General features: G+C 39.8%; 2 protein-coding genes across 2 annotated transcripts in view; both read left to right on the forward strand.

Annotated features, from left to right (window-relative positions):
* cwf19l2 (CWF19 like cell cycle control factor 2) overlaps positions 1-1495 on the forward strand; it is a 27216-nt gene extending 25721 nt beyond the window's left edge. Inside the window, exons 15-19 of the mRNA XM_008286709.1 lie at positions 1-21; positions 173-328; positions 477-557; positions 708-809; positions 1142-1495. The exon at positions 1-21 is cut by the window's left edge and continues 96 nt beyond it. Coding sequence (XP_008284931.1) covers positions 1-21; positions 173-328; positions 477-557; positions 708-809; positions 1142-1282 — 501 coding nt within the window. The 3' untranslated portion in view covers positions 1283-1495. The remainder of the gene's footprint in view (positions 22-172; positions 329-476; positions 558-707; positions 810-1141) is intronic.
* Positions 1496-9899: 8404 nt separating this feature from the next.
* gucy1a2 (guanylate cyclase 1, soluble, alpha 2) lies at positions 9900-53801 on the forward strand. Its single transcript, XM_008286710.1, has 9 exons — positions 9900-10220; positions 19910-19971; positions 21614-21738; positions 25862-26772; positions 40453-40665; positions 42750-43022; positions 45724-45867; positions 52743-52897; positions 53435-53801. Exons 1-9 carry the CDS (start codon positions 9900-9902, stop codon positions 53652-53654), a joined length of 2424 nt encoding a protein of 807 aa, XP_008284932.1. The 3' UTR covers positions 53655-53801.
* Positions 53802-72089: the final 18288 nt, after the last annotated feature.

The following is a 72089-nucleotide window of genomic DNA, read 5'->3' on the forward strand; positions in this document are numbered from 1 at the left end:
GACGTCTGGTCAGAAATGCAGGTCAGCCAATCAGTGTCCCAAACCCCATCAGCCCAGTTCAAAGTGACGGCCTCTGTGACTGTTGTTTTACAGCAGCGGTAGATATAATCACAACCAAATGCTACTTTAAATCATAATTGAACTCGCTTCTGTGCTGCTTTTCTGTCCTCAGCTGTTCCGGCGTACTTTAGTGCGAATGTTTGAGTCCCAGGATCTGGATTGTGTGTTCATGGAAACGCACATGAACCCACGTAGGAGACAACACATGGTCCTCGAGTGTATCCCTCTACCCAGAGAACTGGGCGACATGGCACCCATATACTTTAAGGTGTGTGTCTCTCATCATCGTTGTTAGGTTCATTCTGTTAAGCCTTGTCCTGGGAATGAGTATTTCACGATAGGTTAAGGTTTAATGCATAAAATCAGTTAAATAGCCCCTCAAGTGTAGTAATGCAGCTGTGTTTGTGTGTCCCCAGAAAGCTATTATGGAGTGTGATGAGGAATGGGCCATGAACAAAAAGGTCGTCGACCTTTCCTCGAAAGACGTCCGCCAAGCTGTATGTCTTTTTCTCTTTATTTTCCGTTCTCTGTCTTGTCTTATATCATCCATTCTTTCATCTCTCCCCTCTTGCTCCTTTCCGCTCTTGTAATTGCTCATTTTTGTTAATTGTTGTTCATTTCTCATTTTAATTTTATTGCCCTCCTAGGTTCCTCGAGGTCTGCCGTATTTTGCCGTAGACTTTGGACTCCAGGGAGGGTTTGCTCATGTCATTGAAAATGAACAGAAGTTCCCCCATTACTTCGGCAAGGTCAGCAGGTGTATGAGGCTATTATAAAACATGCATCTTTATGCTTTTTTTTCCTCCAACAATGTAATAAAAATGTAGTTCTGCATTGATAAAGCAGTTGTTCTACAACAACCTAATCACAATTTAGTAAGTACCGCTGGATTGAAAAATGTATTAATGGCTCATGTGACCAATTCAGTTCTGATTTCACTAACCTGCAGTAGCTGTTCTTTGTTATGCCAGTGTTGCTTCACATTTAAGAGTCGTGTTTTTCAACCACCAAACCAGCATTCTATGTATTTTTTTTTTTTTTTACAGCATGTTGATGTGATCAATCCCTCTTTTCTTCGCAGGAAGTGGTAGGAGGCATGATGGACTTGGAGCCTCGGCGCTGGAGAAAGTTGATTAGAGAAAATTTTGACGATCAGAGGAAAAAAGTCCTGCAGTTTGCACAGTGGTGGAAACCATACGACTGTACAAAGACCGAGGGTTAGCTGAAGACACACTCAGAGAAAGGCTTTGCTGAACCGTGAAGAGTAAATACACAAACTTGGTTCCGAGTGCAGAAAAAACATTCTGTGAAAAAGGTGTAGACACCGTTTCACCTACAAATTTGCAATTTGATTTAAAATTCCTATTAGTAGTTAGAAATGAGAGCATTTTTACTTAAAGAAAAATGAATAAAATGACTTTTAGTAGGTGCAAGAGATGTTTGTGTTTTTTCTTTTTAATGCAGTATTGCATTTCAGACAAACATATTCTGACTTAACTGATATTTTCTCGCTTTAAACCACGTACACAGTTCAGTGGTGGATAGCGGAGAGGAGATATGAGGTGGAGCTCTTGTCTGTATGTCATACCCCCTATCTTTCAAGCCTCCTTTTCCAATACTGCCCTTCCCTGCTCTCCAGCCCTGGGATTTAATTTCTTACTTGGTGGCCTCATGATCCTTTGCAGCTGTCACTTAATTCTGAGAGGTTTCAGTGTCATCGCAGTGGCACAGGCAAGTGTGTATACATGCACACATGTCACAGCATCGCAACCCTCACACCTTGTCTGACGCACATACACCCCTCTCATGAGCAATCGACAACGCTGCCCCGGCTTGCGACCTCATCATTTTTTTTTTTCCAACTCGGCTATTGGCTCTTTGATTAAGCTCACCACTTCAGAGACTCACCTCGCTGCCCGGTTTCATCTCAGACGCCGTTTGATGCATGGGCGCCGCTGGTTAGTGCTGAATTTATGCGAATCACAAAAGAGGAGGCCTCACTTTTTATTGCAGCATTTGTATATGTAGTCACAGGGAAGAGGGTAAAGGTGTCAGAATCAGGATTTTACATGCTCTCTGGCGTGACAGTAAATAGAGACAACCAGTCCCTCTTCTCAGAAACCCAGGGGAGACACTTGACATGAATAGATCCAGCAGGTAGATTCTATGAGTTGTTCATGTATGTGAGGACAATCATTGCACATTCTAAACCCGTGATAAAAATCTCTGTCGATACAGTTTAATCACCTTCTGTCCCTAAATAAAAATCACCTTGAATTATTTTTAAATCCACAGGAGTGAAATGTTGGCTCTCGTAGTGTCTTTGACTTTTAATATATTCTCAATATTTTCCTAAACCTGCTCTTATTTTAAGTCATTGCCCCGAAAAAGAGGCACTGTGCATCATTGTGAACTATTATGATGACTTCAAGATTCAAAGAGCTTTATTGTCATTTCAACCACATACAGCTGTACAGTACACAGTGAAATGAGACACCGTTTCCCAGATCCAGAGCTAAAGCAACAGATATGATAAAATAAAAATAAAATAAGACCAAAAATGATATAATAAAAAAAAAAAAAAAATAGGGTAGGGTAAAAAAATATAAATACAATCACCTCAGTTCGACCTGTTTCGCTGTGAAGATGAGCGAGTCACGGTGACCACAGTGTCCCCGCAGCCGGCCAGTCAATGCTCTGTGGATTGTTTATCATTTATACTTGCATCAGAAGGACACCTCTGTCGTAAATCAGCGCTAATTCAGTTTGTCAGCTGGCCCCATTTCCCACTCCTTCAATATAATGTATATAATGTATCCCGCAGTCAATGCACGCATTCAGAGGTCGCATCCTAATGTGGTCATTTTCAGGAAATTGAGCTGAATCTGTGATGCAGGTTTTAGTGTAACATCACATCACGCAATTTCATACTCTTTAACCCTGTTTGTACTTTACAAAAACCATCCCTTGGGACAGTACAGTTGGTTATTTATATTGCGCAAGTGACAGAGAGGCAAGGGTTCATGGTTAATAGCAGCGGAGTGGCGTGGAGTGATGTATGGTTATGGCCAATTAGAATGGCTGGGGGCAGATTTATGACCAAGTCGGCAGTTTGTCTTTTCCTGTCTCACACACACACACACATACACACACACACGTCATTTATAGTGTTATTTTGCAACCCCCTCACACCCTGCTGTTGTATCTGCTATATTCAGTCACTCCCCTTTAAGCTCTCTAGTTTCTTCTTTTTATAATTCCCTTTGCATCAATATAGGGAAAGAATAATAATAACAAAAAACAAAAAGATAAAAAACAAACAAAACTGTCCCAGGAAAATTAGAGCACTTTGCTGATGAGCAGTGGGTCAAAATCAAAATACCTGTCGACAGGTGCAGAAGTCTGATTGAGAGTTACAGAAAACACTTAATTGCAGTGATTGACTCAAAGGGTTGTTCAACAAAATATTAGTTTACGAGTCCCATCATGCTTCTTTGTTTTTTTTGTTGATTTCTTTTAATAATTCTGTTGAACCACAATTTAAAGCAATGTCATGATTTTTATTACAATTTTATTTATTATTGCTTTTGTTAATTTCAACTTATTTCAGTGACACCTGTTTTTTTTCCTTCTTTAATGGGAGGCTATGAATACATTTGAGGACGACTGTAGTTGACAGAAAGATTAGACAATATGTGTTCTCAGTCACAAATTTGAAACTGACACGCCTCCTATAGCAACACTCGCCACAGAAACACACACATAAGAGAACTGAAAGATCTAAAAAGGCAGCTGGAGTTGACTCACTGGTGTGTGTCATGGGGCTGAACCTTCCTTATCTTCTTGCATTCCACAGCTGCACACTCTTCATCTTTTACTGGCTGAAACCGCTCAGTTTCTGTAACGGTGTGGTTTTGTCTATATATGGATTTGTCGCTTTTTCTTTTGGGATGCGTTTGTTTTGAATGTTTGTGTTCTCCTGTAGAATCCAGTCTTTTAGGCTCCATGTGAATATGCAGGGTCATACCTGAGATGATGCTGTAAATCAACTAGTTCTTTCCCTTGTGCTCTTTATTGGGCCTGTTTATCGCAATACTGCAAAACGTATTGCCTAATATTTAAAAAATGTCTAAATTAATAATAAATATGGCTTAAAGTAAACTTGCGTTGCTGTGGATCAGGACTGGGCCTTGTTTGTTTACATCCTAGATCATTTCATAATAATTAAAATCATCCCTCACTGACTAATAGAACATAGACGTTTTAGCTTTCGTACTTAAAATCAGGACATTTTACTCTCTGTTTGTGTTATAGCTTACATAAAATCATAATTACATGAGCCACATTATACCCCGTGGTTGCATCAGTCCTTTTTAATTCTCATAAAAGCAGTGTCAATGAGAATCAGAGTTGAGCTGCCTCAATTACTTTATTTCCACGTTGATGTTATTAAAATTGGATGTCATCCATGTGAGATGCACCTATTGAGTGGGATTACCACAAGCTGCCCTTTCTATCTGTTCTGCTTCCACGATAGCACAGTTACTGATCTATTGCCCTGTCTGCACTCAGCTGTAGATGGCAGGCAGCCAGCTACAAAGCAGTCCCTCAGCTAGTGGGCTTATCTTCTCTGGAACATTATTTATTCCATTGTAGTGTTGGCTTTATTAAATGCCCACATTATTACTGATGGACGGCAGACTGATTACTAAGAGCAAGCAACCAGATAAGGGAAGAGAAAGAGAGTTAGGGTGTGTGTTAGCGCATGTTCTGTGTGAGAGAAATGGTGTGTGTGGGTGTTTGTTAGAGACAGAAAGAGAGAAGGAGCAAAATTCTATGCAATGGATTGGGGTCATGCTGCTGCAGAAAGTCAAATGTATGACAGGAATTGACACTGTGCTTTACATGCATGCACTGGCGCCATGCATCACGTTCATTTCAGCGTCTCTCTCTGCGTCTCCCTTTGAGGCCCTTAATGAACAGACATGCTCTGCCAATTGAGGTCAAGGTCGTGGCCGTTGTTAGTGCCAGACATGAGCATCATTCTGTCCTCTGATGGGAGCCAACAAGCGTGTACCACCGCTGCAAGCTCCATTATGTGCCCGCGGAGTCGTATTTGTTCGTGTATGCCCATGTTGAACACATTTGGCACACTGCCACGGAGCTGGCTTATTGACCATGACTGTCGTTTGATTACAGTCAGATGCTGCTTGATTGCCTTTTGCAGTTATTTAATTGAGGAACAATAACTTGGGTGTTGTCTGCCCAAAATGTCACTGTACATGACAGTAAGTAGCAATAAAGAGGAATATTGACCAGGCAGTTTACTAAACAACTATAAGTCCTTTTTTTTTTTTCTTTAAATGCACTGTTGAAACGTACCCGATGCATTCACACAGATATGGTTGCATCGCGGTGTTTGTCTCTATGAGGGCAAGTGGCCCACATAGAACCCTTTCAGATTCAGATGTTCTCATTAGGTACATCGCATAAAGCAGACTGTGCATGGCAGCTACATACTGAGTTTCAAACAGACTCCTGCATACTTTCTAACTTGCAAAAACACGTTTATTTGAGATGTTTGGTGCTAAACCTCATTAGGAATAATGCTACATGTCTACATTAGCTTAGATTCTGACTGCATTTATATACTGTGCTGGGGAGAGGAAATTTGTAATTGTGATGATTTACAATTGATGTTAGCCTTTTCCTCTTTGTTGTGTTTATTATTGATTTTATTTGTGCTTTTTAAGGGGGGATTTCTCTTCATTGTAATTGAGGGTTTTTCTACATAATGCAACCTGCAAGTTTAGGTTTTTTCAGAATAATTTTTTTTTCCTTTGGTGGGATTTAGGTATTTATATCTTAAGATTTTACCAATGTTATGTAAGTATGTTTGTTGGATATATTTAGATATTTTCTAAATTTTATTTCTTTTTTTTTTGTATGTTATTGAAAATTGTAATTCGGTGAAATGTTTTCTAATTCATGCCACTCTCTAGTCAAAATGGCTTATTTTGTTTTTTATAATTTACCTAATGAAGGTCTACCACTGAAATGTCGCCAATAAATGTATTTTTGTAAGTTAGACAGTGTGCAGGAGTCTGAGAAGCAGTTATCCTCCTCACTAGTTGGTAATTAAAGGGAGACACTACCCATTGGTCACCATTAAACTCTCCCAATTGATTACTTACAACATGGCAACAATTGTTTGTGTTACACGTTTTCTGAAAATATATGTTTTAACATGCAAATGAATTACTATTTTTATAATTTGCATTTATTTCCAGATCAGAAATCTGAACATGGATGAAAACAGCTTTAGAATGTTCACTTCATTTTGTAAGGCCCAAAGGTTTATGCATGGGGGGTTTCTCTCTCCCTCTATCTCTCTCTTTTATCACTCCTTAAATAAGAAAATACTGTAAAGCAGGAATGAATCATTTTCTTATTCATATTTTTTTAGGAATAAAGCAAACAATTCTGTAAAAACCATGAGAATATATAGACAGGATATTCTAGGATAAAAAATCTGGTGTGTGTGTGTATGTATGTGTTGCTGAAGTTGAAATTTCTGGTTCAGAATATGAAAGAAAATTCAAATTGAGAATATAGCATTTATATATGTATTATAATTGACACGTACAGATGCAAATAGACAAAATGTAGCAAAACAAACACCTAATTGCTGTGACATCTCGCATTTGACCAGTGCATGAAAAATTATCGTTAGCCTCATAGCATAATTGCCCAAGTCATTTTTTGGTCAAGTTGAGATATTTGCCTAACTTTATTCTCCTATCACTTCTGCATCATCCTGCCTTTCTACCTATGTCATTGGCCAATCACATCTGGTTGAATGTACCGTTAAAAAAAATCCATAATAAATACCAATGTAATTTCTAAAAATTGTGATTTTCTCATTTCCCAAAAACATGAAAATAGGACTTAGGCAAGTATGCTATCAGGCTAACGTTATGTTTTTGTAGTGTCTCGATTTAAAGGTTCATTGGGATATTATATTATATTATAAATTAAAGTTAAACATTAAATATATGAAAGGCACTCTGTGTTTCTCCACTTGACTTGAAACATTAATCCTTCAAAGACAGAATTAACAGAAAATTCAATGGAACGGTTATATAAATGAACAGTGAGGAAAAGTGGAAGGCTTTGTAGGTAGACCTGGGTGGAAATTTCAACTTATGAAAAAAATCAGTAGAATAACTCAAGAGCACCGGATGAGACCAGAGCCTCCTCAGACTATAGTCTGGCTGCCTCTCACAACCACTGGTGATCCCTTCTAGAGGACTGTGCTCATGGAAGTGGAGCTGCATCCAGTAGTTGTTCTTCTTCTGACAGAACTCCTTATAGCAGAACCATTTCTCTATGGCCTTTGCTCCCATACAGATGCAATTCACAGATTGAAAAGTGTGTAGATGGCAAAAAAATATATACAGTTTCTTTATTTGCTTATTTCTGCTGTACATGTTTAGTTGTGAAAGTGTGTATGATTTAGGTTTAGCTGTGGATTTAGCTGGAGCTCTTGTACAGACTCTTAAAGACTGCAGGGATGAAACCTACTCTGAGGATCTCTGGAAACAAATGGTACAAACTGCTGAACAATGAAGTACTGACCCACAACCTGCAGCCAAACAAAAGAAACAAACGATTGGATGGACATGGTGTGAAAAGACAATCCCTAAACCTGGTTGTGCTGGAGGTTTCTTTCTGTTAAAAGGGAGTTCTTCTCCACTGTAGTCAATATGCTTGCTCTTATAGAGAATCTTTGGATTTATTAGGTTTTCTTTGTATTATTTGGTAGAGTATTTGATTTTCTAGTCAGGTAATTTCTAGAGTAAATAATACACTTAACCTTAATATTGAAGTTATTCAGGTGGGCTATGTTTACAATATCTGAAATAATGTTGATTTTTTTTTAACCCTAACATTAAATTCAGTCTTTTTTTTTTATTTATTTAAATGTAATACATATATTTACTAATAAAAGAAAAATATTATATAAACTTGTCAGGTAAATTTACTGAAAACCTATGAGTTCAAATAACAAGAGTGAGTGAGCCCCAAAAAAGGAAAGGCAAAAAACAAAAACAAGACATTGTGCACAGTATAAACAAACAAACAAACAAACAAATAAATAAATAAATAAAATGGTGAAAATCTGGTAGAAAAAAAATCTAGAAAAAACAATGAAATACTGTAACAGCATTGTAACAATAATGACAGATAAATGCATGATAACAATCGTATTTGCTGATTAAAATAGTATCATTTTACAGTCAAGAATTATACAAGAAAAAATTGCCATTTCTGAAAATGCAAACTCTTGATTTGGACGTTGTTTACAGTTTTTTTTCAAGTTAATACTTAAAATAAATCACTACCAGTTACAATGTGCAATTCAACAAAACAAGGAGAATCTGTAAAATAATAGGTGTAATTTAAAAAAAAAATTATTTTAAAAAAGAAGACGCTAAAAACTGTTTAAAAATTGTTCTTTTATTATTATTCTTATTGTTATTCCAGCGTCACTGCAGCAGTTAAAGAACAGGTAAATAAGAGAAAAGGTGTCGGAGGGTTTTTAGGTAGTTTTAGATTGAAATTTCAATCTGTGACAAAAGCTATCAGCCTGTGTTAAACGCGCGAGCCATCTATCCATCTGTCCTCTGATTGGTTCGGGCTTCTTGTCCAACTACAACGTCGAGCAGCACCTTGACGCGTACTTCACAGCGCGCGCTCGGCGGATCGCTCATATCTGCACATCACCGGCGCGTGCTGCTGCTGCTGCTCTCTCTCCTCCTCTTTCTCTCTCTCTCTCTCTCTCTCTCTGTCGTCTCGCGCACCTCCACATCAGCCGCCTCTGTGTAACGGCGCAGACCGAGAAACCGGAGGACCGAGCAGCCACCGGGAGCAACGGGGAGAGGGGATACGGAGCGCCAGAGAGAGGGGGGGAAAACGATGGACGAACGATGAGAGGACGGTTATCTGGCAGACAGGAGAACCGCTGTCGCAGAGGACGAAGAAGAAGAGGAGGAGGAGGAGGAGGAGGAGAGAGGCAGGCAGGCAGGGAGGGAGGGAGGCAGACACATCTGCGGTGACTTTGGGGATTTCTCTCCGGCAGCGTGAAGGGGGGGAGAAGATGCCAAAAAATTCCCCGCGTGTGAGAGGAATAATTAAGATGGACTACCACGGAGGACCAACATGCTGTCCGTTATGGCGACCTTTCTCTTCTGGGCTGCTTTTAAAATAGTTTAAAAATAGTCCATATTTAATCTTTTTAAAAAAAACGCCTCGTTAAAGGTAAACACAGTCGCTAGGGGGTTGTCTGTTTTTTTTTATTTCTGTGTTTATTGACAGGAGGCGTCCATTAGAGAGTGTTTGGCCACCCGGGGACGCGGTTTTTTTGGGGGGGTAAAGCAGGACGGTTGCCCCCCCACCTCCTGCCCCTTACATAAATGTTTGCGTGCCGTTAGTGCTCTCGCGCTCGGTCGACCCCCCCTCTGCCTCTGAATAGGTTGCTGAGTCTCACACGCAGGCAGACGCATCTCATATGCACACACACACATACACACACACACACATACACACACAGGCGCTTGGACACTATTTTTACGCGCACATACATGCATACATAATCACACAGACGGACCTTACCCCTCTCACCCATCCAGCCCTCCGCCAACCCTCCCACCCCTCTATCTGATGACTCCCCGGCGCACAGGTGGACGTGGTACGGAGCCGACTGTAGCATCATCACCATCCTCAACACCTCCACTGCCATCACCATCCTCCTCCTCCTCCTCCTCTTCCTCCTCAACATGTCCTCGTCGTCGCGCAAGATCTCCTCCGAGTCGTTCAGCAGCTCGGTGGGTTCGGACTGCGGGCTCGAAAGCCCCGGGGGAGACGCGGGGGACGGCGGTTTGGAGCCGGCGGAGGAGAGCCGAGGCTGCCCCTTTTCCTCCTTCCCGTCCGCCCACAGAGCGGTGCTCTGGAACGGCCGCAGCCCCGCCGAGAGGTCGGCGTGCCCGGCGGGCGACGAGCAGCAGGCGCCCGGTGGATCCCACAAGAGGGTCACCAGGAGGAGACGGGTGAACCTCGACTCGCTGGGGGAGAGCCTGAGGAGGCTGACCTCACCCACGGTAGGCTTCCAGATCAGTGCCCTCATTAAATATTCCCATAAAAAGTTGTATGCTAGTGCCATAAAGTCTTATCTCCTTGTGCACCATGATGACTTAACCAGTGTTGAGCTGCTAAATAGTGAAATTGATAACACCCTGTGGTATACTGACTGACAAAACTGACAGTTTCATCCTACGTTTGTGGAGCATTCCTTGGAAATCTGTTAAAAATGTATTTTTCATACTGTGTAGTACAGTCAGAGCTGACATTTCAGCTGAGAACCAGCCCCTATGATAATCAAACAGCCAGAGGCATTTATTCCATTGCACAGAGATGTCACCAAAGTTCAGGAACACAGCCTGAAAAAAAAACAACAATATCGAAGCCATTCCACCTCATTCTCCAAAATCCCAGACAATGTCTCTTTCTCACACCATGATCTGATGTGTGCTGTCGATGAAAACAGCCTCTTTTCATCCTTCACCTCTGATAGCCTGAATCATCTGGCAGATTATATAATAAATATGTTGTTGTGAGGGAGAGAGAGAGAGAGAGAGAGAGATGCCCATGCTCTGAGTATATGTAACGATGTGAGGAGTGTGACGAATGAGCCGTTTCTATGTTTGTTTGTCTCGGTTCTATCCGAGTCTCACTTGTATTACAGGCTGTAATGCAATAAAGCCGCTATTAGAACTGAGTGCAATTGTGATGGATGGTGTGTGATTAGGGAATTTGCTATTGCAAAGTCCTTTGTGATGCTGCATTGGTTTGGGATTTGATTGCATCTGCTGTTATGTAGTTGCTCAACAAAAAAATGTAAGTAGAGAGACAGATGTCCTAGATGGGGATGGAACAGAAATACAATTAGAGAGCGGGCATTAACTTTCACATGCGTTGTAATATGACGATTTATCAATTGTGTTAATGTTTCGTCTTCTCTGGCACTTCTACAAGACTTTTTGAAAAGACGCAGTGCTTCTGTGATAATTAGATGAATATTTAACAAATTATCCCATCAACTCAGTGGTAGCTACGTACTTGTGATATTAAAGTGTACGCCAATTAGCTCTAGGTGTAAATCTGTCTTTTCATTTTTTCACAATTCGTGTCATATTCACTTTTCCTTTTCAATCACAGCTGATTCTGTGGGAAGGAGGCCTGTGCTCAAATTCCAGATAGAACTGCAGAAGGTTAAGGCTGCACCAGAAAAAATGATTCATTTTGGTGGCTTTGAATTGCAAGTTAAAAGGTTAAATTGACTGACAGAGCAAACTAATGTCATCCAGATCTGACGTTATATGACAGCTTCAAACTGAAGGATGCTGAAGATGTGACAGAAGCTCAAGATCTGACCCACTTTAGTCCAAGCTTCATTCTGAGATTTCCAGCCAATCTCCAGCGACACCTAAATGTGGTCAAACATGGGAAATTGTGTCTTTTGTGCCAGTAATTAAAAAAACAAAACCCAAAACAGTAGCCTATGAACAGTGACATCCTCAGATAGTCGCGGCACACCGCTAAAAGCTATTTTAGAGGGCTCACTGCAGACAGCATTTTTCTTCCCAACATTTTATAATTTTAGTTAGCAACTATTTAACAACAACAGAGCAACGCGAGCATCATGGTGTCGTCTTCTTGCTGACTGCCTGTGATTGCAGTATTCACAGATGTTTTACTCCATGTTTGGGGTCTCATTTGCTCACTTGATGTTGGGCTTTCTTCAACCATTTGCTCTGTCATTTAACACTTGGTTCTTAAGATCATAAACAGGCTGTGTGTGTGACAGGCTGGCTGTGGTTTAATATAAGCTGACAGTGCTTAATTTTGCCACTCCAGATAACCAAAACAAGAGCTGAAGGCGTAGAGCTACGAAGTACAGTGTTGATTTTCATGGGTAGCAGCAGTGCTAGCAAACAGTTTCCATTACTGTGAGCCACATGGTTCAATGCAGATGTAAAAAAAAATGTTGCCTTCAGTGTCATTATCATTGTTCTAATAAGGAGATGTAGGTGATTAAAGAGAGGAATGTTTTTGGTGATTGGTTTGTTAGCATTATTATTTAAAATGGCAGGAATTGGTAAACGCAAAACTAGGGCAACAACATGATATCCATGCGTTTCAGTAGTCTTGTTAAAACATGCAGAGCTATATTTGTAGTGTAGAATGCTACTTTGATGCCCATTTTTTAAAAAATTTTTGAGCCCACATAGGTTCCAGGTTTGTTTATGTTTGTTCTCCACACAATAAAAGCACTGCTGTGTTTTCACCAGACTATGGGAAGTTGTGCGAATATGTTTCTCCGAAGCTCCTGAGCTCCCATTCCTGAGAGGAATAAATGCTGCATTGCAATCGATGTACAAGAGCAGTCAGCCCTTTTTTTTGTGTGTTGCCCAGGCGCTACCTCGCAAAAATAATGAAATTCAAAAGCACAGTTAACAAACTGAAGTTGGTGTGCGGTATATTGGAGAGGACCACTGAGAGCCAACTTCAGCTCTCATGTGCAGCTCTTACTCGCCCTGATCTTTAATAGATCTGTGGAAAAAAAACAGGGAAGAGGGGAACACTTAAAGACAGATTTGTATAGCACTCGATGATAATATCCGTCATTTACATGTGGGCGACATTGTGTGTCTTTGTGTGTGTGCGTGCCTGTCTGCATGCAGGTATGTGCTTCTTTGCCTGTGAGTGCAATTACAGGCGACAGTTTGGCATCAATGGAGCCTTTTTTATTCTAATATGTAAGGGTCATTATGGTGTGCTTTGGTCACAGAGACAAAGAAAGGCTAAATGTCCAAGGTCTTTTTTTTTTTTCCAGTATCTGATGGGTGTTTGTTTGTGGTGAACTGGACTGAGATGGAGCTGCTAAAACTCTCTGGCTAACAGCTGTTTCTCTTCTAATACATGGTTTTAATGTTTGCCCTCTTTTAAAATACATTTATAGTACAAACGAGTAGTGACTGAAATGTAATTGTTGTCGTGAGTAGCAACATGCAGGTGCAAAGTAGCCAACAGACACGAAAATACTCACTCACTCACTCACTCACTCACTCACTCACTCACTCACTCACTCACTCACTCACTCACTCACTCACTCATTCAAGAACTCACACACTCACCAACCACACAACACATTGTTTATTATCTTTTTTGTCCTCTCACACACACAGACACACACTGTGGGTGCGTGCAGAGGCAGTGTCTATTGTTGCCTGCAATGGACCGTGACTGACGGAACAGAGCATGCTCTCTGTGGTTGTCTTCACCCCGACCACAATGACCCAGAAGCAACAACACACACACAGACGGACGCACGCACACATTTACATGTGCGCAAACGTTCATTTTTGTGTCTTCCCCTCTCCGGCTTTCGTGTATACACATGGAAGATGGCCATCAGTTTACTGATCCATGACGTTGATCAAAAGGCCCCGAGTGTTGGCCACAAATATGAAAAGTGTGAGACGAGTGTGTGCGCGCTAATGTGTGTGTGTATCTGGTAAATCCGCACCCTAAATCTGTGTCCACATCTTCCCCGTCACAAAGCAGTCTCTTTGCACAGTAGATCTGCAAATGCTTTGAGCTACATACTTAGTTTGTTTCCTTGCACTGTGTATGTACACATGCTGGCTGTGTTCATGGATATTTCTCCTCTCTGTTTTTTATGAGTTTACCTTTTTTTCTCTGTTTCTGCTGTTTGTACACCTTCCATGAATAGTTTCTCAAATGTGCGAGGGAACATGCTGATCTACACAACCTCTGGTGATCTCCCTTTGACCAAAGAAGAATATTCACTCATAATGTCCATTTTCCAGCATCAAAAATAATCATAAAAGCAACATACCTGCATCTGTTTTGGAATCTGTGAATTTTTTACCAAGTCACAATCTGCACTATTTAGCATTTTCCCCAAATTCACTGTAACATCCCTATTGTTAATTTCATCATTAGTTAATTAATTGATTAATGAGATAATAGGTATGTTGAGCCTTAAGCCAGAATTTTCAAGATGTCTCTCTTTTAGCCTTTTAACTTCTACAGCACAGCCGACCTGCTCCAGAAGAAATGCTCAGTAGTTGCAGATTTAAACCAGCTGTACGAAGCTCCACCCTTTCACCAGATCTTTTCCTGATGATGTTGCCTATGAGTGATGCAAATTCCCAGCTGAGGAAACATGTTATGTCTGCAAACCTGTTGAGCCATACATCAGTAATATCCCTGACTGAAGCTATGTAGTCACAGTATTGCAAACTGTATGATGCCTCTGGAAATCACATGCTTTTAGGTGGTGATGCAAAAAATGCATAAATATGTGTGTTTATGTTTAGTTGATTTGCTGCCAAGCCTGTCTTAGACTGCTGTTGTTGCATCTAAAAGAACACATATTAGAAAATTGATTAGTCTGTTGGTGTTTGTTGCAGCGTATTTAATCATCAACATTCGTTTCTCTGTATTTGGCCCAAAAATTTAAGAAAGACCCAAATGCACTTATTGAAAAACATGATTATATGTATGACGTTTAAAAGCTCTGATGTGCAGCTGTCACGTTGCAAATAAGCAGCTGCATTGGGAGTGCACTTAGTGATCAAATAAGTTAACTTACATAATTAACCATTTCTACCAGCATTTGTCTCTTGCATCATTTGTAGTAACAGTGCTTTTGCCCATATTATTTTTTTATATTCCTCATAGTTCTCCATTATAACTACCTGTTCCTCGTGAACGAAGTAGGCGGCACATGATCAGTTCATTTTGTATGAAAGGAGAGTCACATGTTGTGTCAAACACCTCTGAGGAAGAAACAAAACAAAGAAAGTTGATAATCAAAATTGTATTATCCAGTATCTTTGATTGGGGTTTTAAACGCATTTTCTTTAATGAAACTGTCATCCTTTCAAAAATATTGACACTACAGTATTTTGAGTGCAGTACTATAAGGTCTACTCGTGATTCACGATAGTAAAATTTCTGGCCGATACCGATATCCAATATTATTTCTGATATTGCTGGTAACCGATATTACTGATGTCGATATTAATATTATATTGTATTATATTATTATATATTTGTTCACACCAAAAAATGAGTATAAGTAAGCACTGTGAGCATGTGAAAACTATTCAAAAGAAGCCTGTACCAAATTGAACCACATAGTCTTCTTTATTACATAACAAAAACTAAAACACATTTTAACATATTTAATATCCAAGTCCAGGACCATTTAAGTAAAAACATTGGTGAAATAGCAGCAATATCAAATGTAGAGACGAAGGCACTAATGTTAGACAACCGTCGATTTTTCACATTGGCTAAATTTGTTCATCAGGCCGATACCAATATATCGGAAAAAACACTAATATCGGCCGATACCTATGTGGTCGCCGGTGTATCGTGCATCCCTAAGGTCTACAGTAGAGTTAGATAGATGCAGCTAATGGGCCCGTAATTAAGCAAGGCACAGTGTTGTCATTGATCTACTTAAGGGCTCACAACTTGCATGTTTTCCTTTTTATTTACTTTAATAATACAGAATTTTCTCCCCAGTGGCCATCATTTACTTAACCAGTTAAGCTGGAACAAAGCTTCTCCTTAAAGGTACAATAAATGAATCTGTGAAGCAGTGCAGAGAAAGAACTTGTAATTAAATGTTAGTTGTGGGGACTCGGGAGTGACTCGTACAACTCCTAAACCTCAACTATGTGTTGTTTGGACCTGCACGTTGAGCAAGTCAACTGGTTGATTCAATTCTTGTCCTGAGGTAGGTCAAAAATATATAAAATAGAATGTATAAAGTATATAATCAACAAATGTGACTGAAGCATAACACAGAAATGTTCAGGTCATGCATCCAGACACCTTCATCCAAACTGATTTACAGTAAATGCATTCAGCCGTCTTGGCTGACAACAGCTAGATATCATCAAATATTCACACCTGCCATGTCTGACACACCGGCTGTATTATACCGCTAACGCTGCCGTGCTTCATTGTTGCATTGATTGCTGAACTATGCTCATAGACGAACTAAAAATCCTGATAAAACAAAGCAGAATGTAACAGAATTGTTTTCTTTGTACCTATTTTATTACTCATCACTCATTTATTATCTCATGCTGGGATTTATCTTGCAGGGTCTCATCTGGCATATGAGTTTCTATTTTCTTTAGAAGCGCCGGCAGCTTTCTGACTGTGCTGAAGCGCCGGTGCCCACTGCTCTGTGGCCATGGACCACACCAGTTCATGCTAATGGAAATTTAGAGGAAGTAGATGCAATAAAAGGAGGAAAGGAGGAGCAGGTCAACTTCGCTGTATGCGCTTGTGTTTGTGTTAAAGGGAATCAGTCAGACTAGAAAGGCAGATTCACATACAGTAGGGGAACAGCATGACTAAATCTCACAGGGAAAAATAGCAATGCAGAGCAACAGAGGAAGAGGAATGGAACAAGTAATGGTGAGATTCTGTTTCCCTTCCAAGGTAAAGAAACAGAGCAAACAAAAGAGACAGAGTGATTTAGATAAAGACGATGGTAGCTAGGGAAAGAAAGGACGGGAATAAAGGAGGAGTGTGAGAAATAAAGCTGAAGATACCCCAATTTTTTAATGAAAATCTTTCCACCACCACATTCACCAGTCTCCAAACTGTCATCATGGCTGTCATTATATAATACTTTTGGAATCTTAATTTAGTTAGACACTTTCGGTTTATCACCATGATTCTGTGGCTCTCACTTGTGTATTATAACAACTTATCCCAACATCCAGGGGATCCAGATTGGCTCACTTAACCCTGCTGTCTAAGCATGGTTGTGTGTGTGTGACAGTGAGATTAATGTGTGATCGGGTATCAAGTTGTGTATATAGTAAACATGCCAGTGATGTAACAATGCAGACTAATGATGATATATGTGTATAGTATGTTTGCACATGTGTGTGTATGGCTGATAACAGTTTGTGCCTATGTGTTTGGTCATGTATTCTACATCCTCTGTGGTAAATAAGTAGCTACATGAAGGACGTAGTAAGATGTAGCTTGCATGAGAAAACTTTCTTCTGCTCTACATGCGAACACACAAATATATTGTTGACATTCACACAGATGTGGGGAACAGAGATTTGACAGAGAGTAACAGCAGATTTTTTTTCCCCCTCACAAACAGCATGTGAAAGCATGGCCCACTGGGTATATTTTCAGCTGTCATGACGACACAGTTGCTGGTATAAAGTGCACATCTTGCTCCTGTTGTTGCTGAATGGAAGTGAGGCTGGTGTTGCTTAAAGTGCTAAAAAATTTGGTATCAGTGGCTATTGTTTCAAGTGGCTCTGGACAGAAGTATTGCTTTGTCCACTTGGTTGGCTACAATATGACGTCCAACCCTTGTTCAACGTGATACTCAAAGAACTATCTTCCCCTTTAGAACACTTGTTAACACACTTACAAATTTGTTCTGCATACACGCTGCCCGTCTTCTCTTACCGCCTCATGTTTTTGCTCTACATCCCCATATCTCACTCTCAGTTTCTCTCTTCTCATTCGCTAGCTCTGTGAGGACCCTCATTAATATGAAGCAGTCCCAAGCCTCCTACCTCAACCTTGACCATGACTATTAAGTGCCTAACCCAGGGGTCTCCAATCCTGGTCCTCGAGAGCCACAGTCCTGCATGTTTTAGATGTTTCCTTCTTCTAACACACCTGATTCAAATGATCAGGATCGTTATCAGGCTTCTGCAGAGCTTGATGATGAGCTGATCATTTGAATCAGGTGTGTTGGAAGAGGGAAACATCTAAAACATGCAGGACTGTGGCCCTCAAGGACCAGGATTGGACACCCCTGGCCTAACCCCATCTCTTACCCAACCCCAAACTGGGGTTGCATGATATTTGCAAAAGCTGGCATTGTCATATTTAGTTTTCCTGTAATGTCTATTGTGATATGAAAAAATACTGGCATTTCCACCAAATGACTTTAACTCAATTTGGATATAATGAATCATTCTAAAGTGATTTGAGGGGATTTTGAGGTGGAGTGTTGCCGCAATGAAAAAACGTTTCTACTATGGTCCCACCCTGGCAGAGGTTTGCAAGGCATTTAGATCTAGCTTTGCTCTGGTCATACAGAACTTTATGGTGCTGATTTAAATGGTCAAACAAATTTGTATTGTTGAGGTGCTAACAACTGCAAGATGCTGTTGACACAGTACTGGTTTTTGGTCAACGTTATTCTTTCTGTAGGCAAAATACTTCAACACAACTGATGTTGTGTTTGTTTTTGCCAACACAGCAAAGTGTTTCTCTCCTGTTCCTTGCTCATTTTACTGTACACTTGTGAAGCCTGTATATCAACAACCTCTTTGTAAAGTAAAAAACAAAACAAAACAAAACAAAGCACAACTCTGAGAGATCTAAGTATATTCAGTTATGTTTTAGCAGACAGCCTTCTCTTGTAGATGACTTGGTAAAAATGAGCAAGTCTTCTTTTTGCATCAAGCAGCCAAAAAGTTGTAGCATGATGAGTTCATTTGCCTTACTTCACATTACACTTAGAAGTCCTGTGCATGCCTACATTGCTATGTCATTACTGAAACGATTTATTGTGCAGCCCTGACCTTCACCTACTTCTAACCTTAACCATAAAACAAAATCCTAATGTGAAAAAGTCACGACCGGCCAAAGTGTCGTCACTCCAGTGATGTACAACTCAAACCAATCCTCACAAAGATAGCTGGACAAATGTACACACACACACACACACACACACCCACACGCACACGCACACGCACACGCACACACACACACACACACACAGTCACTCCAGTATCTGTCTGTGGGTGGAGGCCTCAGAATGACCTCTCCAGCTGGCACACTGTGTTCTAGTATTGTCACTACAGCCTTTCATTTCGGCCGTATCACAGATAATCACATTGGACCCGCCCTCTCAAGCTTTGGCTGTCAGTAACACAAAACACGCTGGCTGCACGCACATAAACACACACATGCACACATCAAACTGTGGGTATATTAGGGTCATCTTGAAATATTTATCATTATCAGCAACTCTTTTTCTTTTTTGCAGACTTAAAAAAAAGGAAATATTAAATACAATATAGAAACAAGATTTACTTTGATATAGGAACCTTTGTTTTTTCCTCAAGGCCAGATAGTCACAAGTACAGGGTGAAATTAATGGCATAAATAGCAGTTTTTCTGATTTGTTTATGCCAAAAAAAAAAAAAGTACAGAAATGGTTAGTATTCGCTTCAGTTTTTCTTAGAAAATCTGTTGCCTTACCAATAAATCTTTTTCACATCAGACATTTTGAATTGTAACAGAGAAAGTACAGGTGTTACTCATAACATTAACAATGACTCTCTTCTATTTAATTACACCAGTAATCCGGTACAGTTAGACAGTCAACTGGCGTGCACGTTAACAGGATCCAGAAACTGAAGCAGCTAAATGGAAGTCAGCCATCATTCATTTTATTCACACCTGTGCTATACTGCGACTGGCCAAAATGTCTTCTGTGAAAAAGGACCATTAAATATGAATCTTGCCTTGGCTGCAATAGCGCATTTGGACGATCGGTAGATTACATCTCAAAGCAGTGGGGCCTTGCCGTTTATCATAAAACCTAGCGATTGAAATGAGAAATAAACTGTAGGGATTTACTGAAAATAAACAACGCTGAAACTGATGTTCTCACGTCTTCTTGCAGACACAGACTGTTCAGGAAGCTCTGCAGCGAACTCTACAATTCTACAGACAACAAGAGATCAGGTAAGAACGTCTTCCTCGCATGCTGAAGGTCTCTTGCTGCTCTTTTTCTGATTCCTGTCTTCTTTCATCAGCCTCCATACCACGATACTCTCTCTGTCACTTGCTATCTACCTGCTATCTTGTCTTGGGAAAGCTATCACTCATTTCCTCCTTTTTACCTCTATTTTTCTCACATGTCAGCTTTGTCAGTCACACGTGTACATCGACACACCTGTTCAGTCTCTGTGATCCTTTCACCGTCTTGCTACCTCTTGTTTTGGTCACACAGAGCACACACATACTGTATGTGGACACGCTGCTTCACCGCTTGTCTCTGTCTCTTTTTCCTGCCTTGTCAAAACAGGAAAACTCAGTAGACGGCATTCAGCCAGGCACAGCACATACTAAGACTGACCACAAAGCATGTACTGCATACGAATACAGACACTGGAGCGGGATTTTTTTTTTCTTGCCTGCCCTCTCTGTGTCACGCATTGGCTTCGCTTGTTGTCACTCAATATTTTCTCTGCTTCATTGATCTCTTTGGGGATGGATTGAGTGAATGTGGCCTAAAAGACTACAAGAATTCCCAGAGGTGATACTTTATTAGGGGCCTATGTGTTTGACGAATATGTTAATTTTAACCTCTTGTGGTAAGATCATCCTTAGTGATGTACAGTATCTCAAAAGTTTTTATCCCCCCAAAAATCAACCTGACATTACCTCTGTTGGACAGAGCGTGTATTTAAGGCGTGAAGGTTAGATATAAAGGCTATGAACAGATGGTTTCTAGTCTAATTCTATGACTGATAAAGTAAATGTGCGGTGAAATGAAAGAGCAGCCCTTATTACCATTGTTAAAGTGACCTTGGAGTGAGCGCATTTCTCTGTTGTCCAGCTGCTTCGGTTGAATCTGACAAATGTGAACCTGCACAGGCTTTGTGTCAGGTCACACGAAACACAAAAGAACAGACATCCTCACTTATTCTTAATCAGGGGTTTTTCTAGAAAAAAATGGTATGAGGGCGCACGCCGTGTCGAAGGAGCGAAGCGACCGAGGGGGGGTTGGTGCGGAAGGGGAGGGATGACCCTATCATACATGTACACTACAGCTCAGGGAATTCCCCCACCTTCTACAGGAGCTGTGCCTGGATGATGGCCGCTTCCAGCTATGTTTTCGGCTGATCCGAACCCAGTTTGACTACCTGTTGGAGAGGATCGGTATCGCGTTACGTGCGTATCGCACGTTCGCGCGGCTAGAGTCGCGTCATTCGCGCGAATATCTTGCTCAATTCGCGTCAATTCACGACGTTTACTAATCGCATCTTCACATTGACTTCACATTTGATTTTGCTCGCGTCTGGTGTGAACACAGGGTTCAATCAGCATTTTGGTAAGAGGGCGCAAGCCGGGAGTATGAGGGCGCAGCGCCCCTGTAACATTGTTTAGACAAACCTCTGCTTAATGGTATCCAGCCAAGAGGACAGTGACCCCAGCAAAATGGATGTGAATGAAATTTCTGATCCAATGACTTTTGACACGAATCATCTATGGTGCATCTTGAAGGAATGAAGCACAAGTTTATTCTGTTGCTAGCTTTTACCGCCTTATTAGCTATTATTTCATGGTGAATCATGATTCATCCTGTTTGTGTCTTTGACAGGTGTCAGGAAGTCGGGAGTGATGAGAGGCGAAAAGAGAGGAAAGATGAGAAATGCCCATTTCTAGAAAATTCTGGTTCAGAGGAAGATGTCCTACAAATCCTACAGTACATGGGCACCATTCTGGGTAAGTACGCAAGTAAAGTAATGTGTGTGAACTGTGTGTTTGCCAGTGAGTGAGGAAAGCCACAGATGAAGAGACTTGACACAAGTCCTGTATGGTGTTCTCTGTATGTGAGTTGATGTAGTTCTGAATGTAAGAATATTATTGTATTTATCCCTTTTTTTTTGACTGTTTTCTGTTTATAATTTTGCTTACAATCAATTATACTGACACACATAGATGCTGCTTCTCTCTTTTTCCCCCTGTGGTTGTTCTTTAGTATTGATATTGTTTGTTTGTTTACACACACACACACACACACACACACACACACACACACACACACACACACACACACACANCACACACACACACAAAGGCATCCCAAAAGATTTGACTTACAAAAACACATTGGAGACACTTATAATGAAAAACTTAGATACAGTATCATGGCCTAGGTAGTGTGCATACAGGCACAAATATACAACTATTTACACATGCAAAACATGCACACGCTCACTGTATGACTCACTCTGGAGGCTTCTACAGTCTCTGTGGCCTGACATGAAAAAACACACATTGTCCTGGTGAGTCACTCGGTGTAGCTTCATCCTCCTTCTGTACTATCTCAGATATCTTCCTGCCTCTATCTACAGTCTCTTGCCTCCTTTTTTTGTTCTGACTCTCTGGTGCAGAGTTACAGCCACTATAATCACAATGCTGAGTTTACTAATAGTACAAAAGATAAATTAAAGTTTATCTAGAAAAGGCCTCCAAAGTCAGCATTGAATAATTATATTTTTTTATTCCTTTTTGGTATTTTATCCTGTTCCTCATGTGCAAAAGCCTCTACTGCAACTACATTCTGTAAATCCTACCTAAGATTTTAGAATTTGAGGATGTCGCATTCTTCTTTAAAGTTAAAACAATTCATGATGCAGTTACAGGTTTACACTTTCCTGCGAGCAGCAAAATATCATAGGATGGACCCACCTCCACACTTGACTGCTGGGATGGTGTTTGTCAACCACAATATTAAACCCACTGACAGCTCAAGTGGGAAAGCTTGGGTCCTAGCATTCATGTGGATGTTACTTTGACATGTACCACCCACTGAAACGTTGTTACAGACCATACACACCCCACGATGGCAACGGTACTCCTTGATGTTCCAAAACCTGCTCAGGAATAGCTAGAGGATCATGACCAAGAGCCCAAGGTGGTGACCTGGACCTCAAACTCCCTTGATCCCGATCTGATTGGACATTTATGGAATACGCTGGAAAAAACTTGATCCATGAAGGCCTCAAACCGAAACGCACAGGACCTTCTGCCAATCTCACAGTGCCAGACCCCACAGTACACCCACAGAGGTCCAGTGTCCACGTCTTGAGGGTTCAGAGCTGTTTTGGCGCCATAAGATGGACCTACACAATATTAGGCATGTGGTTGTAAAGTTGGAGCGCCGCTATAGCTCACCGGGTTGAGCCGGCGTCCCATGTACAGGGCTACAGTCCCGATGTGGGGGTCATGAGACCGAATTCTGCTCATGGCCCTTTCCCACACGTCCTCCCCCCATTCTTCTCTCCCACTTTTCTGTCTCTCTCTCACTGCTCTATCAAATCAAGGCCAAAAAAATAACTTTAAAAAAATTAAAAAATGTGATTGTAAAGTTGTGGCTGATCAGTGAAGGCATTACTCGTCGAACTCCAGACTTACTGCTGAGCTATGATTCCAAACAACTCCAGTTTTGTCTCATCACTCGATGAAATGGATGTGCAGAACTGTACAGGCTTATCCATTTGTCCTTTGGTATTCAAGACAAACTTCATGTGCTTTTCGGTCAAGAAGGGAGTGTGCTGAGGTCACCAGACACAAAGTGTTGCTGATTTAGTGTTTCTATTATAGTCTGTACTGATACTTTTGTTCTTGCCTTCATCAGGTCCTCCTGCAAATCTTTGGCAGTAAGACAAGGTTTTTCTTAGCTGTTTTTGCTCTTTCTTTCATGCACAAAAAGGCTGTGATGTACTATACGTCTTAAACTTGACTATGATACTGCCAAAAGCGTGTCTTGGAACCTGAAGTGTCTTTTTATAAACCATTGCCTTTTTTGATAAGAATGAAATAACGTTTTCTCTCAGCTTTTGAGACAGCTCCTTTATCTCTTATCTCTGAACTGCATAGGAGGGGTTTTTACATATTTGTGTCACAAGCAAGTATGGAGTTGTTTTTAACAGCTCCAAAATTATATTTGTCCACAGATTTGTAGTCTTGAAGTGATTTAAAGCATTCTAGATCATCAGAAAACATTTCACATGTAAACTTGCAAATTTAGCAGGATTGAAAAATTGTAATTGCAACTGCTGTGCACACCCTGCTTTAGAAAGAAGTAGCTTGTTACCCAATCAGTACCTGGATCAGTCCTCCAATCTATAAGTTAAGTACAGTTGCAAGGCACTAATCATATTCATCCATCCATTTATGCTGCTTAAGTCACCAGACACCCTCACCACAAAAACATCATCCAACTCTTCCTGGGAAATCCTGAGGTGTTCCCTAGTCAGATGGGATATATAATCCCTGTAGCTTGTTAAGGATCCGCCCAACGATCTCCTCCCAGTTAGAAATAACTGAAATGCATCCACAGGGAGATGTCAAGGAAGCCAGTGAGGGCTCTCCAAGCTCCCTCTTGATATCCAAGGTCCTCCATTTGTTGTAAAGGTTGAGTCATCCTGTGGAGAAAACTTTATTAGTCTGTGTTATCTGTCATTTTATACTGTCGGTTGCTCCTCAAAGCCCATGACAACAATGTTACAAAAGAATATAAATCAGATGGTAATTAATGCTTCACATTATGGATTGGCTCCCTCTCTATGCCAATAGTTTGGTAAACAAATATGAGTTCATGAGTTTGGTTTTAAATAGGTGTATTGCATGAAATGTGTCTTTGAGAAAAACTGAGGTTTTTACACTATTTGGCTCTGTAATCACTGCAGTTACTGTGCTTGGACACCTGCAGTGCACCACCAGCCACAAGAACAACAAAATGTCCTCTGTGAGGTTTGTGTATGTCAGAGTAAACTGTACAAATGTTTCTGTATGAATGCTGAATCTATCACGTCAATATAGTGATTTGACTGTTAAAAACTGCATTTCAAAAGTTTGAACTGGGCTCATTCCTGCATTGTTTCCCGGATTTACTTTTCTGCAACTCTGTTTTGTTGTACCTTTTTATTTCATTGTTCCTTCATTTTTAAATTTTGTTTATTTTCCTGCATATTTTTATGCGTCAGAGCCAGCGGCATGTTTCAGAAAGTCTTGCCGACATACGGCTGCTCTCGGCGGCTACTGCGAACGCAGACCGCTGTCACAGCAGTCAAACCAGGACCCTCATGTCTCCGAAATCGTCAGAGCTAAATTTTAAGCAGGCTTTATCGTGATCCATTGACCACAGATTTGATGTTTATACCACTATTTTCTCGCCTAAAATAATCTTAAAACTACATTATGTGCCACAATAACAGTAGTAGTTACCAAAAAAACTTGAGTTACCTTTGAAAATTTTCTCCTCGGCTTTTATCACTGGTTGGCGCGAAATGCATTCTGGGACACTTGCAGTCCCAAGTCTACACAAGGCCGTTTCTCAATACTCAAGGACACAAGTCCGTACTTGCGCACTATTCCTTCTGCGCCTGCGCACAACGACATTCCTACTGCGCACTTTTTTCTGCACACCTTTTTCTTTTTCCTTTGCTTTTAAATGTTGCTTTAAATTAAATGTTGCTTTAAAAGCAGGAAAAAAGCGTAAAAAATAATAAAAATTAAAAAATGATAAAAAAATAAAAATGATAAAAAATAATGAATTTTATTTTTTTATTTTATTTATTCTTCTTTTTATTTCAACTTTTATTCATTTTTATTCTTTTATTGATTTATTTTTGTAATTTGGCACTCTCACTACTCCATAGAATACACTGAACCAAGATGCAAATGTGATTTTTTTTACATTTTTTTTATTTCTCTTTTTTTTAAAATTATGCTTATGTCTGTAGGTTAGGTGTACATTTATATGTGCTGATAATTTGTGTGTGGCCTTCAAAAAAAGAACATTGCTGACATTATTTTTTTTGTGTCTCTTCTCTTTCAGGAGTACCATTCTGTGAGCTGCGAGAGCATTTTGGAGAGGAGTTCTTTGGCCTCTGCTTCGAAGAAAATGAACGAGTACTTCGGGCTGTAGGCGGCAACCTCCAGGATTTCTTCAATGGTTTTGACGCCATTTTGGAACACATTCGCACCTCCACAGGGCGCCGTGCTTCATCTGAGAGTCCCTCCTTCCAGTGCAAGGATCCCCATGAGGAGGAGAAAGGGAGAAGAAAATTGGACAAAGTTGGAGATCAAGGAGAAAGACATGGAAGAGGGAAGGTGTTGCTTCTTCATTGTTTTAACCCTGCCCCTGTTGTCGGATTGGTCATGCCAGGGTTGATCAGAGCTGTTGCCAGGCGGATCTTTCATTCAGAAGTTGAGGTGGAAGAAGTGCCACCGCTAACTCCCCTGATGCCCAATGAAGATGCAGAACACACAGATTGTGATTCCACAACCCCCACTCCGACTGCGTCACCCACTGCCTCGCCCTCCTCATCCCCGTCGCCCCCATCACCTTTTCCAACCTCTGTTCCCACCGTTTGCCTATCCTTCCAAATCCAGGAGACATGCCCTCCTTCCCTCTGTTCCCTCTCAAATGCTGGCTCTGTGAGCACTAAACGGCCTCCTCCCTCGCTCTCCACCAACCCCAGTGATCTGCGCATTGGCCTGGCCACGTTTTGCCGTGCCTTTCCATTTCACCTTGTCCTGGGGCCTCGCATGGAGCTACTGCAGCTTGGGGAAGGACTGAGGAGACAGGCTCGTATTGAGCCTCACCGGAGCCTCTCATTCAGGGACTGTTTTGAGATTGTCTCACCCAAGATGGAGCCCTCATTCCAGGGAATCCTGCTGAGGCTTGCATCCCCATTTACCATCCGCACCAGGCCTGACACCACGCAGACTGGCACCAAGGAGAAGGTAAAGCTGTCATGCATAAGTAATCACATTTTCCAAATCATGAATTCTACTGTTTACCTGACGACAGTTTTTGCACTAATAGCAGCTTCTGGTAAACTGAAGCCCGGTTTCCAATTCTTAATCATAAGACTGATGATATAGATTTTTAAAATCAACCAATCCTCAAGATGAAAGACTAAACTCGGTAGTGAATTTATCCTATAAACATGCGTTGTCTTTGTAGACATAGACAGATATTGCTCAAGTCTTCACATCATGTCCATCTACTGACATTTACAGACTACTAAACCAGATTAAAGTGTTGTACTGCTGGACTAGGTGACATACTCCATTATTAGGAGGAGCATTGCCAAAAAAGTCTCTGATATCTGAAGGGTATCGCAATGTTGGATAAATGGATCTGTGTTCACTCTGCTGAGAGGAGTACATACTGTGACGGTCAAGCATGAGACTTTCTGTGCTGTGAAGAAAATGAAAGTCCTCATCTCTGTGCTGTTATGTTATCATATGAGAGTTTCCAGTGTTTCATTTGAGTTATATCAGTGCAAGAAGGTCACGATTTGCTTAATTTTATCATTTGATACAAATGATCCATTGAATGAGTTCAGTGTCAAGAGTTTACTGTAGTTCAATATTTGAGTTGTTTGCTGGACTTCTTAGTCTCGTGGGACGGGTAGCAGTGTTCTTAACAGCTATTAAAGTTCGGGTGTATCGAGTAGGCAGGGAAATGTGTTGGTGACACTGAATGCCATTCCACCACATCACCACAACACATCCAAGCCTGTGATGTGTTTGCATGGCAGGAGTGAGGTTTGAATTGGTTCCAATTTCCCAGAAACAATTAATCAATTGGAGTTGTGTGCTATATCCAGTTCTGTATTGATTAGATGGTCTCCACGGGCTTTCAGTGACAACACCAAACACCCTGATGCTAAACAGAACTGACAGAGAGGAGATTGATCAGTCCAGTCACGGTGCTGCGCCGTGTGTGTCTGTTTATTTGTGTACAGGTGGGTGATCTAGTTATGTATTGAGCTTTGGGTTGCACACTCAAAACTGTGAACTGAAAAATACTGTCTTTACAAGTCATTGGATCAGATGTGTACTCGGTAAGATACAAAAAGGTAGTAGCTGGTTTCTGATAATTTCCGTTCCAAATTTGTACCAGTTCATCCTGAACTAAAGGTATTGTTACTGAGAAAACACACTGACTGAGGCAAATAAAAGGTGCAGAGGCAGAAAAGACTTTTCTCTTGCATGTGTTATCCAACACAAGTGATGCTATCCGTGCATTTATACACCATCCCCATGTTAAGAGTGGAAGTAAAAATGACAAAGAAATTATACAAATAGAAATAAAAGACATGCTCCTCAAAATTGTTTAATATAAGTAATTCTGAGAGTACAAATAGCAGAGGCACAAACATTGACTCTTCATACAAGGTACTGTAATGCTAATTTTTACATTTCTTTGCCTGATCTTTAGCTGTCCTTAGTGATGTCTTGCAGAACAGATGGCTCAGTCTATAAGTGAACCAGATGTGATAAGGATTTCTATGAGAAAAGGCCTACATAGTCAGAAATATCTCCAGAACTGTGTCAGTGCAGGAGAATGGTCTGGCTGCACCCATTATCATCCTGATACAGGTTAACAAAAAACAAAAAAACACTTGTGATGGTTGTATTTCTTTAAAGCATTGACAGTGGTTTTTGGTGTGCTAAGCCCAGGATGCAGCAACGGTGCCCCTGCAGAATAGTGTTGGGGGGGAAACTTGTTTTGGTGGAACATTAGCATGCAGGGAGGCAAGAACTGTCAATAAAATGATTAATTTACGGAGATTACTAAGCAGGCCTGCTTTATTTCCCGATCCAGATCTTTGGTAAAAGTCTTTAACATTTTTAGCTTTTAGGGTGCTAGCTTGGAGGTTGGTGTTTTCCATTGCAAAGGGGATTTTGAAAATAGTAACACAGATAGTGGAAGAGGAGAAGAATGCCGTTAAATGGAAAGCTTGTACCCACAGTCTACATCTAGTGATTCAGACGACTATGAGAATGTTCTGTTCCAAGTCTTATGCAAACCAAGTGTTTGGGCGTTTCCAAGCACACCTGCTATTTTTACTCATATAGGCAAAGCAACACTATGAGCTAAAGGGTGGATGAGTATACGGTGTATAAACTGGAGGTTATGGAGAGAAATCATTATCCTCTCAGTGAGTTACTTTATTTGTCTCTTACTTTTAACCAGCTGTGGCCGTCACAGTGGTTCCTGACTACATTGCTTACTGACTGAAGTGATGGTTTTTCCAATCAATGACATTATCTCATATATGGTTAAAAAATCCTCTCATGTCATGTTTTTCTTCCTTGTTAAAGCATTATTTTCACTAATGTTTGCCCTGGCACTAAACTATGACTGACGAACAGCTAGCATATACAGCAGTAGCAGGTAAAGTACATTTCTGAACAAAGCTGTTACAATAAGTATTTTCACATTGTGTCATTTCTTTCAGTTATCTACAAGATAAATGGGGTGTACCACTACTTCATTTAAATCATGCCATGTCAGTGTTGTCTAGAATATATTGTATATTCAAAGCATTACAGAAGGCAACACATCTTGTATAAATTAGATATCGTATTTAAGCGTATGCTGTAAAGGACTACTATTCTTATCTATGACTGTATTTGAAAAGCATTTTTAAAAATGTTCATGTTAGGGTTAGGCTCCTTTTATTAAAGATGTGTGGACTGCAATATGAAGATCTAGGATGTGTGCACAGGGTTCTAATTAAGTAATTTTGTTCTTGCTTTGGTCTGATAAAACTATCCAGTGATTTCATTCATTCGTCTGAAAAGAAGGCAGCAAAACTCAGCGACACAGGCTCACATATGCTCCATGCATGTATGTAGAGGCACATTCAGAGAACACACTACAGCGTGCACATTCCACATATCCTAAGGGGCAGCAGCAGGATCCCCACCTTCACAGTGAGATCTTGAGTGTCACTACAGCACATCTCATCTCGAGCTTTCATCTTCTCGCTGTCAGTGTCTCTTATAAATTCACTCTCATTCTCTCTCTCTCTCCCCCTCTACTACGTACAAAGGTCTATCTCTCGCCTCACAAAGCTTTTCTGTTCCTCTTCACCTATTCCCACATTTCTCGTTTTATCCCTGTTATGCACTCAGAGAGTACATTTATTTATAAGTATTACTCAAAAATAGGAACACAACAGTCATTTCTAAGAAATGCATCGTACATACATCATTGCATTAGTGTTGGGGTTCTGTGCAGTGATCTTCTACATTGTTTGCTTAAAATGTTACTTTTGCACCTGGTTTCAGAGTCAATATGATAATATGTGCATCACCAGTGATCAATACCTGACATTGTTGTAATTTACATTGCCTTCAAACTCCAAACACCAACTGGACACTTTAAAGTATGCGTTTGCGGAGCAGACTGGGTGGACATTCTTAATTTTTGCCCTATAAATCTTGTGTCACCTGGGCAGAGAAGCAGAAAAAAAGAGAGAGCAAGAGAAGGATGGGCTGACATTTTCACTAGAAAGGGCAGCAAAAGAAGGCGACAGGCCAAGGTAAAGAGGCCTCACTCCCCACTGCTGCACTATGTGTGTGTTTCAGTGGCCTGTAGTGGATTTCCAGTTTGACTTCTTTTCCTCTCTTTGCCCAGGGATATGGGCTGTGCAAGAGACATTCAAAGACCTACTGGAAAGGTCACATTGCATCTCTCTCTGTGTCTCTGCTTAGTGTGAACACTGTGGTCAACACACAGGGGGGTGTAAACAGGGTGCACTGTCAAATACACTCCTCTAACCGGTGCGTCATCAGGTTTTTGTTGTTTGCCAGACATAATACTCAAGGTAATGTCCGTTTTAGCCCTTCCCATTTTAGCAAGCTTATTAAAATTCATTTTTAATAACACTTCTTCGTGCTACACTCTGAACATACTGGATTCACTTGGATGCTAATATTTTCTTTCTCTTAAAAATAATAGGATGAATAAGACAGGATCCATGAATCACCACACCTGCCTCCACAGTAGTGATGCTATTGTTACAAATATTCAAAGTTCCCAGACTCTTTGGGTCAAAGAGTCAGATTCCTGGTTAGGATGAGTCAGTGTAAGTCTAAGTGAGCAGTGTGTGTAAAGTGTTTCATGTTAGCTGGAGCCTAGACCAGCAGTTGTTTTTGGCTTTAGTTGAATTTTCAGAAGTTATTCACAACATGGCATGTTTTGGAAATTTAGATGATATTTAACCCTGTTAGATGCCATAGAAAATGAAATGTAATAGGTAGGTTAATAGGTGAGAATGGAGAAAGAAAATATGTTAAGGCCAATGAGTATATACTTCAAACTATCAGGATGTTTAAATCTGCAATGTCATACTTGTTATATAGCAAAAGTTACTATGTTGAACCTGTGAGGCTGCCAGATGAGGTTTGCTTGTGTGTGCATTATGTTTGCACCTGTGTGCCCGAGTACAAAGAAAATCTTGACATTAACACCACCTTTGATCTGAGGCAGATAAATCAGTGCCGTGGCGGTTTGTTTGTTCGGTCGAGAGAGCTTTGAAAATTACTGCCCTCTCTGTCTCTGTCTGCTATTGATAAGTTTACGAAACAGGGTGAACGAAAATACAAAGGAATAGGAGCTAAAAGGCAGAAAGACCGGGAGAAAACATCACAAGTAACGCACATGGCAAAAATGTCTTTAGTCTTTAAGAACAGAAACGCGATTTATGGCTTGATACAGATTTACGGCTTCAGTGGGAATAAAATGTAATCATGAAAAACACAAGAAGAGCTTTCTGATATCCCACAAAAGTCACCGTGATTGTTATATCTGCTGCAACATTGGCCACAAAGACAGCTGTGTGTGAGATGGTATAAAATGCCACTTTAATAGTGGGTAATATCCTCCATGGTATCTTCATTGTCTGTTACCAGAAAGATTTATTATGGTGGGTTAATAGCATAGGTTGCTAAAGCATACTTCATTAAAGGTTTAAGTTTTCTTCATTTAGTATGGAGGGACCTTGATCACAGTAGTCAGAAATCAAGAGGTATCAAGAGGTAGCGGCAGTCAGTAATAACTGGGACGCTACAAATTTGAGTGCAACACCATCAAGCGTAGGACGGCGTACAAGGAGCTGTCTCTTCATCTAGACAGGATCCATTCATTTGGCAGTATGTGCTCAAATGTTGGACATTGTTTTTGATTGACTCTCGCGTTTTATTATGTACCGCCTCTCGTGTGCCATTCAAATCGATAAGCATTGTTTTAAACATGAGCAGCCCGAGTCCGCCATGAATGCGACAGTGGCAGGTTGCCATGTCAATGGACAAGGCCGCCTTTCACTTCAACAATATTTTCCCTCTGGAGCCAGAAAAGGGTTTTGACATTACTGTACAGTGTAAACCAATCAGCATGGGGTAGACCTGAATGTAGACTTGATCTGGGGTTATGGTTATGTTTTTTCCTTAACTGAAGCCTGAAATTATTCATTTGTTATCTAATTACTTGGTTGTGTTACTCATAACATAACCAGCCTTATTTCAAGTTATACTGATAAATGACAAGCAATGCTGTCAAAATTTTGACGTTGATCAGCGTTAAATACTGTTGTTAGGTTTACACTGCCTGGTTTGAATGTACTGTCCATTTAAAACGTCTTTGTCAGCAGAAAAGCCTGTGACGTATTACGTTTCAAAAATGATCATCCCAGCAGTAATTGTAAGGTATGGTGCAACTTTGGATTGTCTGTGTTATTTTTTTTCACGGCTTGCGTTGTTCCTGCAGACTCACATCAGCCTCTGATTCAAGCATAAAATGAGTTTATCTCATAGGTGTAATTTTTAGTGTGATATCAGCATTGCAAGGCTTCTACTGACTGTTTCATTTGATGGTACAAGTGCATTCCATTTAGTTTTTTTGCAACGTGTTTATATAGGCTATGAGTATGTGTGAGTGTGCGCATTTGTGGTTGTGTACATGCTTCACTGTGAGAGGGGAATGTAATAGTACTGCACAATATAGCAAGAGTCTGACAAGATAAGAGCATTGCAGCATTATATGTGTGTGAGAGAGAGAGAGGGACGAGAGAGGCTGACTCATTGACTCTTCACTGCTCAGTGCCTGTTCATGCAAATGAGAGTCTGTTGACATGCCAGTGTCTGCTCACAAAAGACAATCCATTAGCTGTCTGTTTCACCTCTTGCTGTCCTTCTCCCAATCTCTCTTCTCCTCTCGTACCTCTTTTCTATTTTTTCAAGTCCAGTGCTTCTCATTCGCCCCGTGTCTCTCTCTGGTCTCACTATCTCCTTCCCACCCCCCTTCTCTTTCTGCCTCTATTTCTCTTCTGCATTTTTTTCCTTCCATCCTCCCCCCCCTCCCTACTCTTCTTCTTCATGTACCTCCAGCTTCCTGTTGCCTATGGCGATAGCAACCTGGATCTGTACATTTAGATAATCTTAATATGTAAAATGTGAATGTCAGTGTGTGCTGCTAGCCTTACTATTATATAGCGCAACAACGCCGAGTAAAATACAGAAATATGCACACAGAGTAACTGAAGGGAGTACGATTGGAGAAAGACAGCACTCAACTGCAAGTGACAAAGCTTACCTAAAGCACAAATTTGCTTCAGTAAAATGAAGAGAAAAAAACCATTGGATTCCTAACAAGTCAGAGAGGGGAATTTCCTGCTGATCTTTCAAAGTTTGGAAAAGAACTGTGCCTGTAAATGTTGTCAACAATTACATATCATAGCTTCACTCATTGTGAACATTTACAGAGATGTTAAATGTTAAATTTTGTTTTTGAATGGACACATATAACACACATACTTCTGTGAACATAGTTTTAATCTTGATTGTGCATTTGACATATATCTAGTGGTTAAAAACCAATTTTGTCTCGCAAGCACAAGGAAAGAAAATAATTCCACTTTAAAAGTATTTTTAAGATAAGACAAAATTTGACTTATTCCAAAGGAAATTATTGTGCCAAATATTGCTTGGAAAAAAAAAAAAGAAATGATAAGACATGAGAATAAAGTCAGTCTAGCAGAAAAGCAGTAAGATATAAGTATGATACATTACTGAAATAAATAATTAGCTAAAGTGAGACTAAAATAGAAAAGTGTTTCTGACAATGACACTGAGGTAATATGAAATGTCACAGAAAGTTATCTGCAAATAATACTCATATTATTGTTCAGACCTAAATCTGACTTTAAAATAATTTAATACTTGTGGTAATTACTAGCTAAGATAGTATTGATGATGTTTTAATCAGGCTGCTAGAAAAAAAAAAAACTATTGACGAGATTTTTTTTTTGCTATAAAAATGCTTCATACAAGTCATTTTCAATCCATACATTCAGTCTTATAGTATTAGTATTATAATGCTGCTTATTTATGAGGAATTCTCAGAGTTACAGGTGCAGAACAACCTTGAAAGGCTATTTTTTCCTGGCAGTGACAATGCAGTGACCTTGAGAAGGATGCTTCCCTTCCACTTCCTGCTACTAAAAGAATGACATTCTGGACCAGAACAAAACATACTGACCTCTACTTAAAGTTTTCTGTGTTTTCAGTGTTCTTTAATGCCTTCTGTAGTTTCTCTCTCCCCAAAATTTTATGGTATCATCTTGGGGCTGCAGGGTGGCGCAGTTGGTTAGCATCATTGCCTTGCAGCAAGAAGGTTGCCGGTTCGCGTCCTGGTGGGGGCACCGGAATCTTTCTACGTGGAGTTTGCATGTTCTCCCCGTGCAGCGTGGGTTCTCTCCAGGTTCTCCGGCTTCCTCCCACACAGTCCAAAAACATGTTGAGGTTAATTGGTGATTCTAAATTGTCTGTAGGTGTGAATGTGAGTGTGCTTGGTTGTCTGTCTCTAAGTGTAGCCCTGTGATAGACTGGTGACCTGTCCAGGGTGTCCCCTGCCTTCATCCTATGTCAGCTGGGATAGGCTCCAGCCCCCCCGCGACCCTAGTGAGGATTAAGCAGTGTATAGATAATGGATGGATGGATGGATGGTATCATCTTGCTTTCATCTTTCTTTTGTGTGCATTTTATTTCCCCTGTGTTTTTCCAGCTTTTTCCTGCAATGCTGCTATTTTTTGCAATTTCCACCCCATTTCTCTTCCCTTTTTTAGCTCATCCTCTGTCCTCATCTCTCCTCCCCTTTCCCCTTTGTCCGTGGTGTTTTCTTTTTCTAACCACTGTGTTCCTTTTGCCTTCCCTGCTCACAGTTCACTCACCTCTCCTTTCTCTCTGTGCTGTGATGACAGAGATGCAGGCAAAAGCAGAAGAGAGTGCTGAGTTAAACAGAGACGCACAACTAGGCCAACGCAGTTGCCTCCAGGGATGTGTGTATGTGTGTGTGTCCCTGTGTGTGTGAGTTTGTTACAGAGTAAGACAGAAAATGGGAGTGACAGAGGAACAGAGACAGATACCGAGAGTAAGGTGGTGAGACACTGGTATAATTATACCTACTGTACATGAATAACAAGACAACAAAAACAGTTGTTAGATGGAAAATTCATTGTGTAATAGTTGTGTAACAGTAAAGCCCTGAAACAGTAACCAAAAAAAAACCCCAACTAAATAGCAGATCAGTAAACGGAAAACAAAACCAGCTGTGGATGTTGTCTTCTTGCAGTCCCTGCAGAAGGTTATGCCAGTTCTGCTTGATGAAGTTTGTGGCGACTGTCTGCTGATGCTGATGCAGGGCAGCCCACATCTGAGACATTACACTGTGCACAGGAAACTGACTACGTCTGGACTTAATGGGGTGACCTTGACTTTACCTTGGAAGCCGTTTAACGTCGACTTGATGAGACATTTGTCCTAGCTGGGGCTTGTCAAGTTCACATGTATCCAGCATTTTTTAATGGAAATGGCAACTTCCAAGTGTTAGATTGTTGTTGCTGGTTTACCGTACTACACAAAAGCAAAAGTGACTCCTAACAATTAAAATGTCAGCTCTGGTCAAGTTAGCTAAATACAATTTGTTTGAGGCCAATACCAATAACATAACTGATAATATTAATCCTGCAAATGCAAAAAATATGAAGAGGAAGATAAATACTATTTTTTCTTTTTCTTTGCTTCTGCTTCTTTTTTGTCTTTTTCTTTTTAGAATATTTGGTTGAAATAGACTTTCTCTCTTTGCACCGGTACAATGGAGTTTTTTTTTTTTGTCTAAGTTTGTGTGGTTTGGAGTGTGTGTGGTTGTTATGTACTACTGGGTTTTTGTTTACTGCTGACTGTTGGGCAAACTGCCCCTTGGAGATAATAAAGATGACCTTACCTTACCCTACACAAAGAGCATCTGTAGGCCACGGAAACCATTAAAGTACCTTCAGAATATTGTTGAGGAAGGGTTGAAGATGTTGACTTTTTTAGTTTACATTTGACTTGTTCAGCATGTGCTTGAAAAACGTACTGCTCCACAGTTTTTAGCGGATTCTGTTGGGCTAGAGAATGACAAGCAATGTTAACTTTCGTTGAGTAAGAAGTCACGCTCTCTCCGCTGTGTGTTGCTGTGAATGTGTGTGTGTGTGTGTGTAAACAGTCAGCGACACAGACAGCAAAGTAGAGGACAGAAAAACTGAGAGGCCAAAATCACCACGAGTGGCGTCTCTTGTCCGCAGCCATGCTCCACATTATCAGATGTAATTATCGGCTGAAATTCCATTATCAGAACAATAACAGTAATTTAATTTTCTTGCTTATCAGGTAATAATATATCGGCCACCGATATATCATACATCCCTAATCAAATGTACGTATCCTGTAACTGTGGCTGTCTGATTCCACAAAACATGCCATTTATTTTCCCATCAGATGTACACACGGAACGCACAAGAAACGAAAGACATCCTGTTCTGTATAACTCACATGTCAGTTGTCTCAGTTTCTCCTGTCTAATTAAAAGGACTGTAAAGAATAACGGTTGTTTGTGAGCACTAGGATCTTATTAGATCTCATGTTACTTGTTATTATGATATCACTGTCGCTAATAACACCATTATACTCACCAAGGTAATTGCTGAGATCTCTGAAAGTGCTTAACTGAAGGTGAATTGTGAAACTGTGACCTGTATCCTGCCCTGTTAGACTCAAGCAATGTCGCTGTGTTTCCAGATCTCAGCAATTACTTAGAGTACAATGCTGTTAGAAATTATGACCAAAACTACAAAAAAAAAAAATCAGCAATATTTTAATTAACAGACATTGTTCTTTAATGTGGGAGATCAATTTATGAGCTTAACCTAAAATCCCTTTTGATTTAAAGAGCAAGCACTTCTAATACTGTGTTTAGTTACTTCATATACTTGAGAGGCAGACAGTAGCAGAAAGACCTTTTAAGACTGAGTAGAAACAGACAAGACAGAGAATGGTATATTTATACAAGCAGCATTTGAGTGCATTATTCATTTTGTATTTGGCTTTCCTGATTTTACAGTCTCCATGGAGATGGTTGTTAGTATGTCAGGCATGTAGGCCCTCCCACTAGGCCAGACACAACGTTTGGAAACAGCAGCTCTGCCTGACATATGTTCACGTGAGCATGTGTTTTTTTTTGGTGCACGTGCATTTGAGAGTGTACATAGGTTTGTCACACAACTGTTTCTGAAATGTTGTAGATGTACGTTTTTTTAATTAATTTTTTTTAAAGGTAATGTAGAATCTTGATGCCTTTTAGCATACAAACTTAAGTCAATTAGCAGTTCTTGTTAACTAACTCTCAACAAGGGATAGGTATGTCTTGAACTCTGACCCAGTGGGTTGTAGACTGCATATGTGCATATATGTTTGCTTGCATGTTTATACGTATTTCTGAGAAACAGACAGTCGGAGGCAGTATGTTTGTCTCCCTCTTGGATGTGTGTGTTGGGAAATACTGTGTGCGTGTGTGTAGATGTAGACTGTATGTATTATGCAGACCTAGGAGAGCCTTGTGCTATAAATAAAACAGGGCTGCAGTGTGCTCACTGGCGGAATAATCTATCTGACACTATGGAGAAAGGAAGAGAGAGAGAGAGAGAGAGAGAGAGACGAAGGGAAGGGAAGCGACAGAGAGAAGAGAGAGAGAACCAGATGGGAATTAAAGACAGGTGAAGATGGAGGGAGAAGAAAAAATAGAAACTACAGAAAAGGAAGGAACAGGGGCAAGGACTGAGGCAGAGAGAGAGAGAGGAATCAAGAAGAGTGGCTCGTCCACACGGCCTCTAGCAGAGGTAGTTAGCACCATGACACAACTGAGAGTCATGTTCAAAAGGGCAGTAACGTCTTTCCCTAACATCTCCTTGGGTTATGTGCCACCCATGCTTGTTTCGGTCCCTCTCGTCTGCAAGGAATACGCTGCACTTTGTTTTGTTTGTACTTCTCACACCTGTGTTAAGGACATTTAGCGGGCCCTGTGCACATTTGTCATCACGTAGAAGTGCTTGTGAGGAAAACGTCAAGACACCAGTGAAACCAAGTGTCACTATTTCACGGACACTGTTGGCTGTAATAATGCAGTTGTTTGTGAATCTGCACACCTTGCTAGTGTTCATCTAAAATTTTACAAGAAATTGCACAATTTGTCCGATGCTTGATCAAAAATGCAAAACCAAAACCTCGACTGATTGCGATGGAATAGATATGACCATAATTAAGAACACAGTTGACTGCATACTCAAACCACTTAGCTACATTTGTAATCTCTCTTTTAGCACAGGAGTTTTCCCCCCAAAAAATGATGATTGCAAAAATAATTCCCTTATTCAAAAATGGAGATAGACATATTTTCAATAATTACAGACCAGTTTTGGTGCTTTCCCAGTTTTCCAAAATAATTGAAAAATTATTTACACATAAATTAGACACGTTCTTAGAGAAAAACAATTTACTTTATCCACACCAATATGGTTTTAGGTCAAATAAGTCAACCTCTGATGCACTGATACACTTTACTGAAGAGATACATAGTGCTATTGACAATAAGCAATATATGGAGACTGTGTTTTTGGATTTACAGAAAGCAGTCAGTACTGTTAATCATAATCTTTTATCATCAAAATTACATAACTATGGTACAAGGGGTCATATTCATAAATGGTTAGAGAGTTATTTAAATAATAGACAACAGTATGTTCAATATTATAACTATAATTCAAATTACAAAACAGTTGTATGTGGCATTCCACAAGGTTCAGATATTGGACCAAAGCTCTTTAATTTGTTAATTAATGATATTTATGAGGGTACCAGTAATATGAATCTTTTATTATTTGCTGATGACACAACAGTTTTCAATTCTGGAAGCAATTTAAATAAATTAATAGTGGATGTTGCGAGGGAAATGGTTAACTTAAAAAAATGGTTTGATCAAAATACATCACTTTTGAATTGGGGCAAAACAAAATACATGATATTTGGCACAAGGAAACATGATGAACATGAAAAGATCATTGTTGATGATATCAACATCGAAAAGGTCTCTGAAATAAAATTTTTGGGTGTAATGCTGGATGAGAGACTTAGATGGAAGTCTCATATAGATTACATAACAAATAAAGTGAGCAAAAGTATTGGTATTTTATTTAATGTAAAACAGGTTCTGGATGAGGCATCATTACTTCTTCTTTATTCCACATTAATTGTTCCTTATTTTACGTACTGTATTGAAGTGTTTTCTTGTTGTGATGTACAACACAATGGGCACGAAAAAAAGCTAAAAACATGGATGAATAAATAAAAATAAGTTCTGCCGAAATAAATTCTGCCAAAAAATATTTACCTTCAAAGACACTGTGTGTGTATGATCATAGATATTGAAAGGTATTTGGGTAAAGTATTTGTTGTTTGAGAACCTTTGGATTGGACTGTGTGAGTCAAACCAGTGAAACCAGTGGCTACCAGTTTATCCAGATTTTCCATACAGGTCAACATGCATTATATCTTCATTATACCATCAGACCTTGCCTTGCCAAATGTAATTCAAAGTGTCAATTAAATCATAGTAATCTACTGTATGTGTCTGCTGCATTGTGTGTGTTTGTGTTGGTGTATATTTATTTGTACGGGTCCATACGAGCATTGTGTTGAATTTTATGTTCTATATTTTTGTAAAATACTAATTGTATGCAAAGATAAAGTGTGATTTCTGAGCACATGTTTTACATTATTTCTGTTCAACCAAATGTACAGCTATTGCCCCAATATGACCGTGAGATGTTTTTAGGGAGTTACAATGGAGCAGGATAGTGGAAATACTTGCGTACCTCTTACACTGATATTTATGTAGAGAGAAATCATAGAAGACACAATTATTAGACTGGTACAAATTCAGTAACTCATTATTTTTGCGTTAATTATGCTGTTTAGGGAAAAGCAGTAACGAGGTGGACATGGCACTCATAATAATGAGAGTCCAATTATAACCACACAAACTACCCTGCGTTAATCGTAGCTGTCTAAATCTGTGTATTTTCACAATCTTTCTTCACTAACTCGAAGTGAATATCTACTTACTTTATTTTTAGAAAAAAACCCAACATTAATTTTAAAAAAAAAACAACAACAAAAACACACACACACACACAAAAACCCCCTGCCCATTGAGTTCACGTTTTCCTCTCATTTGATTGTTCTCCCTGCCAGGTGATGGAGTTGAAGGGTCAGATGATCCATGTGCCCGAGTCCTGCTCTCTGATGTTTCTGGGCTCTCCACGTGTTGATAAGCTGGAAGAGCTGATGGGCAGGGGTCTCCATCTGTCAGATATCCCCATCCATGATGCCACGCGGGACGTTATCCTGGTGGGGGAGCAGGCCAAGGCCCAGGATGGCCTGAAGAAAAGAATGGACAAACTCAAGGTAAAAGGGTCGCTCGTGGATTTTGGATCTATTCGTAGCTGCAGAGCACTGTATTTAAAAACTAATTTCACTTTATTGCACACGTTTACCATTGTGAAAACGGAACAGAGGCTGGTCAGATTATTTGTTACAGTGTGGCTTTTGTTGTACGTGAACATAAGATGTTTCACAGGAGGGAACTGTTTGACCAGCATAGATGCATTTAGTATAGACTGGTCACATATTGCAGGCACTCTTTTACAAACAAGCACCAGCTTGTGTCATGACACAGGTCATACTGGTAAAATGATTTGTTGTTAGGTCAGGGGGATTTCATTACCACTAATCCCCACCAGCTACGAACAGTAAAAACATACACAGAGTGCATTTAGGTGTCAGCAACAAGAAAGTGCATAAGGTAGCAGCTTCTCACAATCCACTGGTGCCCTGTGTTGCTTGCATGTGCCACGAGGTCAGCAGTTGTTTCTTGTGATCTCAATCATGCACTTAAAGATGAGGCATATCACTTATTGTCCATTACAGTCTCAACAAAATGAGTTAAGCTATCACGCCACTCCCCTCTTGTCCTCTACTCTTTGTCTGGAGCTGCCCACTGACAGAGTCATATTAGGGGAGATTAGAGACGAAGCAGAGGTCCAAAGATCTTTTACTTTGCTGTTATTTCACCAAACGTTACCAAAGAATATATATATATATATATATTACTTATAACTGTTTATAAGCCCAGAACGATTCCACTGATTAAATGTCCTGCCTCATTTTTACAGATTTGTCTTTTTTTTAAATGTTACATGTTTGAATAAAAAACATCCTTGTGGTGCTATTGAGGAAACAGCCACTGACGGATTCAGGTATTTTTTTATAACAACCCAGATATGTGGTATTTGCTACCAATAACACTGAAATTTCTCATTTCTTGATGACAAATTTGATATTTAAAAAAATCATCAAATAACCTCAGATTAAGAAAGGTTTCCTGTACACACAGTGCGCTAACGTGTCATATGTTTACAGACTGGTAGTGGTCGTGTATGAGCAGCACAGACCTAACTGTTGAGTGCTATTGCTCCATTAACCTAAGCCCGCTAATGCTAGCTGAACATTGTGTTTGGAGCATTGCTACTATGGGTGCATCTTTCGCAATATCTGTAACATTTCAGGACATACACATGTTGATGGTGTTTTTTTAAAGTAGCCTATAGTTAACAACTGAAGCTTGTTCGCTTTAAATTTGGTGTACAGATCAGGATGCTTGTCTTTGAGGGGCTCTGATAGGTTTGACATGTTTACTTTCATTCAAAGTGCTCTATTCTGCTTTTAGCTGTCTATAACTTGTTCTCGATCAACTGAAAGGCAAAAATGTATCCATGCACAACTTATTTTTTCTACAAGTGTCAGCAGACCTGCTGCTGCAGTTGTTGCACATGTTGTTGTTATGGTCCAGTATCTACACTACCTTTTGGTACCATAAAAAAACAAGTACTGACACATTGTCAGAATTTCAGCATCAGCGTGTAACATCTCTAGGTGAGACCTGTGTTCCTGAATATTGGCATCCAATCAAAATGACAAATCACAGCATGAGACAACTCACTGAAGCAAACATGCTAAATCCATGGTACTTACGAGTTAAATATCTGTGTTGAGTGTGTAAATCCATACTGGCTGGAAGAATGTGTCTCCTGGGATTTGCTCTTATAATTTGAATTTAAAGTACCCTTGAGCAAATCACTGAGTCTTGACCCAATCCTATGAATCTGCTCATTGCATCACTCTCTCTCACTGCAATTACTCCCCCAGGCCACTGTTATAAATAGCTATATCTTAGTCAACTTGCCTACTTGAACAGTGGCATAGCACTGCATCAGACAGACTTGGCATAAAGAAGCTAACCCACAGACACAAATAAACATATACAGATACACACAATCAAAATGACATCACACAAAAATACGTTTGCCGACACCAGCAATTTTAATTTGGTGCAGTACTCCCACATCTCAGCATCGCTGTCATCAGTGCCTTCATCAAAGCAAAGCACAGCAGAGAACAAACCCTCCTAATCTCCCTCTCTCCTCTCTCAGGCCACATTAGAGCGGACTCATCAGGCGCTGGAGGAGGAAAAGAGGAGAACGGTGGATCTCCTTTATTCCATATTTCCGGGGGATGTGGCACAGAAACTGTGGCAGGGTCAGCCAGTGCCCGCTCGCAAATTTGATGATGTCACCATGCTGTTCTCGGACATCGTGGGTTTTACCGCCGTGTGCGCCCAGTGCACGCCCATGCAGGTCATCTCCATGCTAAATGAACTTTACACTCGCTTCGACTACCAGTGTGGCATTTTGGATGTTTATAAGGTCAGTAGACAAAAAGATGTGCACCTACCTCATGTGATGTAGTAAAACCTGTTGCGATATTGGGGCAAGATTTTCTGTGAAACTGTAAAAAAAAAAAAAAAAAGAAAAAAAAAGTGATATGTCAGAGAGGGAAAGAGAGGCAGCAATAACTGCAGTGGCCTTACTGGCTAATCTGTACTCCTCTTGAGAATGAGGTAATCATAATTGTTTTCATGAAGTGACAGCTTCCCAGAAAGTTAGTCCTCATTTCTCGGAGTCTTTAAAGTGTTACCAGCTAAACCTTTCCGGGGTGTGTCACTGTCAATTTGTACTGGATTTGTGTGCGTGTGTGTGTGTGTACACTGTGTGCTGTCATGTGTGGGTGCACTTGTGTTGTGGAAAAAGTAACTGATTAATGGCCGGTCTGTGAGAGCTTAACAACGATGTGTCAATATTGTCCATCTGACAGTGTGGCTTTGGGCCTAGTTACAGTCATCACTGTGGTCTGCTATCTTTCCCTCTTTTCATCCTTCCTCTCTATTACCAGATTAGTTCTTTTCTATTCTTTTTTTACTCTTTCCACCTTTGCTTCTCTCCATCATCACCATTGCCATCATCTTTCCTCTCTATCTCATTACCTCAGTTAGCGTGACAACAACATGTAATTATCACTTTTCTATGAAAATGTGCTTTTCCTGTGGTATTTCAGTTCTCAGAAATGTCACATATTAGATATACCGCGAAATGGAAGCGGAGATACAGTGAGGAAGGTAGAGAGAAATAGAGTTTATGTGCATCGCAGTAGAAGTTTGTGTGTCAAAGAGAGATAGCAGGAGCAGGAGGACATGGTGAGGAGATTGAATCACCCATATGTCGCCATTGTCATGGTTACTGTCGAAATGATTTAGCCGTTGGCAGGCCTTAATGAGAGCAGTTTGTCTCCTAGTTTTCTTTTCTTTTTCTGCTTCTCCTCTTGTGCTATCTTTTTTTTTTCAAGACCGTCATCTGTCATGACACGTATCTCACTCCTTCATCTGGAGATATACCAACGCGTCCATGAAAGTGGCTCTTCTCGTTCGCTTTATTCACGTGATACTTTCACATGTACAGGAGGGGAGACTTACTACTGCTGTAAACTGTGGCATAAAAGCTGTAAACTGGGACTATGAAATACTTGGCTTTATGGCTCAAATCATACTTTATCTGTGCACACAGCTGCTGCGACAGTTTTGGAAAGAGCTCTGTACACCATTTACCCTCATTACTAACAGATTACTTGAGAATAAAACCTCTGTTAGTGTTATAACCAACCGATAAGGATTGGAGAAGCTTTATTGAAATGAAAACACAACAGCAGCCCCTAAAAAATGCACAGCAAAGCACCATTCAAGCGTTTTTGTTTTTTTGTCCCTTATGTTTTGGCCAGTCCACTATATTTATTAAAATAGTTTTAAAAGGAACCAATTCAGAAAATGTCTTTTGGATATACACTGTTGCCTCTAAAATTGGAATTAAATATTATTTTACCTCTTCTCATGATATGATTGTGACAATGTGATTTATTCTTAATAGATAAAGTGTATAACTTCTCAACACTTCATTGATATCACAATATAAGTACAATACATATCACAATCAATCACAATTCATTTTCGCATCCTGTGTATTCAGGCTTAAACAAAATCGGAGTTATTGAACAATAGGATTGAGGGTTTTGTTTTAATTTTTCAACCTTGGTCACTTTAACAGGACACACATACTCAAGGGGATTTCATGCATGTCCAATATTACTCTTTCAAGTGTCACTCAGTCACTATTATAATACATTGAGTATGACCACCCCTGACCAGTCATCATGACATACTGTCCACCAGCTTGTTGATGGTGTCAATGGGCAGGACGTCCCACTCTTCAGTCAGATCCTGAAGTCAGAATTGGTTTCACCTGGTAACTCGGACTCAGTATGTAATCATTGCACCTGGTCAGAAGTGATTACTGATGGGTATAAACAGAAATAAAAAGAGGAATGTGTCTGAAAACAAAATTATTCCAACTTTATGGTCAACAGTGTACTTGGGTAAGTTGATCCAACCATCTTTACTCACCAATTCATCACTGAGGCAGACCACTTCTCTGACCTCTCTAGTCTTTGGTAAATATGAGCTTTGTAATGTCATGTTACCAACAGTTTTTATTTAGTCTATCTCACAGTGGAAAAGAATATTTGCCACTTAGCAGACATAAATTACCTTAAGATGACTCTAGTACTGTACAGTATGGCACACGTCTATGTGTGAGTCCATTCATGGTTCCAAATAAAATAAAATTAACCCACTTATTTTGCCTTTTACAAAACACTTTTAAAAGTTTAACTGATTATAGAAGCATCAAAACATGTCAGGAATTAGTGGACATGGTTGTATTGTTTGTGGTTGGGCTCCTCAGAATGGGTCAGCAGCAGTGAAAGGTGCTGTAAGTGGGATTACTGAGATCCTCTCAAATGCTAACCAACTCTTACAGTGAAGGATGTAGGCCAAGAGAGAGAAACAGACAGATACTTTACTTCTTATATCGAACGAGGAATGGAGGAGTGCTTTTAATTTTCCACTACTCAGAAGCTACTTAGTTTCACATATCAGCTTATACTCACAGCAGCCACACTCAATTTTACAATGATTCATTCATCTCAGTTCCCACCCCTCTTCTTCCATTTCTCACACAGATCGAAACAATAGGTGATGCCTACTGCGTGGCCGGAGGGCTTCACAAGAAGGTTGACAGTCACGCAAAACCAATCGCACACATGGCTCTGAAGATGATGGAGCTTTCTGAGGAAGTGCTGACACCTGATGGGAAACCAATCAAGGTGAGTTTTCATTCATCCTTCACCACGCAGGTGTGTGAGGCAGTTGGGTAGTAGCCAAGGTCTGCAGTGCTTTTGTTGTGTTGTGTTTTTTTGTTGTATTGAGTGAAACGAGAAGATCCAGATGATTTCCGAGCATTTATTTATTGAGCATGTGGCTTGTTAGCAGTGTTCAGGGATCTGTATGAGTGTTTGCTTTGTCTGTGTATACATTTTTTGTTCTGCATCCGTAACCTTATCGCTGAATACCTTTTTACATTTACATTATCTGTGCAGTCATTCATCTCTTTTTTAGTAGAGAACGCTGTCTGTAACTCCAGTTGAATGCACTGTTTATTGTTTTTCTTTGACTCCTGTAAAGTATAGCTACGTCTTTGCCTAAGTGCGCATGTAAATTCAAATGTGGGAGCAGTTTTGTTGAACTGGTTATTATCAAACTAACTTAGTCTGATCTGAACTTCCACAGTGAGTTTTTGTTGTTGTTTTTTTTAACAAATGATCCCCTGATAATGACTCATTAGACTGTTTGTCCCTTATTCAACTTGTGAAAACACTTTTTTTTTCTTTTTCCTGACTTTGTGGTGTCCGTAATTAAATGTGTATGTAGTGTCATCAATCAATCAGTCACCCGCTGACTGAATCACACATATTCTGTTGTCTCATTATCTGTAGTTACTACATAACAGTTTGAATAATGGTCAAAGTCATTAGGCCTCTAAAGAAATCTTTTAAAAAATTGCCAAAATTACACAATTTGTCTGAGCTGCTAACTGTAGAATCAGAAAGGATTGCTGGATTTTAAACTCTACGACTGTCCTTGAACTACTCATCTCTTGACATACCATTCTGTCAGGGAAATTAACTATTATACATGTATCGTTTTCACAGTATTAGTAACACCAGGAGACATTTAGAAAAAATGTGGTACATGGTGATTTCAGGTTTTTAAAATTGCTATGAATTAAGTAGTCAAAGAAATCCAACTTGTTATGACATTAGAACTTTGTTATAAAGATATTTTTGAGTTGTAGACAAAGTTGTGCTGTTTCCATTGTGGTGCAGGACTTTATAGTGCAGTAAAAGTGGAGCCACGGTTAGTAAAAATGTGACAGCAGCAAAAAAAACAAAACAAACACCAACAAAAAAATAGACACTGCTTTAGGTTCAGAGAGTTAAATATATGGCCTTTGTTTTGTGATGCAGTGCAGATGTTTATTTTCCCTGAAGCTTCATTTGCGTAATATTACATTTTTAAAAAAAGATATTAACTACTTCTACTTCATCCCTCCTCTGCAAACCCTAAGAGACTGCGTAGTTTTTGTGCACCGTTCACTAAGCTGCCACTTCACTATGGAAATGCGTTTCTTTAGAAGTTTAGTGTCTTGCAGCTTTTCCATAAGCAACCTTGTATTTGTCCTTCATTGCATATGTAAATAATTTTAAACATTTTGACTCTGATGGAGAATTGGACCAAAGTTAGTCAGAAAACTGAACAGATGAATGCATTATTTTTGAGACGTTAGTGACATCTACTATGCATTGCTAAAAGATTTGTTTGGCGTGTTACCGCTCTTGAGGCAACCACTAAAGATGTTATTTTGAGGTCAGTGAATTGTTCAGTCGCTTTGGGGTGTAGATTTGTACTTAGATTTTATATTGCAAATATTCATCATGTAGTTATTGTTTTGGGCTTATGATCGATTACCACATTGATTTGGATGCTCAAATGCATTAAGAACAAGATAGATATTTATTTATATGTGGTGTGCATTTTAGTAAAGACCTAACAACAAAACAGACACTATAACACCTAATTGCATATGTCAAAAATCAAGAAAACTCCATAGTGAATCATTCATTTTTCATTACACTTCCAGTAGTTTTACTAGGCCAAGTAGGAGAACAGTGTGGTAAGAGTGAGAGAAACTGCGTAACACAGAATACCTATTTTAGTCTTTGGTGCTAATGGATCAGTGGAGTGTGTTTTTATGAAACGAGGAAAGCGACATGGTGCATCTTAATAGTATATGTATGTGTTTGAGTTCTACTTTTCTCCACCAGCCAGCTGCATGAATCAACAGTGGGGCTTTGTGTGCCGTGTACCTGCGAGTCCATTGTTGTTTCTTAATGTCCATGTATGTGGTAACAGTGGGAGATGATTATATGCGGCAGTGTGGGCCATGTGGATGTGTGTGTGCGACGTTTTGTTCTATTAGGCACCATAATGCATCAGAGTGTGATGTGTGTGTGTGTGTGTGTGTGCAGTTGTTGCTTCTAGATTATCTAAACTGTGTCAGCCTATTCTACTTTCTCCTCATCTTTCCTGTTCATATTTCTTTTTTGTGTTGTATCAGTATGGATGTTTTTAGCTTGGTTTACTTTTGCATGTTGGCAGTAGTACATTTAAAACAGTTGTATTTCTAGAGGAAAAACATTCGCCCCATATATCAGCTGCAGTTAAACAGTCAGTGAAGATAAATAATGCTCGAACTGTCTGCTTTTCATCACAATAGCAGCTTGTGGTGTCGCGTGCGTTGACCCACCTTCAGACGGTTATCAGGCACTATTAACCTTAAACCCATGTCATCTGCGGAACTGCGTTTAGCGGTATTTTATGTACCTTTTGAGTGGCTATATTTTTAAATGTCAGACATTAGAGAGACAAAGAAAGGAAAGCTGCACTGCCAAAAAAGATGAGTATAATAAGTAGGAAGGGAAGGACGGAGGCACAACAGAGGGAGTTGAATTTAAAGCGCTCTTGTTAATTCAGTAGAATAAAAAAAGAACATAGGATATGATTTATTTATGTCTATCCTTAGTCCAGTCTCAGTGAAGGTCACCCAACACTCTTAGGATGCCTCAGTAGAACCCACACATGTAGTACAGCAATGGAGAATGACATTTAGAACAATGCTGGTGTCAAGCCACGTCTTCTATTTCAGTGGCTCAGTCAGATCCAGCGACGGATGAGGATTTATTTTATTTATTTTTAGCTGTGAACAAATACACAGTTACTTCTGCTTGAGTAACATCTGCTAAAAACTCCACTGATCTGCTTGTTAAGGTAATAAATTAACCCTCCCAAAAAATAATGAAGCTACATATCTATGACAAAGTGAAGCAGGTTTTGGTAATTTAGAAAGCACCGAGAACAGACACGTCGTTGGTTTTGATCTTGTAATTTGTCGGAGAGGAAGAAGAGAAATATAGAATATTGCCTGGCTGAACCTGCTTTGATGTTTGAGAGAACATTGCAGAATGATTTTTCCGACTTCCAGTTTTGATCTTTTAAAAAATATATATACATGACACAGATCGGAACAAAACCTGTATGTGTGAGAGAAGCTAAGACGAAGAGGTGCCGGATAACAGACAGGACACTGTTCTGTGTATGCTGTGCTCCTAACATTGTCCATTTGTCTCAAAATAGAAAGGCCTTGCCAAGCATTTTTGGCCTGCTCTCTTGCTCTTCCACTTTCTCTCTCTGTTTTTCCTCTTCCCCTCTTTATCTTTCGTTCCCCCCTCCTCTCTCTCCTCCGCAGCCTCTCTCTCTAACTCACTCCTTTAATTTTCCACATTTCTTTCTTCTCCAAATTCTTATCCTTGTTTTTGCTTTTTCTACATTTTGCACTCTCCTCCTTATTTCTCTTCATGTTGGTATAACAGAGCGTTATAGAGATATTCAACACTTCAGCATGATAAATGCTGTTCAGTGAGTGCACTCAGCTCCAGCCAGTGTTGCACTGTTATGCAAACTAGCATGAGAGCTGTGACAGAGAACTGAGAGAAAATGTTTAGTGAGAGAGAAATGGGAGAGCGCGATCCAGGAACACGGAGAGATATATAGAGGAGTCAGATGTCAAGAGAGAAACACATATAGAAAGCAAATATTGTAAGTTGTTTTCATCTGTATTACTGCTTCAGTTTCAGGCCTGTGGCATGATCTTTATGTATGCGTGTGCTTGTGTGCGTGAGTGGGTGTATGAGTAGGTGAGCAGGTGCGAGGGATGTAGTGCTTGTAGTGCCCAAACTTCAAAGGTTTTTTCACCAAAAACACTGCAGAAGCTGTAGTGTCTACTATATATGCTCAGTTCTACACCCTCTACATGCATGCTTGTGTTCACATCAGTTTATTGTTGTGTTTATGTGCGCTTGTGTCCACCAGAAGTACATTACATCCGTGATAACTGTATTTTGGATTCAGAACTTGTCTGAGACTTGTCATGCTGATGTGAGGGTATTATGGAAATGGGTATACAACAGTACCAGATTAGCCAATAAATTCTATACTCTACCCCCATGTACTGTACTGTAGGGGTATGGCACCATGTGGAATTACATATACGGTGAGCAGAATTGTTATATAATTATTGTACATGCATTCCAAAGATGTGGCTTTTACCATTACTTAACATCAACAAAGCAATGTTGCATCTATCAATAACCTAATTTTTCATATATAGGACCTCTGAAACCCTTATGGCCACAACTAATTGTTTATATTATTGATTTAATCTTTCAGTTTCATAAAATTTGCCCATCATACTTTCTCACAGCCCATGTTAGCGTCTTTAGATTGCCTGTCTTGTCTGACCAAAAGTCCAAAGTCCAGAGATATTACATTTACAGTGATATTAAATAGAGAGTTGCTGTTTTGTTGTTGTTGTTGTTTTACATTGAAGTAGTGGGAACTAGCATATGTTTGGAATTTATCCTTGAAACATTTCCTGACTAGTCAATTAACTAAATATTTCAGCTCTTAAAAACTGCAAAGGAATTTGAACCACCTTTAATTGAATACATGCTATGGTTTTCTTACAACAGCTAAAAGTACAATGTGCTCCCAGTTTCTTAGATACAGCAGGTTGAAACTAATCTAGTGCAACACAACAGACCTGCCATCATGAAGGTAATAGTCAGTTTGAGATGAAACTGTGTTAGAGAGATGCTGATTCACCTCTAGGATCCTTTATGAGGTTGTTTTTATACAGAGGTACTTATTATGCTACGTCCAGGTGTATCAACACAACAAAAACTGAACAATATAACCTTTATTTATTGCGGGACTTTTGTGTTAGACTGTTTTAGCTAGATGTACCTAACAAACTGCTGACTGAGTACCTGAGAAACAACATTCACGCCTTAATAACAACTCTCTCCTGTTTCAGTCTGTCTCCATATCGTTCTGTCAGCTTGGTCACGGGCTGGAATGTGATTGGTTGCCTGTGCCGCTGCACCATTTGCTCTTTGGCTCACTGAAGGCCATGTGCTATGGATGCTGACTCATAGCAAAAAAAAAAAAAAAAAAGGAGGGGAAGAGTGTATGTGTTACTGTGTCTGTATTTTGAGACTTAGAAAATAAAGAGGAGTGTGGTTGCTGGATGCTGATTTGTTTGTGTGTGTGTGTTTGTGTGTGTGTGTCTGTGAGTGGTTGTGAGTGGTTGTCTGTTGTAGAGGCAGACAAGTACATGGCCATCTGTAAGCAGTTTAGCTACAAAAATAGGTCACACTCGTGCACCTAGAAGCCCTTTCTCCTTCGCTTTCTGTCTCTCTCGTTTTTCTTTATTCTCCTCCTGCGCTGTCAAGGTTTCGCCTTCTAATTATAGGTTTATTTTGCGCTCTCTCCATTGTCTTTCCGTCTGGCTGTGCTCCTTCTATCTCACTACCCCCCTTGCCTGCTGTTGCCATGGCTACCTTGCAGTGTGCTGGAATGCACACGGTGGCATTGGTTGCCAAGGTGACGAGATGCTCAAGTAGACCATTAGAAATCCACTGACTTTTGTGAGTTTTTGCGTGTGTACTGTACAATACGTGTGATGACTTTTTTTTCTCCCCCCCAAGTGGTAGAAATCAATAGCTGCCCGAGTGACTGGGAATTGGAACGGCAGCTGGATGGATTTCTCTGCGCCTCCAGCCATTTATAGATTCATACCTCAGCCAGATTATAATATGAACACCATGTTGCTGACATATATCTGTCACCAGAAGGACATCAATTATTAATTTGATTAATTTCCCCTCTTACACTCGCGCTATTTTAAGATTTTCATTACTCTAAAAATCTGCTGCCACAGGATATCAGATTAGATAACATCTACTCTAATTTGGAGTATGATTGCCACCGTACAGTTTCCATTAATCGGATCAATGCACACACAGCACTTCTGGCTCACAAACAAGGTAGCCTTTGTGCTGCAGGATAGGCAGCGCATGAATTAATCGCATCAGCTCAGTTCAGCAAGGGGATTTAATTTATGAAAATGCACAGGAGTGCCAGGTATGCTTATTGTATAATTTCTGAGGTCACGATGGGTTAAATTCAGACACAAATCACCCGAGCTTGTCACAATGCTTATGGATCTTGAATGCACTGACTAAAAATTGTATATATTGTAATTGTAATTGATTATTGTCTTTATTTTTTTTGTCAAACATTTTCAAGAAATAGCGGAAGACATCTATTTGAATTTCCTAGAGTGTAACACGGGATACTTAAATTGCTTGCTTATACGACCAACAGTCCAAAACCCATATGCTATATAACAAAGAAAGCCTAACAGACTCACATTTGCGATACTAGAATCAGCCACAAAAGGCATTTAAGTAACTGACTTTAGGTTAGACTTTACTGACATATCCACGAAATTAAGATGGAGAACAGGAGACAAATAATGTAGACAGAGACTTAAGTGAAGATGCAGTAACAACAGCATCTGCATTCATTTTCATGTCAAGTGTGTGTGTGTGTTGTCAAGATACATACATAAAATTCAGTTTCTTAAATCCTTAGACATGTCATTGCTCTAATATCTCTCCCTTTTCTACTTTTTTCCTCTCCATCCTTCTCCTGCCACCTTTTTCCTCTCTTTCTCTCCCAGCTAAGAATAGGCATCCATACAGGTTCGGTGCTGGCAGGCGTGGTCGGCGTTAAAATGCCACGTTATTGCCTGTTTGGGAACAACGTGACACTGGCCAGCAAGTTTGAATCAGGAAGCCATCCGAGGTGTATCAATGTTAGTCCCACAACTTATCAGTGAGTAATCAAACTTCACACTACATGCACATGTGTATACTCACAAAAACAGAGAAATTTGTCTTGTTTTGAACCATGCAATAGTGACATTTTTTAAGTTTTTCTACTCGACCAAAGCGGTTGATTTTGCGTGAGGATTCAGTCTTTTTGACATATGATTATGTGTACATCATTTACATCATCAACAATTTCCCTGAGGTACCCTACCAAAGGGATCAATAAAGTTCTATCTAATCTAATCTCATCTAATTTGAGGTAATAAAAACTCTGGCACCTTGTCTGACTTTGCTTTCTATTCCCACTGTGCATGTTTGTATGTCTTAATGACTAATTAGGTTTAGTGTGATGGATCCAAACAAAGCTATGTTATTACACAGATTAAGCAATAGATGTACAAACCCACACGTTACATGAATGCTTATTCTGGCAAACTGTGAGATGTTTATTTACTGAAGTATCTTTTTGCTTTGCCTGTTTCATGCTTCCTTTGTAGGACTCTTTAACAAAAGTTCTTCTGTTCTGCTCTCTTATCATCAGATTGTTGAAAGACGACCGCTCTTTTTCATTTGTCCCTCGTTCACGGCTGGAGCTCCCAGAAAACTTTCCCAAAGAGATCCCAGGGACGTGTTACTTCCTGGAGGCGGGGACATCCCACAGCCATGCTTCACTGACCAGCTCTCGCTCTGCTCCTCCGGCCTCTATGAGGAAAGTCTCCTACAGCATTGGGACCATGTTTCTAAGAGAAACAAGTTTGTAGATTCAATACGCACTAGGTTACACACAGATATTCATCATGTAAGCAGCTGGATTTGAACCCATGGAACATGCAGGAAACCAATTATACAGGTCTTTGGATATGCAAATGCATTATGTAAAAACTTCAGTTCAGACCTGTGGGATGACCTATATGAATGAAACTTCGAAAAACGCTTTCATCATAGGTAAAAAAGAACAACATGCCCTCATCTCCCCTGAGCGAGGGAGATATGGTTCAAAAGACTTACGGAACAGCAAGTGCGCTACTCTCACAAGGACCCTTCCCCAAGGAAGTGTACTGATGGAATCAATTAGCAGAGAAACCTTAATACAAAACTTAATGATCTAGCTGGATTCCTAAGCTCCAGACCTGGCATCTCTCCAGTGGTCCTCGCTCCCATATGGTGTCCTGACCTGGGTCGACGCAACGATGTTTGGAGAAAACCTGGAGAGAGGCCATACACATGACCAGTGTTGCACTCATTAGCAATGGAATTGCGCAAATAGAACAAATTCACTTTCCATTAACAATGTGGGTGCCGAGGGATGAAGTTGTGTGAATTTCCGGAAGATGGCACCAATGTTTGCTGTGCATCATGGCCTCTTGTACAAGGAAGACCACTAATGAAGAACAATACAGCTCCCGTTCGTCCCCTTGCAGCTGTCCCTGTATCATTTCATGCTTTACCAAACGTATTTCTAACATCAGCTGCTTGTTATATCTGACACCATCCACCTAGGACCAGTTGGTTGAGGGTGAGGAGAGATGAATCAGAGGCCCAAACAAGGAGATTTGAATTAAAAAGGGGTTCATCAACGGACAAATGCCTAAAACTGCTCGTACTAAGCTGATCTTAGAGTCTTGTCTGCTTGTAAACCACAGCAAACTATAACCAACAACAATCCAGCCATTTCATTGCAGGTAATATGTGTAGGACTGAAAATTATTCCCAGCTCAGTGCCTTTTTACTGCTCATATAAGGACAAATATAAGGTGGATTAAATTGAAATATTTGAAAAGAAGAAAAAAAAACAATAGGGAGCGCTTTTTTTATCTTGTGATTCCACTTGTTTTATGACATTTCTGTGCCATCAGTGAATAACCTGATAGAGGGAATAACGTGCCAAAGGTTAAAAGCCACATTTAAATCTGTGATGTTGCAAGTCACTTGGACTAGCGATTTGTTGTGTATTTTATTTGGTCACAAGTGGCAGGCAAGATAAATCAAACGCTCCTCAAAAATTTCAAATATTTGAATTCCTATTCACCTGCTTTTTTTTTTTTTGTCCGGATCCAATAATACACACAATATAGTGCTAATAATATAGCACTATGCTAACTTGTGCACATAGTCACAGTATGCACACTTGACACGGCTCACATTTACACACGTAATCTTTTTTAATCGCATTTATTTTTTACAACGCAGATATAAAAGTGTATACGAGCCCCGTGCAGATTTACCCAACATGATTTAGATCCAACTCTATTAGCTTGGTGGTAAACTCGGTAGGATTTGCTCAGTGAAAATCTCAGGCCTTCCAACAACTTCACCATAGCTCAGTCACCCAAACGTGGGAAAGTAGATTTTGTCCAAGAGCATCTTCATCGACTGTAATCATAAAGTGGGACGTGAAGCGTTGAAGCCGGATGGTCTGACTCGGCACGTTTGAGTATTAATTTACAATTATGTAAGTCACATGACGTCGCTGCCGTTGTTCTTCATCAGTGAAGTAAAAATCAGATATTAAGTACATGAAAGTTGGAATAGCTGTTTTGTAGGAGGCAGTATTTTCTGTGGAATATTACATTTTACATGTCCGTAGAAATGTTTTCATTATTATAAGAAACACACAGAGATTTGTCGACGTCACATGCTAAATTTAGCTCATTACTGATGGCCAAAATATTTTTAAAATTCAATTTGAATGAGTGGTACTAGCTGTGTGTGCTTCTTGGTGTAAAAAAAAAAAAAAAGTGTTTTCTATCTATGCTACAACAACATCACAATATGACTTTCAGTTACTGATGAAATAAACGGTCGATTAACTGCGCTTCAAAGGGGCGAAATACGTTTTGGAGATGATATCAGGTTGTAATTCACGTTTATATCACAAAACTCCACCAAGAATGGACGAGGAACGGCGTGTTGCAATTATTTCACTACATCTTGCCAAATGATTTACTGGTTGCTGGACCCCTTAAGGATCAAACAAAATGTGCCAATTTAATTCTGAGACACCTCCAAGCACAGGCTAATCTTGTGTTGTACGTGAAGGTTTGGTTCCTGCTGTCTGTTGTGTAGTTGTTAAAGTGCAGGATCAGTGCATATTGACATCCCACCAGCCCTGGCAGGGAGTCCGCAGTGTGCTTAGTTTGCCATGTAAACACAGATTGTTGAAAAGTCACCAGAAGTATAATTTACTTCACACACACAAAAACTAACGCTGATCTTGCCAAAAGTTTCACCCGTAAATGGGAATGCCCTCTAACACCAGCATAATAATATTTCTTAGTGGATGACAAGTCGTGGAGGAGGGAGGGGATAGCTAAGTCAAAAAGATTTCCTTCTGACCTGCCAGTTGTTGAAGTGGAGATGGGTTTGCCAAGTGCTAACAAACTTTGGTCATAGTTAATTATCACCTAAACAATTCTTCAGATGGCAGTAGCATTAGAAAGCTTGAAAAGCTTGCACGTTTACAGCATGTTCTGTAAAGGTTCCGGTAAATTTTTGGCAATGAAAATAGACAATTTTGCTAACAGAGAAAATGCAAGTATATTTTTGAGAATATTTTTTCCATGCACCCCACAGTCTTATTCACATTTACTGTAAACGAAAATACCTATAACCTATTTTCAAAATAGTTTTCTGTTGCTTAAGGTATACTATGCAGTATAGAACTAACAATGGACTAGACAAGAAACACATAGAGAGAAAAAAAACCCAATCAGTCAAACAAGGCAGCATAGTTTTTAGCCTAAAAAAGAAATATTAGGAATTGTAACACAAAGAAAATATGTGTATTAACCTGAAACTAGGTGCCATTGTTTAGGGCCGACCTTGTAATCTTAAGCCTAGAGAGTTTATCTACAGTATAAATTCATTTAAAGACAACTGGCAACTCAAAATGCTACACATTTTAGAAGAAAGCATAATGTTGTTCATGTCTTATTGCATTGTGGCAACAGAGCCAAAACTGTTCCTGAGACCTAAATGTCGATAAAATCCATGTTTTTTTTTTTGTGATATTACAGAGAACCAGAATCTGCAGCACCCACCGGTCACATCAGTAAAATATTTGTGTATCACTTTCTCAAAAGATTTGCACTTCGACATTGCTGTTTGTATAAATATCGTCACGTCTGTCCAAGAAAAGTAACGTTTTCTTGTTTGTTTGTTTTTGAAAATCATCACTTCAAGCTTCTTTAGCTCTATTGTACTCTAAAATCCATAAGCTTTCAAATATGCATAAGCTTTTTAGAGGCAAATTCAGCAGCCTAGAATCCATTGTTCCGGATAAACCAAGGAAATTGTTTATTTATTTAGCGTTTAGCAGACAGAAATGAAAATATATGAATTCCAAAAGTTGAAAACCAACCCAGTTTCGACTATAATATTACATAAACAAAAGAAAACAATCTTAACATCACCTATGGGGGCAGAAGAATCTCCATACAGACCCTACCACTGAACTGTATCCACCAACATAACATACTGAATTTACTGAGGGACCTTGCAAGATAGGTGAACCACTCTAGAGTGTATTTGAAAGTTGTGTTATTGTGGTTTTGCAGAGCCACATTTCACAATCAGATGCTCTCTGACTAACGCATACATGCTTTAACGTGTACTTGATCAGTCTATTGTAGCATAAATGTAGTGAAGGTTGTCGTCCACGCTTCACTTCAGCGGTGCCTAAATTCTGCTTCTAGGCTAAATAAAGGACATTACACCAGCGTTACACCCACACAACTTGTGTCCACAGCTCATGTCTCCAAGTCTGTAAATTCTTGGCATAATATTAGACGTTTGGCCAGATCTTACAAGCGCTCGCTGTTATGAGATGCAGAGGTGTTGCAGGTACTGGTTCTCTCCGGTGTGGTTGTCAGTCAGGGATTATTAGACTGCAGTGCAGACTGTAGGTGACTTACTCACACACAGACATACGTCACGGTCACAGTGGCAGTACGACTGAACTGTGCTGCGTAAGTTGTGTCAAATAATGAACAAATGTTGTCATGAGCCGAATACATCCACGATTCCAGCAGTCTGTGCGTGTCAGACAATATGAGATTATACTGGGTTTGGCAATGTACGATTTCATTTGTTACTAAACGCCGACTACCTGTAATAAGTCTGTACAATTTAGATCTATTTAATATATTCAATGAAAAATGGAAATTGTAATAAAATGATATCCTAGATTTTTTCAGTATAATTCCCAAAATGATTTGACATTTTCTCTGCTTTGTTGTCCTTTTTCTATTTCAGCCAGATGCTTTATGTCAGTCTGTGTGCCTCCTAAAGGCAGGCTGGTTTTCCCAACAGAACCTGAAGTAATATCTTTTTTTTTTTCTTTTTTTTTTTTACAAGAGTTAACAAAAAAAAAATGTAGACACTATTGTAATTTTTTCAATTCACGTCTTAGTTTGAAGGATTTTCTTTAATTATGAAACATTTCTGATTTAGCATGACACTGTCAATTTTTTAATTTTTTAAATTGAAAAAATAAAGTTGCTTAACATGTTTTTTCACAGGACATTATAAGTTATAAACTGTCTTGTTGCCAAGATCAACCTCATCCCTGCTGACTTTACAGTACGGGCTGATGGGAAACTGCTCCCTGTTTGTTCAACATGAGCCTGGTTTTAACAGCAGAAACAAACACGGTCGATGCTTGTCATGCATGTCCAGGGTCCACAAAAAACTTTTCAAAAACGCAGCTCCCTTAAAAGATGCGCATTACTCCACTCATCTCCGATCAACAAAACTTCACCCTTATGAGAATAGTAGCTTCCATAGCGTTTGTTCACCAGCTTATTTTACAAACTTATAAACTATTTGTGACATTTACCAATTTATCATTCCACTGGGATCTCTTTTTAGACCTCACTCTGGGAACCAGTGATTGATCATCACATTCACGTGTTAAAAAAATGAATAAATAAAAAAAAATCTGATCAGTGTTTGGTACTTTGGTGTCATGTCGTAAACATACAGAGCTGAACCTGGACATGAACCCTGTTTGAGCTTGTTGTTGGAATCAGGCGTGTACTGTTTATGAAGGGGCTTGATGACAGCTGTTGGTTTCTGACTGACATTAAGGGCACATCTTCTGTCTTATATGATGTAAATAAAAACACCAAGTATCTTTAATAAGGAAGAAAGCTTGTGGCTGTTACTCTGATGCATCATTTATACAGTTCTGGGTGAATGACATGAGAGTGAGTTTGTGTTCAATTGATGATATAGCAAAAAAAAAGAAAGAATCTTTATACCGATCTTGATATTTGCATGATTATGTATTTTACATTAAGCCTATCAAATATACCTGGAGTTCACACATTTGTCAAGTGTGTGTGGATCCCATAGTGTGGCACGAGGGCTACCTTTTAAAGTTTAAAGTATAATTCCTCCTCAAAGTAGTTAAAAATGCAAGCAAGTAAAATAGTATTCATAATTTCTTAAACTACTCAGTAATCCTTGTCTCACTTTGGTTCTGTCTTCTTTTGTCTGGTTGTTTAGCTGTGTGTGTTTAGTTCTTCACTAAGGCACATAAACTCTACACACTAAAACTGTATGAAAGTGCTTAACATGTCCAAACAACCTGTGTCAAGTATGGTCTGGAATAGATTTGGCCTCGTCTTGACTCTGAACAGTTCACTTCCAGAACTAGACTTTATTTTAGCCCCTTAGAGAGGCAGGATAGGAAGGTTTAATTTAAGATTAATTCTGACAGTGACCTTAAAAACCAGTGAACACCACCAGTCAAACAAGCAATCACAGGCCTTTTGCACAACATACATAACAAATGTCATTCTAACATCTTCTTATTTCTAATTTAGTGTCCCACAAAATGATGATGATGCTGTGACAGCGAGCCAGCATGAGTAACACCAGGACCGTGAAACTGAAGCAGATAATAATTTCATTATTTAAACCTGGGAGGTGCAGATTGTTTCACTGCTGAAGACTTTATCATTATTCTTAAAAAGGGAAGGCTTTTGTTTTCATTGTTGTAATTAGAAATCAGTCATTTCTTCTGTACTTAAGGTTCTCCATTTCCACCAAACTATATGCTCTAGAGATTTACCAGCATTTATTAGCACATTGAGTCAGTGTGCACACGTACACGGTTGTTAAGCAAAACACATCTGGAAAACTTCTTTCAGCGTAAAGATATTCAGAAACACTTTGCAGTGGGTTTCTGGATCGTGACAGTCAGACTGTTTGCCATTATTTTGTTAACATGAGGCGATTTTGTGAAATGGTGAGTGTGGCCAAAATATGAATACAGGAATTTTTTACGTGCTTATGTATAGTTCTACTATATTGAAGAACAGAATCATCAGAATCAGTCCACACATTTAATTCCTCTACTTCTGTCTTGTATCATTGTTGGTAGCTGACCAGAACCATTAATAGCTTTGTTTTTTGGCTTTTGATTGGCCATTGTGACTTTAGAAATAGGGTTTTATCACCACCTGTTGTTTTGGCTTTCTCCTGACAGCGCTTCAGTTGTGTTTTTGCTTCCTCGTTTGAACAGAGATTTTCATTTTTAGAAGGAAAAACTGCACTTAAAACAAACCCATGCATGCGAGGACAAGGCCTCAGATTCATCTGACTCATCAGCCATCAGTCATGATGTACGTAAGTTAACCATTTTAAATAGAAAACTGCTGACGTTTGTGTAAAAACAAGACAGCCAACCTATAAACTTGGGTAGTTTCAGCCAAACCAGTCCAACTGCTTAAGGATGCTTTCTAACTGTGCCAATAATTTTCAGCCTGCATGCAATATGCAAAATGAAACTGGTTGCCATGTAAACTATGGCAGTCATCAGGCTCTTATTTTATTTTTTATTTTTTCCTGCCTCCTGGTATTTTTGTTATTCTTGGGCATCCTTTTTTTTTTTTTTTAAATAAATCCTCTTAGACAGTGCACTGCATAGGTAGTTTGGAAACAGCTTTGGTTACAACAGTCCAATAACACAACCAGAAGCCTGCAAAAATGTTCAATGACCCTCTTCGATGATTTTTTTCCCTCTGTATATGCTCATAGTTGACTCCTTTTCTCTGGTTTTATCTTCTCTTTCCTCTATCCCTCCAGCCCTTCATCTGTCCTTCCTCCCTTTATCTTTTACCCCCTCACACTCTCCATGTATGCAAATACACCCCCATTACACTAATTGGCACTACGACGTTTGAATATTTCACATGGACCGTGTTCACTGCTCAGGCGGGTGAGTGTGGGCTTTGGCATAACATTGCACAGGCTAACGTGCTAATGGAAATCACACACAAACACACACACACACACACACACACTCGCACTGAGGGTATGAACGAGTGAACAAAGGTCATGTAATTTACACACTGTGCCTGTCATATTAGCCAAATGAAGTGGGGCTGAGTTATGGGGGCGCTCGCAGTATTAGCAGTTCAACGGGGAGTTATGATGGCGGTGCGGGGTGAGGGCGTGTGTACTCTGCATCTGAATGAATTATGTAGTCATTATTCATGGATGCATCTGTAGAGGAGACGCTCTGTGAACTGTGTGTGTGTCAACTGTGTTAAAGAACACATGGTGTGCTTTGGTATGCTTTTCTTGAAGCTTGACCTCTTAGAATTTTTGTAGAAAATCTGATGGCACAAAATGGACCAACTACCCCTTTTCCACCAAGAAGAACCAGATACTAGTTCATTGCTGGTGCTAGTGCCAGTGCTTAGTTGGTTCAAATCTTGCACCTCCTACGAACCTGCTTTTACATCGGCAAGGAGCCAAGTTAGAGTCATGTCATACATCACTGCATATGTAGCCATTTACCGAACAACGGCAACACGACCAATGACACTATAATTTACTGACGCTCCCTAAACGCCCCACATTACAGGTTGTGGTAGCTGCTGTTTGGTGGCCGTGGTGCTCAGACTGGTGTGCGACCAAAGATGACTTTAAAAAGAGTAAGCTAGGGCTTTCTGATGTCAGATTTGTCCAAGATGAAACCGAGTGATTTGGAATAAACATCGCACGTAGATGCGCTCTGTTTTTCACAATAAGACCGCATTTCTAAGTGTAAATACCGCAGTGCACCGAAGAACTAAAGATACTGTTTTCCACCACTGTGGTGCTACTGGTTGGATACATCTGTACCGGATTTAAGCACACAACAGTTTGTACAAAACTTCCGTGTGTCCCGAGACTCATTCCAATACATCTGTGGACCAGGGACGTCCTGGTGAAAAACAACACAAATCACATCTTCTGTGTCCCATTCTGTGTCTCCATTGGTCTTGGGGGTCACGATAACCCCGCCCCCAGCCCCTGATGTACTCAGCTCTTAGCTCTGGCCCAGCAAAGAGTTGGTGCTCGCTAAGCACCAGTTTTGAGAATCTGGAGCCGGTGCTTAGGTGGTGGAAACACAAAGAACTGGTGCTAAGCCAGGCTCTGGTTCTGAACTAGCACTGGAACCAGCTCAGTGGAAAAGGCCCCCCCCCCATGGTGTTTTTTTCTATGCTGGAAGGTATGTTATAGGTGAAGTAAGTAGTCAAGGGCCTTGTTGAGCATATCTTTGAAAATGTAGTGTAGAGATGACAGTCTGAAAAGCATCAGACTTCCAGGGTTTCATATGTAACAAACCCATGGAACAAATCCTTTCAACTTACTGGATGGGCGGGACTTTTGGGATGACAGTTTTTCTGCAGACTCAGTTTCCGATTCAAACATGCAACATGGCAGAATTTTGCCAGTATCACAACTTGCCACTACGTACCATACAGTAGTTTTACAGGGTTTGAGCAAGGTTGTAGGTGAGCTGGTGTGCTGAGCTGCAGTGAGGGATGAGTGGAGCAAATTCAAGTACTTTGTAGATCTGCACGTTATAGAGGAAGCAACATTGTAGATTTCTTCATCTTTTGAAGGCAGGAAGGGTATTATTTTCAAGAAAAAAAATAAATAAATATAAATGTGTAACTTTGATACATAGAGATTAATTTTCAGGGTATAAATCAATAAATGTAAGGTTGCAGACATAGACTCTATATAAAAGATAGACATAGTAATTGTCACCCATTAGTTTGTAGACTACTTTTTTGAAGCTTAAAGTTTGGAATATGGCTTTTGCCATCTTGCTCTTTTGAAATCATGTGTAATGAATGAGCGCTGGATCTGACTGAGAACACAGTGATACTGTTGTAACCTGTCAATCTCAAGATGCACTGTCCTGAGACATACCCTACTTCATCATCATTTTCACTGTAATAAATGGGATCATAATTTTAAAAATAACATGTTGTATTGAAGGTCTAGAGATTGGGACCATAAACTGATCAGGAAAATGATTTCTGAGGTAATAACTCAAGTGAGATGAATGATGATTTTGTCACAGACTTCTATACAATAGCACCTCTATCTGCAACCAGAGGCGTCACCACCTGCTGGCCATTAGGAAAAAAAATATGCATTTAGGGCACTTCTGCTTTTGCTTGAATTTTCAGACCAGGAGGTTACATTCAGCTTTCATAACACATAAGTTTTACTTTGTTTTTAACTGTTAATGTCATTTGCATCCCTGATCCTCATGCTTAAGCATTTTGTTCAGTTTTTTTTCTTTTAATTTAACTCACCTTATCAAAATATTACCAAACTTTAAGAAAATTCTTTAATTTGCCAAACCTGAAGTCTTATGAAGTTAGTTCCTAAAATTACTTTGTTTTTCTATTTTAAGCCAAAATGATTGGTCACTTTTCTGGATGACATTTGAAAAATCAATCATCTCTTTTGATTTAGCTTCCCTTTACACTTAATCAAACCAGGAGTTATGAAGGTTCTGACAAAAACCAAGCTTTGCTCAAAACAAAGTTTAGATTTTGCTCTGAAAATGGAAAGTTTTTCATTCACTTTCATGTTCTAATCAAAACACATGTGGGCTCACAGTGAACTGAAGAATCTTGTTAGGCTTCAAATTTATATTTTTCTGTTGCAACTCATTTAGTGGGTTGGGGCAGCTGCACAGAGGGGGAGATACTGTGAACCTCCCATGCATAACACCAGTCCAGTTAAACTTATTGCTGGTAGATGAGAGAAACAGGGATGACGACTGCATTGCATAATGAAAGAAAAACAGGACGGAAAATGAATAAATGTAAAACTTGCAAATGTAGCCTATTGGTGAAGTTCTGATCTGACCAAAAGAGATTTAGCAGTCTCTCAAAGCCGGAGAGAGAAATGTATTCAAAACCAGAAGCTGTGTCTTGTGACCTTCATCAGAGTAATATTCATTTGTAGGCCGTAAACATGCAGATGAAGATATATGAAGAAAGGACTGACCTTCATCTTCCTCGTGCTTCTTGTTCGGTAATAAGCTGTCAGCCAGAGTGTCTGACGGGGCGTGTCCACACACACCCACCGGACCACCCTGCCAGCCAACAAGTGTGTGTTTCTGGATCTCTGTACGTATCAGTGTGTATTTCGCAGCTGCAGTTCAGCCAAAGGGGGCCTGGTCCTCTGTAATGAATCACTGCAGCCCTCTCACTTGTTTTCCTCTTTCATCTGTTCTCTCCCTCCATCTTTCTCTCATCCATCACTTACTACAGTTATCTCTCCACTGCTGTCAGCTTTAACCCATCACTCTCTTTTGTCTCTTTCCTTCAGTTTGCCTGTAAATTTCTCTGTTGTTGTAGTCCTTCTATTGTTTGATTTGAATTCCGGTAAGACATAAATACAATATCCATTTTACACGTTACCCTCATTTTCTTCTCCAGAGCTCCTTTTTTTGTGTACTGTTTTAAAAGTTAGATCTACAATGAGACGACTTACAGGAAGTGCAAGCTGATGGTAAATAGTTTGGTTGACTGGTACAAAAACGGGGATATGTGAAAGGGTGGCTGCTGAAGATTTGTTATAAATAAACCGACATATATAAATTCACTGAGAGCCAACAGACAACAAAAAGCGCTAACATAAACGGAAACCTTAGACGACTTCATCCAAAAAACAAGCAATAATTCCCGTATCCTGCGTTGCTCTGATATTTTCCACTCGGGTCACCAGAGTGGAAAAGAGATGAGCAGGATTGGGGATTAGTGTTGATCCATGCAAATTAAAAGATCATAGAAGCAGCTTCCCAGGGCTGTGTGAGTAGGATGCCCTTCTGCATCAGTCTGCGTGTTTCTGTGTGTGTCTGTTTACATGTGTCTGTCTGTGAGAGCTTGTAACTACCCCCGATACATCCACCCCCCCCACCCTCGTTTATTTATTTTATTTTTTTTACTGTACCGTATGCATTTGTGCACATTCGCAGAGAAGCAGCTTCCATTAATTGTTCAGCATATTTTATCGACTCGAATGTGATATTTTCAGAATTACCCATACGTGAAATACTGGTTAATCTCAGTAGATCAGTATACAATATCTCTGGAACAGTGTTTTTGTTTTGTTTTTTTTAACCTAGGATTACTAGAAAACACAGCATTAGCGCAAATGTTGCAGCAATTATGTTCGCTGCCCTAGAAAGCCTGGATTTTCTGCTATAATCTGACCAAACAGACTGATATTGTCAGAGGTTTTTCTGAGAACGCTAGTCGTCATGACTTACTTTACTCCTCTGTGACTGACTCAGTAATAATGAACACAACAGAAGTTCTATGTAATTAAGGACTAACAGAATTTGCAATGATTAAAATAAATGATTAAGTAACATGTCACTATTAGACTTTTTTCTGCAAACTTGCGGACTCATACACAATACGCCATTTCTGTGTATTTATTATGTAGCTTACACAATATTTGACTATACATAAATGTGACTGTAATTGCCTGGTCTGCAAAAGAATAAATTGTTTTTTACATCAGGGAAAAATTTGTGCTAATGCCACCTAGAAAAAGAGTCAACAGTTTCCTCCATCGTTGAGTAAAATGGCATCTTTGAAGGAATGCACAGTATTGGATTTTTGACGATATCCTCCCAATTTATTTTGGACATTTGATCGGTCTTTGCACATATCCTTTTTTGTCTAACTCCAGAGAACAGTAAGTCTCCCCCTGTGAGTGGAATTAACATGTTAGATATCTAATCTTTTCTTGATGCCCCACTGGCAGGTGCAGACCAAGTGGCAACCTCCGGCGGTGAAAAATGAATCAAACATGGAAGTGCCAGTTCAGTTCCCCAAATGGCTGCTTAAGGCTGGCTTCAAACACTTACAATCACACTTTTAGAAGATTTAGAATCACCTGTTAACCTCAGCATGTCTTTGGACAGTGAGAGGAAGCCAGAGCACCTGGACAGAAGCCACACAGGCACAGGGAGAGCATGCAAACTCCACGTCTCCACTAGGCCGAGATTCAAACCCAGGACCTTACACATCTCATTTATTTTTTACTCTCAAGCAAACCTCTTTAAGCCTCTAACCTGATCGGGTGTTACCTTCTTGGCAATTTTAGACCAACTGTCAGGCCTTTATCAACTGATACTGAAGACGTGCCATTCCCATCATGCATCCAACGTTTTGCCGTTTTTAAAACTTGGGCTTTGGTACAGATTTAACAAAGAAGACATGTTGATTAATGGTGTGGCTTTTGTTACCTTTGGACAGAACCAGACCAGCTATTACCCCCTTTTTCAGTCTGTCTGACGTGGGAGTATCTCATGATAATAAACTGCAAAGGCGCTGCTCTGATGTCGACAGCAGCTGTTGTAAGGCTCAGTCATCCCTTGCTGACCTCAGTCATACCTTGTTGGGTGAGTTCAGGTTGCTTCTAGTTGCTTGCAGATATATTTTGCAGGACCAAATAGATTTCAGAACTTCTTTTGTCCCTGTTGCTATTGGCTTTTTAATAAAAAAAATTATGGAATTTTTATCCTGTGAATTGCATCTCAGTGATAATCAAACTTACCTTGAACTTGACCTCGAACCAAAATCTTTCACTACAAAGACTCAATGTCATACGCAAACTCAAAGCTCGGTCTGTTGCCCCCTCCACCTTCTGCTGCTGCTTTATAAAAGTGTAATTCTGTTCATCTTGTTTTACTCTTTCTCCTTTTTTCCCCTACACTGCTGACCATTTCCAACAGAAACAAAATCACTAAGATTACATGTACATCCTCCAAAATCACCAGCCTCCTCCCTCCCAGCCTGTCAGATATGAATGACAGAGACCTTACATGTCTTATGAAGCTAATCGTGAGTGACACTGATCTCCACTGAATCCACTTTTTACGCCGCTGCCATCAGGTCACATGTACTCCACTTAAAGATGGAAGAACTTTGGAAGAGATTTAGTCCCATCTGGCTTTGCAGCTCTGAACAAACCAACTCGATGCTCCTGATTCTTTGACTTTATGTTGCCTGTTGTTTCATAGTTAGCGCTGCGAAAAAGCAAATGAGCATAGATCACAAAAATGTTTAATTACGTCTTCAATATGGATGCCATGTCTATTTCTACTATCAATTTGGACACCTGATGTTTCAGAAAATAGTCTTAATATAATAAAACTGGAGATTACACACAATGTACCCTTTTAACACTCCAGGGACTAACTATATCTAATTGGGTGTTTTCTGTGTGTGTGTGTGTGTGTGTGTGTGAGAGAGAGAGAGAGAGAGAGAGAGAGAGACGCTTTGAAGTCAGTCCAGGGCTGTTCAAAGGAACTATCAGGTCATAGATACACAGCTGATGAAACAAACTGTACATAACTCTCAGTGTGTGTGTGTATGTGTGTGTGTGTGTGTGTATGATTTAAGGATACGCTCCCAGTATTACTTCCTGGAACATCCTGTAACCTTATTACCATGCTCTCATTAGATACTCATTTAGACCAATCAGATTTGTCTGTAATCTAATCATTCCGCATAAATTATGAGAGAAATCCATTATTACTGCAAACACCCAGATAATTAAAGCCGGGACGCACCACCTGCTGTGTGTTTGTGTCCTTGTGCATCATCGGGGATTGGCTGTTACATACTCGATATGCAACAGTGAACATTTTAGACTTCATCGAGCTGTTTTTGAGTTATATCTTGGGGAAGGTAAAACACAGGGATAATGCAGTGTGATTCAGTGTTCTGCTGGGTCTGCATAAGACAGTATTACGTATGTGACTGTGTGTGCACTGTTTTATACACCTCCCAATAAATAACTAGCTCCTGTAAAGTGAGAACTAAGGATGTGGTCACCTTGACCCAATTCAAACTCGGCACACAGGAGTCAAGTTGTGTGGTGTGCTGGGAGTTGCTTTAACTCGGCTTTGATCATTATGACTCACAAAGTCTCTGTGTGTTCTCGTTTCAGTACAGTCTGCCGTACACATATAAACTTTCCAAGAGTCTCAGAAAAAGTGATTTTTATTTTTGCAATGTCATCATCAACACAAGCTCTTATTTACAACTGAAGCAGGCAAATCATTTTAGTGAAAACATGCTCTAAAACCAGACTGCAAAGACACAAATGTTAGCTGCAACACTACAAAATTAACCACAACACTACAAAATTAACCACAACACTACAAAATTAGCTGCAACACAACACAGTGGCTGCAACGGAATGTCCAATGCTGATAAAAAAAAAAATCAATAATAATCATAATAAAAAAAACGTATTTCAAATATAAAACAAAATGGAGAAAGAGATGCTTGAGGTGTTCTAGAAATAGTTTCATCCCATAGTTTATCCAGCAGAGCAGCTCAGACTCCATTGCTTACAACATTCTGCAGCACATGTAGCAGAGAAGGTATCGCAGCTGAGCAGATATTTAGCAAACTATTGATGAAGTCTTTGTCTAAAAATCGGTATTGGCATGATCCTCAAAAATCTACTGTTGGAGGGAATCTCCTACATTGTACCTCCTTTGTTTGTCCTTCTAGGCCTTTAATATCTTGGGAAATGTCCCATTTACTCTGCAATGGGAGGAGACTAAAAAAAGGACGTTCAGTGTGAGAAACAGAAATGGGGATTGGGAATTCAAGTGACACTTATTTGAAGAGGTGCCTTGGTAACACTGGTTGCTCTTTGTCAAGAACACATTATCAGACAGCTGAGAAAATGATCTTGGAGAGTGTGACTCATCAATTTAAGTCAAATCACAGTGGTAGACTAATGGGGAAGTAAATATTTCAAGTGCATAGTTACCTAGGCATGTTAAAAGGTGAGGGGGCTTCACTTAATCATTTTTAACATTTACCTGTGGTTTTAGCCCATTACAAATAATGTTCTTTCCAGCCAGTTCCTGTGGCATTTTTGATTTTGATTTTTCCCAAACTTTGGTTTATGTCCAACTCAGTTGTGTTGAGTTTGTGTTCAGTTAGCAAACAGGACACAAGGTAAACATTGTGACTGCTAAACATTAGCATTTTAGCTCAAGTACATACAAAAAGTGCAGAAACGAAAAATGGCTGTTGGTTCTTATTCTTGTTAAATCGGTTCTCTACTAATTGTGGACTGCACTTCTGTCACACTGGCTGACTCAGGATGAGCAGTTTAAATAATAATTAAAAAAAAATAGAATCAGTAGTCTGACTTACTGGATGTAGACTTCAGGAAAAAGCAGGGGAAGTGACTTTAACACCTTCAACTCCTCTTGTCATCGTGTCTGCAACAGTGGAGGACGAGGAGACACCAAGCATCACCTTTCTGAAGCTCCTACAGTGCACTTATGTTTTTAGTTTACAACAAACTTTCATCATGGTTCTTTGTGATTTTCAGAGATCGTACCTGAGACCCAGAGAAAGAAGAAAAGGGGCTTGTTCAGGAGGCTGTTGAGGCGGATCGGCAAAGTGTGCTGCTGCTGTTTCAGCAGTGACGGCACTTTGCCCTGAAGCTGGACAGTTGACCTGAGCAGCAACCATCTGTTTGCTGGATGTTGCTGCTATTGTACATATTTACATTTTCATTTAAATTTTTATTCAGTGTTTTCAATTTTTATTATATTTTACTATTTTCATTTTTCATTTATTGTTCATATTCACATTTTCATTGAGTGTTTTCAATTTTTATTCCATTTTACAGTTTTCATTTTTATTCATTGTTTATTTGCTGGTGTTGTTATTGTTCATGTAGTGCTTTCATTTGTGTTTTCATTTTCATTTGTTTTCATTTATTGTTTTCATGTTCATGAACAGTTTTCATTGACTATTTTCATTTTCATTGTCATAAAAAAAACGCATTAAAAAACGCATGGCATTGAAATATGCTCACGTTCAGTGAAAATTAAACACAACGTGATACAATAAATACATGTAAGATGCACATAATGTGATGAATTTTCTACGTGTGTTGTTCTGAGACAACTGAACAAATTCAATATTCCACTGGGGACCACGTGATATTTCATTTACAGGGAATATTTTCTACCACGTTATCAGAAGGATCTAGAATGTCTCCCTCAAACATTCAGTTAGAATGTGAGTTTTACATATGGTGAGTTTTGTATATAGTGCAAGTTTTGCATACTGTGGGTTCAACAGTTACACAACATAGATGAGGACGACAACAGAGAGATGATGTGAATGTGATGGTGATGTGCAGCAACAACTTAGTCAGCGATCAGTAAAAGTAACAGGAGGATAGCCTTCAATTTTGCGGTGGTAGTCTCATCAGTCATTGTTGACACCATATCAAGAGCAGTGGGGAGTAGGAGATTCTCAGCTGTTGTATGTGGTTTCAGTAGATGCTACCAGGTGTCTGCAATGCAGCTCCTCTGACAGGTGAGCGACCAAACATTTGCTGGAGAACAGTGGAAAGCACATTCTAAACAAAATTGCCCAAGTTGAAAAGGTTTCTATTGTGGAAGTCGATAAAAAGAGAGACGAGGGTTGAGCTTGCGTCTCTGTTCCTTTACTGGACTCCACTTAGAGCAAGACTGACTTCTCTCATAGTTCGAAGCTTTTTATACAACATCCACTTTCCCACAACCCAGAAAACCTTACCCCTGTTCCCTTCAAAATAATAGTGTCCTTTGTGTGTGAGACCTACAGAACTCGTGTACACCACACCATTAGCAGTCTACAAACTGACTGCATTTTACATGTGCATACTACTGGCCACCATGTTTTTAGAAAAGCTGTGATGGCTGTTAAAATATGAATCCAGGGGGGCGCCACACACTTTGAGAAAAACTGGCATAGAGGATGGCTGGAATCCAGATTGTCTGGCAGGCTGGCGTCATCTTTTTCAACATGCCTTTACTCGTCAATTGATAATGAACAGATTTTGTTTCATTTTTTGTAGTCAGTACTTCTTAAACTTAAATTCTCGTCACAAATTAGTCACGGAAAAAAGGGTCGTCAACGAAAAGTTTTCGTTAAAGTTTTCATTGACAAAATGAACACTGCCCCAGGGTCAGACACGCCCCCCCTGGCATCACACCACTATTTGAGAAGGACTGCCTTCGTGCAACTCAACCACTGACAGTTTGGTAGGAGATCTGTGTGTGTTATGCTACTAGCAGCGACTGCAGCGTGTTGCCTCCAGGATTTGAGATGAGCTTAGATACACAAAAGGATTTACACAACAATTTTTACATGTGTAATATTACCTGTAAAGGGAACTCGATGTTAAAAATTGGTTCCCCTTTAACAACACGCCAATGGAAAGTGGTGCGCAAACAGAAATGAAGCACACATATAAAGGCATTTATAGGAGGCATAGCCGCGGAATGGGTGATAAAAATCATCGCTATTCGCAGCCCCAGCATCAGCATGAACAAAGAAGCCAACATCCTTTTCCTTGCATGGATGCAGTGACGATTGTGTGCTTTTTCTGCACCGTGCAGCCATGAAGCACATTCCCCCAGCGCGCCAACATGACACATCTCTTTAGAATCCAACCCTTCTTGCAACAAGCCTAATTTATTTTTCCTGAGGCACCAGTGTAATGTGATAGTCCTGGATATTAATTTTCTCTTTCATTGATAGATTGATTGCAGCATAATTTTACCGCACAAGAAAAAATAGCACAAGATTCATAAATCCTAAGCAGATTAAAGTGAGAACAGTAGATTAGAATGTTCTGTCTCTCTCTATTTCCATCCTTCATCCTCTTCATCTCGTCTTCACTGCTGCTTCTTTTCAAACACTGAAGGCGCAGTCATACACAGTCTGTCACTCTCTCACATGTGTAAATATGTACTACATGTAGTGTGATGCTCATTCATGCTGGTGCGACTACTTGCTGCACAGAGTTTAAATACAGTTTAACAGTAAACATTCCCCTGGCCT

The sequence above is a fragment of the Stegastes partitus genome, unplaced genomic scaffold, assembly GCF_000690725.1.
Source record: "Stegastes partitus isolate 25-593 unplaced genomic scaffold, Stegastes_partitus-1.0.2 Scaffold465, whole genome shotgun sequence".
Lineage (NCBI taxonomy): Eukaryota > Metazoa > Chordata > Actinopteri > Pomacentridae > Stegastes > Stegastes partitus.

Bases quoted from the DNA above. Each gene is read 5' to 3' on its own strand.
- gucy1a2 (XM_008286710.1), top strand. From the start codon at position 9,900: ATGTCCTCGTCGTCGCGCAAGATCTCCTCCGAGTCGTTCAGCAGCTCG. The intron at 10,221-19,909 runs GTAGGCTTCCAG...GTCTTCTTGCAG, and splicing joins GGAGGCTGACCTCACCCACG to ACACAGACTGTTCAGGAAGC. The intron at 52,898-53,434 runs GTGAGTAATCAA...TCTTATCATCAG, and splicing joins GTTAGTCCCACAACTTATCA to ATTGTTGAAAGACGACCGCT.